At 44.2% G+C, this 67,385-nt stretch overlaps 1 protein-coding gene, 4 non-coding genes and 2 pseudogenes across 5 annotated transcripts; 3 read left to right on the top strand and 4 right to left on the bottom strand.

Annotated features, from left to right (window-relative positions):
- Nucleotides 1–6,792: 6,792 nt before the first annotated feature.
- Nucleotides 6,793–6,906, top strand: LOC138219193 (5S ribosomal RNA; annotated as a pseudogene).
- A 640-nt stretch (nt 6,907–7,546) lies between these two features.
- LOC138243667 (U1 spliceosomal RNA) lies at nt 7,547–7,717 on the bottom strand. Its single transcript, XR_011192315.1, has one exon. It is a non-coding gene; the product is annotated as a U1 spliceosomal RNA (small nuclear RNA).
- Nucleotides 7,718–13,482: 5,765 nt separating this feature from the next.
- On the top strand, nt 13,483–13,601 carry LOC138218439 (5S ribosomal RNA; annotated as a pseudogene).
- A 5,330-nt stretch (nt 13,602–18,931) lies between these two features.
- trnal-aag (transfer RNA leucine (anticodon AAG)) lies at nt 18,932–19,013 on the top strand. The gene has a single exon. It is a non-coding gene; the product is annotated as a tRNA-Leu (tRNA).
- Nucleotides 19,014–20,025: 1,012 nt separating this feature from the next.
- Nucleotides 20,026–20,099, bottom strand: trnat-agu (transfer RNA threonine (anticodon AGU)). The gene has a single exon. It is a non-coding gene; the product is annotated as a tRNA-Thr (tRNA).
- Nucleotides 20,100–36,380: 16,281 nt separating this feature from the next.
- Nucleotides 36,381–36,453, bottom strand: trnak-uuu (transfer RNA lysine (anticodon UUU)). Its single transcript has one exon. It is a non-coding gene; the product is annotated as a tRNA-Lys (tRNA).
- Nucleotides 36,454–56,002: 19,549 nt separating this feature from the next.
- LOC138242673 (interferon-induced very large GTPase 1-like) lies at nt 56,003–61,446 on the bottom strand. The gene has a single exon (XM_069198229.1). The coding sequence runs from the start codon at nt 61,388–61,390 to the stop codon at nt 56,003–56,005; it is 5,388 nt and encodes a 1,795-aa protein (XP_069054330.1). The 5' UTR covers nt 61,391–61,446.
- Nucleotides 61,447–67,385: the final 5,939 nt, after the last annotated feature.

Below are 67,385 nucleotides of genomic sequence, written 5' to 3'. Positions count from 1 at the left end.
ATTCTTTACTTAAACATGATAATGTTTTTCACAGTTTCTTGAGATATTGACCTATGCCCTCTATTTCCCACAGATTTTCTGCTTCCACCCTCCCTTCTCTCCACAGATCTCTGAGGTAATAGTTCTCTCGGGTGATGAACAGGGCCAGGCTACCTGCTGCCTTGACTGGGATCTCGATGCCTTTGAACAGCCCCATGTTCCTCACTCTCCACAGGGCGTCTTTCCCACTGTTCACCACGGCCCAGATCCTGTCAAACACGTCAGGAGGAAGTTTGACCGCAGAGATGCCGTATATGACGAAAGCAGCGGTCAGGGTAAATTGGGGCGAGAGAGCCTGCAACCAATCTTCAAATTGTGCCTAGAAGGCCTTGGCAAAAAAGCAGGACCACAGGAGATGGGTCACAGTCTCCTCCTCGCCGCAGCCCACCCTAACGCAGCGAGGGCTGGGGGTGAGGCCCCTACGGTACAAGAAAGTTCGTACCGGTAAGCACTGGTGGACGACACTCCAGGCTAAATCTCTGTGAATGTTGCACAGAAATTAGAGGATGTGTGTTTCCACACCTTCCTTGTTTGGGCTGATGTTAAAATGCCCACAGGGGTCTGCCTATTGTTCTGGGGTGCAACGAAATCTTCCAGTTTTTGGACGCTGACATCTCGGAGGGGAATATGGCCAATTGGGTGAGATCTTAGAAAACTTTTAACTGTCCCATAAATTGCAGGGCATGTGTCAGAGAGTGGGACGTCCAGCTTGGGTCTGACACCCCACACTCTGAACACCTCCCTACCTACCCAGAGCCTGGAAAAAAAAGTCCAGGTACGCGCTGCAGGTGCTGTTGCAAAGCCTCTCAGCACAGAGGCCAGGAAAATGCACAGCAGCTTCGTAGCAATATCTGGGACAGACTTCCCCCCTGAGGGTAGCGGCCTGTACATTATTTCCCTTCTGAGTCTTTCCTGCTTCCCACCCCATAGAAATTGAAACATCAATCTCCTCAGCACCGCCGCAACATGGTGTGGGATTGGGAAGGTAGAAGCCAGAAAATTCAAGACAGGCAAGAGCTCGGCTTTGATGACCAGCACCTTCCCTGTCATGGTGAGGTCTCGGTCCTTCCAGTGCATCAGTTTTTTGTTTAAGATTGGCAATTTGTTCTGCCAATTTACTGTTCCCATCTCTTCTCCAAAATACACCCACAGGACCTTAATTCTCTTCTCTTGCAGCCTGAGATCATGTCCTTCTTTTGGCTCCCTCCAGTTCTGACAAAAAATCTTACTCTTAGATTTGTTAATTTTTGCAGAGGAAGCCAAAGAGAAACGATCACAGCACTGCAGAGCTCTGCTAATTGAGGCATTGTCAGAGAGGAGCAGGGTGACGTCATCCATGTATAGAGATGTCTTTACCTCTCCTCCCCCACTTCCAGGCACTGGTATCCCATTAATGGCCTGATCCTGACGCAAGGCACAGGCTAAGGGCTCCATAGCCAAAACGAATAACAAGGGGGATAATGGGCAGCCCTTCCTCACCCTGAACAGACTTCAAAGGGGCATGATCTATTGCCATTAACCATGACTCTGCTGTTGCTACCTGTGTACAGCAGGTTAATTCACTTTCTCATGATGGGGCCAAACTTCATGTGCTCAAGTACCGATGTTAAGTACTGCCGGTTTAGGCGGTCAAAGGCCTTTTCTAGGTCTACACCTAAAATGCACAGAGGGAGGGAGCGATCCTCTGAGTACAGACAGACATCCCTCAACAAGGCCAGGTTGTCGCTCATCAGGCGTCCTGCTATCCCACAAGTCTGTTTTTTCCCTACCAGTGAGGCCACTACATTTTGTAGGCGCAGGAAAAGGGCTTTGGACAGGATCTTAGTGTCCATGCCTAACAGGCTGAGGGGTCTCCAGTTCTTTATGTCATTATTTGCTCCTTTCTTAAACAAGAGAGAGATAGTGCCTTCTCTTAAGGAGTCAGGCAGCAATTCTGTCTTATAGCTTTCCTCGAATAGGAGCAGTAGCGGATCCTGAAGCAGATCCCAAAAGGTGCAATAAAATTCTTTAGTAAGCTCTCCATAGCCTGTCTCAGCTCTTCTACTGTCAAATCCCTCTCGAGTACTTCCCTAACTTCTTCATTCAAAACTTTTTCTAGCTTTGAGGTAAAAAAATGAATTTCTTCATCCTTTACCTCTGTAGAGATGTACAGTCTTGAGTAGAAGGCCTCGGTGCAGGAGAGGATAGCACTCTGCTCTGTTCTCTCTCTTCCCTCCTCATCAACTACACATTCCATGACAGACTTGGAGTCTACCACTTTCCTGAAAAAGAAGCTTCTCATTTTCTTCCAAGAACTGCACTCTGCTTCTTAACAGCACTCCTCGACTACTTTCTTCCACTATGCTCCGGACGTCCTTTTTTAAAAATGTGATATCCTCAAGCACATCGAAGCCACTGTGCAGCATCGTGTAGAGACGCTGCAGCTGCCTCTGTTTCCTGGCTAGCACTCCTCTCCGTCTGGCAGCAGCCTTCCTTCCCTCAGCCATGAAAAAGGCCTTTGTCCTCACCTTCACCTCCTCCCACCACTCTCCTACTGACCCGTACAGACACTGCAAGGACAGCCACTGTGATAGTTTCTTCTTGTAGTGGGATACTACCCCCTCGTTCTCTAGCAGCTTTGTGTTGAGTTTCCAGAGGCCTGGGCCAAAGACAGTCCCGCCCTGGAGTTCCACTCTACACCCTAAAGCCTGATTATCTGAGAAGAAGACAGGCTGAAGAGTGACCCCAACAACTGTCACTCTCTGTGAGACAAAGCAATAGTCAATTCTGGAGCTGCTATTCCTCCCTGACCATGTATATCCTGCTGTTGTAGGATAATACATTTATATGTGTCTGAGAGTTTAAAGTCTTGAACTCAGTTTTGCAGGGCCAGTGAGCTGGAATCCAATTTTATCGGAGAGCTAGACTGCCTGTCTGTGTGCTCTAAGATACAATTAAAATCCCCTTCCACTATCACGTCTGTGCTACTTAACAATAGGGGAGAGAGTGCTTTGAGTAGCTCCACCCTTCCTCCAACATCAGTAGGACAATACACATTGATTAGCCGCAGGTTAACGGTCCCCCATTCCACATCCACACACAGCAACCTGCCATCTATGACCCTCTGAATACTTTTCAATTTGAATGCCCATCCTTTGAAAAGAATGGCCACGCCAGAGGCTCTGTTGTTATTGTCCCCTGACCAAACAGAAGGCCCTTTATCCCACCTATCTTCAAAGCTTTTATACCTCTCTTGATAGGCTTAAGCACACTCCTGCAACATCAACACATCTCCCTCTCTCTGCTGGAGGTAATCAAAGACAGACTGGCATTTAACTCTGTCATTGATACCTCTGGTGTTAAGAGAAATTATGTATAGAGCCATATCACATAAGAAAGTGGAACCAGTCTTTACAAAACACATTTCTCTTCTGTCTCACCTGTTACCTTCTTCTTTTTCTTTTTCTTTTTACCAATTTCCTGCCAGCCATCCTCTGAATGAGCCTTCATCAGGGTGGCAGCAGTCAAAGCGTTCAGGGAGTCCATCTCAAGGAAGGGGGTAGAGGGAGGGGTGGAGGGGTTCCAGCTGTCCCCATCGCCATGCTCTCCTTCCTCCTCGCTCGGGGAGAAAATAGAGTCATTTTTCCTTTTCCTCAAGTCCAGCTCCTGGGAGCACTGAGGGGAAAGGGGTGCAGCCGATGCACCAGTCTCCTCTTCCCCCTCACCCACCAGCTGCTGTAGATCCTCCGTGATGGACTGAATGGAGGAGAGGAGGGCATCTGTAGCACTTGCAGAGTCTGAGAAAAGTAGCTCCGCTGGATCCTGGGTATCCTCGCTGGACCCGCTCCACCGGGGGGCCCCACACTGGCCCTCGTTCTGAGGAGCAGGAGTGGGGGAGGGGTCCTTGCTGTTCTCAGGGGTTTTTAAACCCTCGTGCTTGTCTGGCGCAGTCTGCGGTTGAGGGGGCGTAGTGGATTTCTCTTCCACCGGCCCCGGAGCCACAGCAGGACTGATCCTGGCTGGAGGCTGAGACTCTTTGTCCAACAAGGGTTCTTTGTTTGACTTGTTGTTTGCTTTGGATTTTCGGGCCGGTTTGGCTGAAACAAGCACTGCCTCATCCTTTCTCATTTTGAGTTTATTGGCGTAGGCGTGAGGGCAGTTCTTAAAAACGTGTCCTTCCGAGCCACATAAATTGCACTTTGGCAGCATTGAACAGTCAGAGGCTAAATGTCCCTGTTTGCCACAGGTCTTGCAGCATTTCACAGTGCAGGACGATGCCAGGTGTCCCACAGCTCCATAGCGCTGACACACCTTTGGTTGTCCCACATAAAAAACATAGCCTTTGCAGGCACCCAGCCACATTGTAGAGGGCAGGTGCCTTAAGCCTCCATTTACATTGTCCGGTAGCAAGCGAACCTCGAATTTCCTTGCTACTGTTTTTATACCGTCAACATCTCTAACCTCAGTTCCATGGTGGACGGTGCAGTACTGGTTAAGCCAGGTGTGAATGTCCTCTGACTTTGCCAGTTCCGAGAACATAACAACATGCACCGTTTTCCTCTCTCTCTGTGTCAGAGGCTGCAAGTTGATCTTCTCAAGGGCAGGAACTTTCCCTCTTTTTGCCTCAAACACATCCACACATTGTTCAAACAGAGAATAGGTAGCAAAAACAACCTCAAATGCTTTCTATCCTGGGAGAGCGAAGATGAAATCCAAGTGCCGAGGTTCAAAGCCAAGTTCCTTCTGCAACACTTTTCTGCTGAACTGCATACAATCCATTAAGAGGTCATCCAAAAGCTCAAAACGCACAGCATTCTTGCGGGATCCAAAAGGTGCCGTTTCTTAAACTGCAAAACAAACACTGCTTCCACAAAACAAGAAAACAATCCAACTACTCCACCTACAAGCTGATCAAGGTATCTCCCCTGCCAGGTAAGTATGAGCTGTACAAGCCCCTGCAAGCGGCTCGCACCCAGAAGCACAAATCGCGCAGCCTTGGCCAGCTCTTCGCCCCGCACGCCACCGCTTCCTGCTGGGCCCACTCTTTCGCACACTCACACGCCACACTAACACTCAAAAGGGTGAGCAAAACGAGAAAACGAGCGCGCCGTTTCCTACACATCTGCAGTCGCCAATGCGCATTCGCAGCATGTCCCGGGATGCAATTCGGCCTCATTTGCATAACACCAGGCCCGCAAATCGCTACGCAAGCTCGCGTCGTGCGCCTGCCACGCACCGAACAAACACCGGAGCCTTTTCAGCAATTTCCAAAAAATGGGCCTGCTCGCCTGCCCACAAGGCTCCGTCTCTTACCCGCTCTCCAGAGCCTGCTGCCTTCTGTGCTGTTCTCTTGGCACCGCTGCAGCGCACACAACTCCGCCGAAAGTTTCCACGCTCCGCCGCAGGGAAGGCTCGCTCCGTGCGCACACGTCCTTTCAATGCCAGTTCAACAAGTGCTCCGCATTAGCAGCGTCGGGGCTCCGGCGTGTCGCACCTCACCTCACCTCGCACAGCCCCCTCCTCGAATGTCTGGCGCTGGGCATGCCCCGCTCTCCTCCACCTTATCTTATCGCGTGTGACCACCGACAATGGCCACAATACCGGGGAATGGCACCTGTAAAGTGTTAATTGGGGCACAGGAACAGCCCGTCTCGTCTCGGGGGCCGGCTTCAAAGACAATACAGCAAACACAGCGGGGTGGGGGAAGTAGACGACACGACACATGCAGGTACATTCAGCTCCGGTGGGAATGAGTCATTTGTCGGTCTTTTCAAGTGCTGGGAGCCGAGTAATCCTTCACTTGTATCGTTTCTCCCCAGTGACTAGAGCTCACCCTGCGACTCTCGACTGGGCTCACCCACGGCAGCCCAGCAGGTGTGAGCCTAGCCGGCACCCGGATGGGAGATTCCCCCCGGAAAAGCTCAGGTTGCTGCTGCTCCTACAAGAGGTGTGACTGGGACCAGTAGGGAGCGCCCACCCTGTGGTCTGTGTGGCTTTCTTATGCCCCAGCATCCTGATGGCGACACTCTGCTGCACAAACAGGCGCCGTCCTTCGGGGGAAGCGTAAAACCGAGGTCCCGACCCTCTTGGCCATTAAGAAATCCCAGGGCGTCTCTCAAAAAGAGACTCTGGGGGTGTCTCTCTGGTGTTAGTGTTCCCCTTTACCAATCAGTCGGGGTCTCCTCCTAATCCCCGTCTCATATGTAACAATCAATGACGAGGCCCCCCTGTCCCGCGATATTGTATTTGTCTCCTGGCCGCTGGCTGGCGCCGTGAGATTTAGTACTCGTGCAAGAGACCGGGGGCAAAGCGCGAACGCGGTCCCCCGCCTCCCACAAAGTGTGCGCTCCAGGTTCCCTCTCGGGGCTCTGCAACACAGTGGAAAGGCAGTGAGAAGGAGCCTCTTGCTCTGACGCCGCAAGGCCACAAGAGGGCGGAGCCGCCGCGGGCCCGGCCGACGTGTTGGACTGGTGCGCTTTATGTGCTGAAATAAACACGCGACAGCCCAGAAATGTTTTCAGAGTGCTGTGCACTGGAGGTTTTTGTCTTGTGAAGACTTGCCTTGTGCTCCTCCGTGCAGTTTGTTTGTTCTCCTCCAGTGCGGGACAAGCCAACACAAGGGAGCACATTCGCTAACATCCAGGTACGCAATGCGATTTGGAAAGAGGCTCCTTTCCAAAGAGTTGCACAAGAACGATCCTTCAGTCCCGCTCAGGGGGCACGGAGCCCCAGCCACACACAGCTTCAAGTAGCGAGTCAGGCACCACGGCTTTTGCTTGCGGCCACACCACCCTGAATGTACCTGATCTTGTCTGATCTTGGAAGCTAAACAAGGTTGGGCCTGGTTAGAACTTGGAGACTTCCTGGGAATACCAGGTGCTGCAAGCTCTTGCTCTCTCGGCCAGCAGGGGTCGCCGTTGGTACCGTAGGCTTTGGGAGGAAAACCTGGAGGATGGAAAGGTGATCTATAGCCTCATCTCTAGAGATGTTTTGTTGCTATGGTTATATGTTATATGTTATATGTGGTTATATGTTATATATAAAAAAAAACCCGTTAGTAAAACGAATATCGAAGCTACCTCTAAATCTGCAAATGAAGATGAGTCGATAAACCACTTGTTTTTCGTATAACTATACATATATTCATTTATTACTGATTTCATTCATTGAGCACAGATACAATAGAGGTAAAGCCATTCACTGTTTGACATGTCTGCACTGGTACAGAACCTAGCAATCAGAAAACGGGTGAAACTGTCTTGAGAATTAGCATACAGTACCGAGGCCCCCATGACCAAATAAAGGCTAACCTCGATAATCAGCCTAAATAATGCAGACTACAGCAAAACGACTTTGAAAGGGGAATGATTGTCCAGAAGGAGTAGTGTAACCAGCTTGAAATGCTTCTCCGGACCTCTAACTAAAAGAAACTGGGAACCAGCAGTGGCATCGACTCCTTTCGAACTGGGATCCTATCGCAGCTCGTGGTGTCGTAACTCTTCCCTATCTGATATTGGACCAAGCACATCAGGGGATAGCGCGAACGCAGTCCCCCACTACCAGAAATGATGCAGTCGAGATTCCCACATTTGGGGAATTCGCAGGGGTCAGCACAGCCGGAGTGCAATGGCCGAGCCTCGCTCTGGGTGAACCAATTTCGATTTTTAAGAACTTTATTTTCTTTTCACAAAAAAAATACAGGACATCACAAATTAGAAAGCTTTACATTAATATACATACTTAAAACAGTATATATGATCACATCTCATTACATTTTGACACGGTACCAGTTACATAGCAACAATTTCTTTTTTTCTGGTGCAAATCACATTCTTTACTTAAACATGATAATGTTTTTCACAGTTTCTTGAGATATTAACCTATGCCCTCTATTTCCCACAGATTTTCTGCTTCCTCCCTCCCTTCTCTCCACAGATCTCTGAGGTAATAGTTCTCTCGGGTGTTGAACAGGGCCAGGCTACCTGTTGCCTTGACTGGGACCTTGATGCCTTTGAACAGCCCCATGTTCCTCACTCTCCACAGGGCGTCTTTCCCACTGTTCACCATGGCCCAGATCCTGTCAAACACGTCAGGAGGAAGTTTGACAGGAGAGATGCCATATATGACGAAAGCAGCGGTCAGGGTAAATTGGGGCGAGAGAGCTTGCAACCAATCTTCAAACTGTGCCCAGAAGGCCTTAGCAAAAAAGCAGGACCACAGGAGATGGGTCACAGTCTCCTCCTCGCCGCAGCCCACCCTAACGCAGCGAGGACGCTGACATCTCGGAGGGGAATATGGCCAATTGGGTGAGATCTTAGAAAACTTTTAACTGTCCCATAAATTGCAGGGCATGTGTCAGAGAGTGGGACATCCAGCTTGGGTCTGACACCCCACACTCTGAACACCTCCCTACCTACCCAGAGCCTGGAAAAATAAGTCCAGGTACGCGCTGCAGGTGTTTTTGCAAAGCCTCTCAGCACAGAGGCCAGGAAAATGCACAGCAGCTTCATAGCAATATCTGGGACAGACTTCCCCCCTGAGGGTAGCGGCCTGTACATTATTTCCCTTCTGAGTCTTCCCTGCTTCCCACCCCATAGATATTGAAACATCAATCACCTCAGCACCGCCGCAACACGGTGTGGGATTGGGAAGGTAGAAGCCAGAAAATTCAAGACAGGCAAGAGCTCGGCTTTGATGACCAGCACCTTCCCTGTCATGGTGAGGTCTCGGTCCTTCCACTGCATCAGTTTTTTGTTTAAGATTGGCAATTTGTTCTGCCAATTTACTGTTCCCATCTCTTCTCCAAAATACACCCCCAGGACCTTAATTCTCTTCTCTTGCAGCCTGAGATCATGTCCTTCTTTTGGCTCCCTCCAGTATATTTTGTAGGCGCAGGAAAAGGGCTTTGGACAGGATCTTAGTGTCCACGCCTAACAGGCTGAGGGGTCTCCAGTTCTTTATGTCATTCTTTGCTCCTTTCTTAAACAAGAGAGAGATAGTGCCTTCTCTTAAGGAGTCAGGCAGCAATTCTGTCTTATAGCTTTCCTCAAATAGGAGCAGTAGCGGATCCTGAAGCAGATCCCAAAAGGTGCAATAAAATTATTTAGGGAGCCCGTCAGCACCCGGAGTTTTCCCCTTCTGTAAGCTCTCCATAGCCTGTTTCAGCTCTTCTACTGTCAAATCCATCTCAAGTACTTCCCTATCTTCTTCACTCAAAACGTTTTCTAGCTTTGAGGTAAAAAAATGAATTTCTTCATCCTTTACCTCTGTAGAGCTGTACAGTCTTGAGTAGAAGGCCTCCGTGCAGGAGAGGACAGCACTCGGCTCTGTTCTCTCTCGTCCCTCCTCATCAACTACACTTTCCATGACAGACTTGGAGCCTACCACTTTCCTGAAAAAGAAGCGAGTACACTTCTCATTTTCTTCCAAGAACTGCACTCTGCTTCTTAACAGCACTCCTCGACTACTTTCTTCGGCTATGCTCCGGATGTCCTTTTTTAAAAGGGTGATATCCTCGAGCACATCGAAGCCACTGTGCAGCATCGTGTAGAGACGCTGCAGCTGCCTCTGTTTCCTGGCTAGCACTCCTCTCCGTCTGGCAGCAGCCTTCCTTCCCTCAGCCATGAAAAAGGCCTTTGTCCTCACCTTCACCTCCTCCCACCACTCTCCTACTGACCCGTACAGACACTGCAAGGACAGCCACTGTGATAGTTTCTTTTTGTAGTGGGATACTACCCCCTCGTTCTCTAGCAGCTTTGTGTTGAGTTTCCAGAGGCCTGGGCCAAAGACAGTCCCGCCCTGGAGTTCCACTCTACACCCTAAAGCCTGATTATCTGAGAAGAAGACAGGCTGAAGAGTGACCCCAACAACTGTCACTCTCTGTGAGACAAAGCAATAGTCAATTCTGGAGCTGCTATTCCTCCCTGACCATGTATATCCTGCTGTTGTGGGATAATACATTTATATGTGTCTGAGAGTTTAAAGTCTTGAACTCAGTTTTGCAGGGCCAGTGAGCTGGAATCCAATTTTATCGGAGAGCGAGACTGCCTGTCTGTGTGCTCTAAGATACAATTAAAATCCCCTTCCACTATCACGTCTGTGCTACTTAACAATAGGGGAGAGAGTGCTTTGAGTAGCTCCACCCTTCCTCCAACATCAGTAGGACAATACACATTGATTAGCCGCAGGTTAACGGTCCCCCATTCCACATCCACACACAGCAACCTGCCATCTATGACCCTCTGAATACTTTTCAATTTGAATGCCCATCCTTTGAAAAGAATGGCCAAGCCAGAGGTTCTGTTGTTATTGTCCCCCGACCAATCAGAAGGCCCTTTATCCCACCTATCTTCAAAGCTTTTATACCTCTCTTGATAGGCTTAAGCACACTCCTGCAACATCAACACATCTCCCTCACTCTGCTGGAGGTAATCAAAGACAGACTGGCATTTAACTCTGTCATTGATACCTCTGGTGTTAAGAGAAATTATGTTTAGAGCCATATTACATAAGAAAGTGGAACCAGTCTTTACAAAACACATTTCTCTTCTGTCTCACCTGTTACCTTCTTCTTTTTCTTTTTCTTCTTACCAATTTCCTGCCAGCCATCCTCTGAATGAGCCTTCATCAGGGTGGCAGCAGTAAAAGCTTTCACTGGGTCCATCTCAAGGAAGGGGGTTGAGGGAGGGGTGGAGGGGTTCCAGCTGTCCCCATCGCCATGCTGTCCTTCCTCCTCACTTGGGGAGAAAACAGAGTCATTTTTCCTATTCCTCAAGTCCACCTCCTGGGAGCACTGAGGGTAATGGGGTGCAGCCGATGCACCAGTCTCCTCTTCCCCCTCACCCACCATCTGCTGCAGATCCTCCGTGATGGACTGGATGGAGGAGAGGAGGGCATCTGTAGGACTTGCAGAGTCTGAGAAAAGCAGTTCCGCTGAATCCTGGGTATCCTCGATGGACCCGCTCCACCAGGGCGCCCCACACTGGCCCTTGTTCTGAGGAGCAGGAGTGGGGGAGGGGTCCTCGCTGTTCTCGGAGGTTTACAAACCCTCGTGCTTTTCTGCTGCAGTCTGCAGTTGTGGGGGCGTAGTGGATTTCTCTTCCACTGGCCCCGGAGCCACAGCAGGACTGATCTTGGCTGGAGGCTGAGAGCCTTTGTCCAACAAGGGTTCTTTGTTTGACTTGTTGTTTGCTTTGGCTTTTCGGGCTGGTTTGGCTGAAACAAGCACTGCCTCATCCTTTCTCATTTTGAGTTTATTGGCGTAGGCGTGAGGGCAGTTCTTAAAAACACATCCACACATTGTTGCCTCAAACACATCCACACATTGTTCAAACAGAGGATAGGTAGCAAATACAACCTCAAATGCTTTCTGACCTGGGAGAGCAAAGATGAAATCCAAGTGCCGAGGTTCAAAGCCAAGTTCCTTCTGCAACACTTTTCTGCTGAACTGCATATGATCCATGAAGAGGTCATCCAAAAGCTCAAAACGCACAGCATTCTTGCGGGATCCAAAAGTTGCCATTTCATAAACTGCAAAACAAACACTGCTTCCACAAAACAAGAAAACAATCCAACTACTCCACCTACAGGATGATCAAGGTATCTCCCCTGCCAGGTAAGTATAAGTTGTATAAGGCCCTGCAAGCGGCCCGCACCCACAGCACAAAGCGCGCAGCCAAGCCCAGCTCCTCGCCCCCCACGCCACTGCCTCCTGCTGGGCCCACTCTTTCGCACACTCACACGCCACACTAACACTCAAAAGGGTGGGCAAAACGAGAAAACGAGCGCGCCGTTTCCTACACATCTGCAGTCGCCAATGCGCATTCGCAGCATGTCCCGGGACGCAATTCGGCCTCATTTGCATAACACCAGACCGGCAGATCGCTACGCAAGCTCGCGTCGTGCGCCTGCCACACACCGAACAAACACCGGAGCCTTTTCAGCAATTTCCAAAAAACGGGCCTGCTCGCCTGCCCACAAGGCTCCGTCTCTTACCCGCTCTCAAGAGCCTGCTGCCTTCTGTGCTGTTCTCTCGGCACCGCTGCAGCCCACACAACTTCTGCAGCGCGGGGAGAAAGTTTCCATGATCCGCCGCAGGGAAGGCTCGCTCAGTGCGCACACGTCCTTTCAATGCCAGTTCAACAAGTGCTCCGCATTAGCAGCGTCGGGGCTCCGGCGTGTCGCACCTCACCTCACCTCGCACAGCCCCCTCCTCGAATGTCTGGCGCTGGGCATGCCCCGCTCTCCTCCACCTTATCTTATCGCGTGTGACCACCGACAATGGCCACAATAACGGGGAATGGCACCTGTAAAGTGTTAACTGGGGCACAGGAACAGCCCGTCTCGTCTCGGGGGCCGGCTTCAGAGACAATACAGCAAACACAGCGGGGCAGGGGAAGTAGACGACATGACACATACAGGTACGTTCAGCTCCGGCGGGAACGAGTCATTTGTCGGTCTTTTCAAGTGCTGGGAGCCGAGTAATCCTTCGCTTGTATCGTTTCTCCCCGGTGACTAGATCTCACCCTGCGACTCTCGACTGGGCTCACCCACGGCAGCCCAGCAGGTGTGAGCCTAGCTGGCACCCAGATGGGAGATTCCCCCCGGAAAAGCTCAGGTTGCTGCTGCTCCTGCAAGAGGTGTGACTGAGACCAGTAGGGAGCGCTCACCCTGCGGTCTGTGTGGCTTTCTTATGCCCCAGCATCTTGATGGCGACACTCTGCTGCACAAACAGGCGCCGTCCTTCGGGGAAGGCGTAAAACCGAGGTCCCGACCCTCCTTGGCCATTAAGAAATCCCAGGGCATCTCTCAAAAAGAGACACCGGGGGTGTCACTCTGGTGTTAGTGTTCCCCTTTACCAATCAGTCGGGGTCTCCTCCTAATCCCCGTCTCATATGTAACAATCAATGACGAGGCCCCCCTGTCCTGCGATATTGTACTTGTCTCCTGGCCGCTGGCTGGCGCCGTGAGATTTAGTACTCGTGCAAGAGACCGGGGGCAGAGCGCGAACGCGGTCCCCCGCCCCCCACAAAGTGTGCGCTCCAGGTTCCCTCTCAGGGCTCTGCAACACAGTGGTAAGGCAGCGAGAAGGAGCCTCTTGCTCTGACGCCGCAAGGCCACAAGAGGGCGGAGGCGCCGCGCGCCCGGCCGACGTGTTGGACTGGTGCGCTTTATGTGCTGAAATAAACACGCGACAGCCCAGAAATGTTTTGAGTGTTGTGCACTGGAGGTTTTTGTCTTGTGAAGACTTGCCTTGTGCTCCTCCGAGCAGTTTGTTTGTTCTCCTCCAGTGCGGGACAAGCCAACACAAGGGAGCACGTTCGCCAACATCCAGGTACGCAATGCGATTTGGAAAGAAGCTCCTTTCCAAAGAGTTGCACACGAACGATCCTTCAGTCCCGCTCGAGGGGCATGGAGCCCCAGCCACACACAGCTTCAAGTAGCGAGTCAGGCGCCATGGCTTTTGCTTGTGGCCACACCACCCTGAATGTGCCCGATCTCGTCTGACTTTGGAAGCTAAGAAGGGATGGGTCTGGTTAGTACTTGGATGGGAGACTGCCTGGGAATACCAGGTGCTGCAAGCTTCTGCTCTCTCAGCCAGCAGGGGTCACTGTTGGTACCGTAGGCTTTGGGAGGAAAACCTGGAGGATGGAAAGGTGATCTACAGCCTCATCTCTAGAGATGTTTTGTTGCTATGGCATGTGTGTGACCCATATAAAAAAAAAAAACCGTTTGTAAAACGAATATCGAAGCTGCCTCTAAATCTGCAAATGAAGATGAGTCTATAAACCACTTGTTTTTTGTATAACTATACATATGTAGCGGCAAGGCTTATTAATAAGACAGAATTAAGTGTTGCGAGCTTTCCCAAATGAGGCCCCATCTCTGTTCATCTCTGTGGTGCAGCCACAGAGAAACTATTCATGCAGGCTGATTTAAGGTTTCGTTTGATAAGGGACAGCTCCCAAAGGGGTATGCACTTAGCTAAGCCTGGCTATCATGATCAATGGTCATCCATTGGCGCCTATCTGTCTAGGGAGTGCCAGATGGACATCTGGACTGCATTCCTAAGTGTCAAGAGTAAGTGACTCATATCTCACCTTGATCAACCAATCAGGGACTGGTAGGGCCGAGTAACCCATGCGGGACTCTGATGCCCATGGAACTTTCAGCCAATGAACGAGCTGAAGTTCCTCCAGGTAAAAACAAGCAACACAGAGAGCCTGTAGTGGAGAATTCTGTGGACTTTTCTAAAGGGAATTCAAAGGAGAATTCCAGGGTAGGACGGCCCAGGAGCAGAAGGCTCCCAAAGGCAGGACATTCTCGCAGCGCGCCTCCTGACCATCTTGAGACTCAGCCCGGACTGATGAGGGTTGCTAAGAGAACACACATTTCAAGGGTTTATTCATTGCGAATCTCCAACCATCAATCAGAAAGATGATCTTAATGCATACAGATGCACAGACCATGAAAATGACTGATATTAAAAGATTCGTGCAGAAAGCCTGGGAGTATGATGTCCAAAGTCGCTCTAAGCAAAAAGCTGCTAAAGCAACTGTGTTCGCTGTCAGAGCCAGCAGGTTTAATTCCCCCCTGCTCGAAGGAGCACAGGCTCCTGAGCTGGATAAGCCCCGTTCCAAAGCAGGCACACAGGACCGCACCCAGCGTCCTAAGTGCCATGAGAACACCGGGGGAGGGAAAAGGCTAGATAAAGCTGAACAAAAGGATTCAGTAGCCGCCCGCCTGGCCAGGCTTGAACAAGCTTTATTAGGACAGGGACAACCGATCCCCAAGCCTGCCGGAAGCGTGAATGAGCTGATACTCTCCATTGGAGGAGGCAGAGACCCACCCCCTCTCCCTCCCTCAGTCTGTCTGATTGAGCGGAAGGGTTCCTGCCTGGATGAGGTCAGCCACTCCCAAGTGAGTGCTGACTCCACCCCTGAAGTCACAGAGCAGGCAGTAAAACACAGAGGAAAAGCAGGAAGCTTTTACCTCAAGGCTGCCATGGGAGATGTCTTATACAGTGAGACACTGATTGACACTGAGGTTGAAAGGTGTTTGATGTCACACAGCAAGCTCAAACGGGTTGAAAAAGAAAAGGGCATGCAACTCAGAGAGGAACCTTTGGTGGATCACCAGAAAGGCAAATTGTGGTCAAGGCTCCTAAGCCTTCTGTACAGAAGGAAAGGGGGGCCAAGAGGCAGACTATGCTCACACAGTGCCCACCGAGCACAGAAGCCTATGTAAAGATTCCTTCTGTTCCCTCTGGACAAGAAATACAAATATTTTCTTGTTCCCCGGATATACAGGGAAGTTGTGTCCTGGCTGAGGTCACAACAGCCTCCATGCCACAGGAACGGTGCTCCGAGCAGCCGCCTGATCCACCAGGTAAAGCACATCCCTTTTACAACCCTTAAGAGGAGCTGATCTCCCCACCTGGTGATGAAAAGGAGCTTTCCCTGTGCATCCTGGCACCCAAGAGGGGTCAGGACCACCACCTTGCAGTGGTGGAAGGGATCCAGATGGCAGGAGAGCAGGTTGGTGATGTAGCCCTCACCCTTAGCCCTGAGAGGTCCTCTATTAGTAACGATCTGCTTGAGCAGCTGTCGCAGGGCCACCGCCAGGTGTCCCTGGTGCAACATTCACAGGTTAGACAGGAGGTCCAGCTGGACGCTGAGACTACTGCGCTGTGGACACACCTGATCCCAGATGCCGATTCCCTCTGCTGTGACCCAGGGAACCTGCAGTCAGGTAACATTATTTCTCACAACTACCAGGTAGTGAGTGAGACTGACCTGATTGTTCCTGCCTCAACGGCAGGGTTGCCAACACACCCAGTCCACAGGAAGGGACAGGGAATGAAAGCCGAGTCGGTTTTCTCACAGCCACCAGCTCAGTCTTTCAGTCTGAGTCTGACCAACAGTGGTTCACCCAGACTGGAGCTGGATGGTCAAGCCACCAGCCTGCCAGTGCAGGACATCGCAAAGAGAGGTGTCAGAATCCCCGCCTGCACTGACATGGGCCTGGTGAGTGATAGTAAGTTCAAAGACAGTGAACTAGCTATCCCAGTGCTGGGGCAGCTCCCTGAACCCCTAGCGAGGGAAGGGGGGAGCGAGCAGGTGTCCTACACCTACCCCCAGCGAATGACTGTAAACATGCCGATAGAGGGATTCCTCAATCAGGAAGTGTGCAGGGTGGACCGGAACAGTGAGAATGGGGTAACAATCCCAGATCACTCAGGTGCTCCAGATGACCACTCAGCCGAGGGTCAGGCATGCTCCACCGCTGCACCGCCCCCTGCAGGGTTCCTAGAGCACAGGCATGAACAAATCGAAAAAGCAGATACCCTGGAAACGGAGGAGCAGCATCAGCAGCTGCGTCAGATCTCCCCAGATTTCCAGGATGGTGTTGCCCAAGATGCCACAGGGCATACTGAGAAAGACACCATGTACACGCTGCGCCAGCTTAGAAAGGCAACAGTCACTCAGAAGGAGATGACTGGGATCAGACACCCGAAAAGACTTTTGGGAGGACTGATTGCTGCCGCCACTGTTGCACGTTTGCTTTTTCTGGTAGGTTTGTGTGCTACTGGCACTCTCCCCCTGACTGCCCCAAGAAGGCAGGTGTCAGAGATGCCAGAGGGTAGTGACAGACTGTATCAACAGCAGCAAAAGTTGGAAAGCTTAGGAAAAATCCTACAGGCAACTTCCTATGCAACAGGGTTAAACCTTATCCCCCAACCAGTGGACATGATTGCCGGTGTTATACAGTGGGTTTATGCTTGTGTGCAACAGGCCAGAATGTTGACACAAGACCTGTTAAGGGAGCTTAGTGCCACTGTAGCCAATCTAACCATGGCACAATTCCCAAACCCACTTGATTCCACTCTTCTCAGTAGAGGAGTATGTGACATTCACCCCATCGTTCATAGCTCACCCAGAAGGCAAACCAAGATTGAATTCGGTTCCAAATCGTGAGATGGGTATGGCTACCAAAGCTATCCATTGGCTGTGTCTAAACAATTCACCAATGAAGGGTGTAAAGCTACTAATGAGCAGAGGGAGGTTAATGAACCCCATGAAGAGCAGGTGGGAAGTAAATGGCTGGTCAGCACACCACATTTAACTGTCACTATGACTTGTGACAGGCATGATACAGCTACCGCAATGCAGCTACCTAATCAAACAGTTTTCTGCAAGTTCCCGAGAAGGCCATAGTACAGCTTGAACTTAACACTGTACGGTCTGGAACCAGACAATATAAGACCAAACTTGAGGTCGTGGATGCCTTCAGGTGCCACACTATTGAATTGGATGGAAATCCAAGAAACAGTATGCCCTGAAGAGGTACAGGTAGTTAGTTTGCTTTTATGTAACAAACCTCCAAACCACCCTAGCAGATACCCAACACAGGTGTTGTGGTTTATCGGGGGGCTGGGAACAGGAACTGTTGTTATTGTAACACTACTGCCGGGTAGCTGGATCATGACTGGATGTACTCTGAATGCTCTACACTCACATCAAGATGTACTCCGGGTAGCACGAATGAGTCAAAGGTAGCATGTCAAAAGAAAGGAAGTGAATTCTCCCCAAATATCTACTACTGAGGTATTAGATATTGACAGTGAACTTCCTGATGTGTAATGCCTAGACTGAGACGATGTCTCCTACCGTGTTTATACATACTCCAGATGTTATTCATCCTGTTTGTATCCAATGCTGGTTCCGGTATGAATTCTCGAGGAGTAATGTGGACATTTAAGGTTAATGTTCTAGTGGCAAGGGACATCACTTAACTGTGTTTTGTTTTGAAGGCAACAATGCCTCAGGACCTCGTGACCTTCAAAAAGGGGGGATATGTAGTGGCAATGCTTGTTAATAAGACAGAATTAAGTGTTTCTGTGCTTTCCCAAATGAGGCCTCATCTCTCTGTTCATCAGACCAGGCCGACCTCTTCTGTGACTCTTGAACACTGAATCTCAAGGTTGTGAATTGAAGCTCCACGCTGGCGGGAAATTCCATAGGGAATGATCACATTTTCTTGCATGCTAATCAATAGAAATATTAAGAAACTTTTCCTGATACCAGTTTTTTACAAAAGTAAAGGCACACGGCACATGTGTGCCACATCACGTCCGAGTTTAGTGACAACTACCTCAGAGATTGTAAGCTGGATAGTTTCAGATCAGATCACTTTTTTAGCAAAGGTTCAAGCAAACCCGAATACTTTTGCAAGAGACATTTCAGAATCCCAGTCAAATCCAGTACGATTGCTGGATCCTTCGAATTCGACTGAACTATAGCACAGATCTGCAGTCCACCATTAGAATACTGTGGGTGTGTTGTATAAGCCATACCGCCCAAAATAGTTCTAAAACAGGAGAAGCATCCTCGTTTAGGAATGTGGTATAAAGTGAAATGATCTGGGAAGAGTCCTACGTTTGAACAGTTCAAAATAGCCGTAAAGGGGTATTTACGGACTCTTTCGAAATGTAAGAACAAGCTGTGCGGACCTTATCTTTATTTACCTTGTGTAATTGTTTTTCATAAAGTGTAATTGTATTATAGCATGTGCCCCTGACGATTTTCTTGATACGTTATATGTGCTCTTGTTTGTATTGTATGTAGTTTTGTTGTTCAAATAAAACGTAAAAGACACAACTTTCCGGATGCGGCTGCTGTAAAAATAAAATGACATCAAGGGTGCTGTACGCAGAGGTCTGAAACCTGCTCCACAGAAGATCTTTCTCCAGTGGTGTTAAAGAAGTCGAGATCTCACCATGAGAGGGGAAGCATCTCAGAAAAAGCAGGTGCACTTGGTTCCACGGTCATAACGCCACTAAGTCGGGCGACAAGAGCAAAACTCACCCGGCCTCCTCCGGGCAAGTAATGAGACAAAGAGACAGCACACAGCGGGTAGCGTGGCCAAGCGGTCTAAGGTGCTGGATTAAGGCTCCAGTCTTTTTGGGGGCGTGGGTTCGAATCCCACCACTGTCAGGTGCTTCTGTCAAGACCCCCTTTCAGCTGGCTTCAGACGAAAGGGAGGGAACTGCTTTTTGGCAGTCTCTCGAGAAACTAAGCAAAGTGTTTAAAGATACTTTCTCAGCTTGACATCAAGGCACAAAACAAAAACCTTCTTGCGTCCTCTCAACCCAAAAGCGCTTTGCCACTTTTTGCGTTATGCAGGGAACGACGTCTGCCCAGATCACTTTTGTGTCAATGCAAATCGTAGTGTGCCCTCCGTTTTAATGTTGGCTGTGCTGGCGTGCTGCTTCTGTCTGCGAAACTTGAATGTTCTGATTCTTCACACCAAATCTCGGCGGGGGTTGAGCTTGTTAAATCTTTGCGCATAGCGCTCCTTTGGAAGTACTTTGTCCAAGTTCAAAAGCGATCGTGGGATTTACTTCATGCGTGCAAAAAGCATGCCTCACACAACAGATTTAAATGGGGAATGGAGCCTGCTTCTTGCTGTTTTTCCTGTGGTTGCAGTTACAAAGTTGATCGTGCTTTCACATTCTGATAACAGTATTCACTGGCTGAGCTTTATCAGTTGGTTCGTAAAGGAATCTCTGCTTCGGTTCCAGAAAAGTCATCTGTAGTGTGTTTTTTTCTGTGCCCATGGCAGTCTTTTAAAGCTGGTAATAATGGCGGCGAAGTTAATTTTTTATCCTCTTTAAAAGAATAAGGACGGGCTGGGGCGAGCTCCATTTACCACTCTTTCAGCTAACTGCCGAACTCACGAACTGATTACACTGCAGAGCCACAGGCGCCTCGCTTTTCTCCATTCTCTGGGTTAGGGTGAAAAAAAAACGTTGCTAGTATTAGCTGGCCTGCTGGGAGTACCTCTTCTTCACTGATAAGCAAGATTTGTGTTTCATCTTTCGCAAGCTGTATAGATTTCTTTCAAAACAAGTTGTTCCAGAAAGGAAACGAACACTTGCATTCATCGGAATTAAAAGGCATGGGATTTGCCCAAAAGGATAAATTCTGTACAGTAAGACAGGAAGAAAGGCACCGCTGGGAATCGGACCCAGGATCTCCTGTTTACTAGACAGACGCTTTAGCCAACTAAGCCACAGTGCCGGCAAAGTGCTGTTCTTTGACAGCCACTTGGACACGTCTCAACTGCTCTGAGACATCTGCGTTCGGTGTGCACCGAGCCTGCTCGCCTTGCAAGTTGCCTCATTTACATGCGATAGCTCCACCACTAAGAGAAAGGATGAGAAATGGCTTTTATCTGGCACTTTTCATGTCAGAGGATCTCAATCTGCTTTCCGTGTACAAGAGGATGTCCAACTCATGTAGCTAAAGACATAGACGACAGTGCTCCACTGAAATCTTGATCTCACAACCCTCGGCATGACTCCGCTGTGTTCTGCTTTAGACAAAGGGGGGAAAAGACTTCTTTCATCACACGTTTTGCACTGTTTACGGTGTTTGCAGTGCTCTTTCTTAAATGAAAACCAGGAATCGGCACCATATGAGGTGAGACTAGATAATATTCGAACAAGTAGCCTCGCCATTCCATGCGTGACGTGAGCAAAGTGTAATTCCTGTCTTTATAGTGTCCTTGTTAGAGACTTAGCTGGCACCCAGAGCGCTTTAAATCCGGGAGTCAGCAGCCCAAGACAAGAGAGCTTCCTTTGTCTATGTTTTTTGCGTGAAGGGGGAAACCATGCGTGTGCTGCAAAAGATCTTAGTATCGAAGTGCCGTCCCACATAACCGATCCGAACAATTTGCTTTACAGAGAAGCACTGCCGGAGCTTATCGTTGGCAAACTGAAGACCAGGCCGACCTCTTCTGTGACTCTTGAACACTGAATCTCAAGATTGTGAATTCAAGCTCCACGCTGGCGGGAAATTCCATAGGTAATGATCACATTTTCTTGCATGCTAATCAAAAGAAATATTAAGAAACTTTTCCCGATACCAGTTTTTTACAAAAGTAAAGGCACACGGCACATGTGTGCCACATCATGTCCGAGTTTAGTGACAACTACCTCAGAGATTGTAAGCTGGATAGTTTCAGATCAGATCACTTTTTTTATCAAAGGCTGAAGCAAACCCGTGTAGCGGCAATGCTTGTTAATAAGACAGAATTAAGTGTTGCGGTACTTTCCCAAATGAGGCCTCATCTCTCTGTTCATCTCTGTGGTGCAGCCACAGAGAAACTCTTCATGCAGGCTGATTTAAAGATGTTTTCTTTTGATAAGGGACAGCTTCCAAAGGAGGATGCACTTAGCTAAGCCTGGCTATCATGATCAATGGTCATCCATTGGCGCCTATCTGTCTAGGGAGTGCCAGATGGACATCTGGACTGCATTCCTAAGTGTCAGGAGTAAGTGACTCATATCTCACCTTGATCAACCAATCAGGGACTGGTAGGGCCGAGTAACCCACGTAGGACTCTGATGCCCATGGAACTTTCAGCCAATGAATGAGCTGAAGTTCCTCCAGGTAACAACAGGCAACACAGAGGGCCTGAGAGAATTCTGTGAACTTTTTTGGACAATTCAAAGGAGAATTCCAGGGCAAGACGGCCCAGGAGCAGAAGGCTCCCAAGGGAAGGACATTCTCGCAGCGTGCCTCCTGACCATCCTGAGCCTGGACAACCACGGAACGGCCAGTGTGTCTGAGTGCCAGAACTTTCCTTTGTTCTAAGAGTCTAGAGCGGAGGTTGCCAGAGAGTAACCAGAGGATACACCCGACGTTAGCATCAGCAGCAAGCCTCGTGAACAGGTCGGAACTGTGGAATCACTATTCAGAGCTAGCACTTCATCAGGAACGAACCGGTCCTCTTCCTGACTTGTTGGGACCCACAGTCATCTTTTCTCCTGTGCACAAACTTTGCTAGTTAAAGCCAACACTAACTAGCCGGTCAGTGACCATCTGCAGCGCACCGTCGCAAGCAGCACAGCACAGCCTGGCACGGAGCCAGAGAGCCCGCAGGAGATCTGAATCCCCAAAGATTGGATGAGTATTCAACTTCACTGCATTACAGCTTGAGAATTCAATTGTTATCCCAACCAGTTGATATCAATTTAATTCCTAAGAGTTATGTACTTGTTTTCAGTATCTAATGTAGAAGTTGTAACCAAGTTCACTTTATGAAACGGTCTAAATGAATGATATACTAAACGTATGTCCTCTTGATATATGTAACTCTTTGTAACTGATTGTATATATACCTTTTGTATTCTGATAACCCTCTCAATAAGATCTGTTAGGTTTATATGCATATTCTATGTATTAATAAATGTATCCTCGTGTATTAGTACCCGTGTGTGTGCGTTGTTTGAGTTATATCGCGTGGTTTGATTCTGAGGCCATCAAAAGAATCATTTTGTGATTTACGGCTACAATTAATAAATGTCCCCGTAAATGCCCAAACCCTACAGAACTGGTGCCTTCAGAGAGCACACTACATTTATTGGCGTCCCTGGACTCATTTCAGTCATACCTGGGCTATGATAAGACTGAAATGAGTCAACCAAGCATAATTATTCAATATAAAATGCCGCGGGTTTCATACTCGACAATACAGTGTGCTGAAAGCCGAAAGGAAAAAAGTTCCCCTTGCTCTTTAAGCAGTGCTTGATTGTTTTGTGATCTTTTGCGATCTACCGGGTTGATTGCATACTTGATCTTGTGGTTTTCTGTGGTAGAACTGTGATTTCGTACTTAAAAGTAATACTCTTTAAGTTTAACGATGGTTGCTAAAAGGTCTGAATTCGAGTCGCTATTAAGCACTCTCTCTAGCAGCGACAGGTCTGACCACGATCTCCGTCATATCTCCATCAGCGGAGAAGCTAGGAGAATAAACCTCCATTCTCTGAGAGAGCTAGCGAAGGACATGGAGAGAATTGACCCTGCAGTGTCAGAGAATAATATCGAGAGTTATATTCAAGACCTCAGGTATACCCTGCAGTACCTGCCAAACGCTACAGAACAGGAGAAAGTGTTTCTGGTCAGGAAAACTAGCAGCAGAGCTGTACATGAGTGGATGGCTAGGCAGATGAAGAAAGTCTGTGATGACTTTGAAGAGCTGTGTCAAGCACTTATCCGAGAATACAGTGCGTTTATTGACCCGACTGCCGCGATAGCCGCCGTCCTTAACATTAAGCACGAGAGAGCAGAGTCCCCTCGCGAATATTACGAGAGACTTAGAACTTATTTTGCAGGGGGAAATGATGAGGGTTGCGAAGAGAATACACATTTCAAGGGTTTATTCATTGCGAATCTCCACCGGTCAGTCAGAAAGATGATCTTAATGCATACAGATGCACAGACCATGAAAATGACTGATATTAAGAGATTCGTGCAGAAAGCCTGGGAGTATGATGTCCAAAGTCGCTCTGAGCAAAAAGCTGTTAAAGCGACTGTGTTCGCCGTCAGAGCCAGCAGGGTTAACTCCCCCCTGCTTGAAGGAGCACAGGCTCCTGAGCTGGCTAAGCCCCGTTCCAAAGCAGGCACACAGGACCGCACCCAGCGTCCTAAGTGCCATGAGAACACCGGGGGAGGGAAAGGGCTAGATAAAGCTGAACAAAAGGATTCAGTAGCCGCCCGCCTGGCCAGGCTTGAACAAGTTTTATTAGGACAGAGACAACCGCTCCCCAAGGCTGCCGGAAGCGTGAATGAGCTGATACTCTCCACTGGAGGAGGCGGAGACCCGCCCCCTCTCCCTCCCTCAGTCTGTCTGATTGAGCGGAAGGGTTCCTGCCTGGATGAGGTCAGCCACTCCCAAGCGAGTGCTGACTCCACCCCTGAAGTCACAGAGCAGGCAGTAAAACAGAGAGGAAAAGCAGGAAGCTTTTACCTCAAGGCTGCCATGGGAGATGTCTTACCCAGCGAGACATTGATTGACACTGAGGTTGAAAGGTGTTTGATGTCATACAGCAAGCTCAAACCGGTAGAAAAAGAAAAGGGCATGCGACTCAGAGAGGAACCTTTGGTGGATCACCAGAAAGGCAAGGTGTAGAAACAGGTGAAGGCTCCTAAGCCTTCTGTACAGAAGGAAAGGGGGGCCAAGAGGCAGAGTTTGTTCACACAGTGCCCACCGAAAACAGAAGCCTATGTGGAGATTCCTTCTGTTCACTCTGGAGAAGAAATACAAATATTTTCTTGTTCCCCGGATATACAGGGAAGTCATGTCCCGGCTGAGGTCACAACAGCCTCCATGCCATAGGAGTGGTGCTCCAAGCAGCCGCCTGATCCACCAGGTGAAGCACACCCCTTTTACATCCCTAAAGAGGAGCAGATCTCCCCACCTGGCGATGAAAAGGAACTTTCCCTGTGCACCCTGGCACCCAAGAGGAAGTGGAAGGGATCCAGATGGCAGGAGAGCAGGTTGGTGATGTAGCCCTCACCCTTAGCACTGAGAGGTCCTCTATTAGTGAGGATCTGCTTGAGCAGCTGTCACTGGGCCACCCAGTGACCCAGGGAAACTGCAGTCAGGTAACATTATTTCTCACAACTACCAGGTAGTGAGTGAGACCGACCTGATTTTCCTGCCTCAACGGCAGGGTTTCCAACACACCCAGTCCCCCAGAAGGGACAGGGAATGAAAGCCAAGCCGGTTTTCCTACAGCCACCAGCTCAGTCTGTCAGTCTGAGTCTGACCAACAGTGGTTCAGCCAGACTGGAGCTGGATGGTCAAGCCACCCGCCTGCCAGTGCAGAACACGGAAAAGTGGGGTGTCAGAATCCCCGCCTGCACTGACATGGGCCTGGTGGGTGAAAGCGAGTTCGAAGACTGTGAACTGGCTATCTCAGTGCTGGGGCAGCTCCCTGAACCCCTAGCGAGAGAAGGGGGGAGCGAGCAGGTGTCCTACACCGGCCCCCAGCGAACAACTGTAAACATGCCGATAGAGGGATTCCTCAATCAGGAAGTGTGCAGGGTGGACCTGAACAGTGAAAATGGGGTAACAATTCCAGATCACTCAGGTGCTCCAAATGACCACTCAGCCGAGGGTCAGGCGTGCTCCACAGCTGCACCGCCCCCTGCAGGGTTCCTAGAGCATCGGCATGAACAAATCGAAAAAGCAGATACCCTGGAATTGGAGGAGCAGCATCAGCAGCTGCGTCAGATCTCCACAGATTTCCAGGATGTTGGTGCCCAAGATGCCACATGGCATACTGAGAAAGACACCATGTACACGCTGCGCCAGCTTAGAAAGGCAACAGTCACTCAGAAGGAGATGACTGGGATCAGCCACCCTAAAAGACTTTTGGAAGGACTGATTGCTGCCGCCACTGTTGTGCATTTGCTATTTCTGGTAGGTTTGTTTGCTACTGGCACTCTCACCCTGACTGCCCCAAGAAGGCAGGTGTCAGAGATGCCAGAGGGTAGTGACAGACTGTATCAACAGCAGCAAAAGTTGGAAAGCTTAGGGAAAACCCTACAGGCAATTTCCTATGCAACAGGGTTAAACCTTATCCCCCAACCAGTGGACATGATTGCCGGTGTTATACAGTGGGTTAATGCTTGTGTGCAACAGGCCAGAATGTTGACACAAGACCTGTTAAGGGAGCTTAGTGCCACTGTAGCCAGTCTAGCCATGGCACAATTCCCAACCAACTTGATTCCACTCTTCTCAGTAGAGGAGTATTTGACATTAACCACCCCATCGCTCATAGCTCACCCAGAAGGCAATCCAATATTGAATTTGGTTCCTAATCTTGAGATGGGTATGGCTACCAAAGCTATCCATTGGCTGTGTCTAAATGATTCACCAATGAAGGGTGTAAAGCTACTAACGAGCAGAGGGAGGTTAATGAACTCCATGAAGAGCAGGTGGGAAGTAAATGGCTGGTCAGCACATCTCACTTAACTGTCTCTATGACTTGTGACAGGCATGATACAGCTACCACAATGCAGCCACCTAACCAACAGTTTCCTGCAAGTTCCCGAGGAGGCCATAGTACAGCATGGTAACTTAACACTGTACGGTCTGGAACCAGACAACATAAGACCAAACTGGAGGTCGTGGATGCCTTCAGGTGCCACACTATTGAATTGGATAGAAATCCAAGTAACACTACGCCCTGAAGAGGTACAGGTAGTTAGTTTGCTTTAATGGAACAAACCTCCAACCCACCCTGGCAGGTGCCCAACACAGGTGTCGTGGTTTATCAGGTAGTTGGGAACAGGAACTGTTGTTATTGTAACACTACTGCCGGGTAGCTGGGTCATGACTGGATGTACTCTGAATGCTGTACTCTTACATCAAGATGTACTCCGGGTAGCATGTCAAAAGAAATGAAGTTACTTCTTCCCAAATATCTGCCTACAGAGGTATCAGATATTGACAGTGAACTTCCCGATGTGTAATGCCTAGACTGAGATGATGTCTCCTACCGTGTTTATACATACTCCAGATGTTATTCATCCTGTTTGTTCCCAATGCTGGTTCCGGTATGAATTCTTGAGGAGTAATGTAGACATTTAAGGTTAATGTTCTAATGACAAGGGACATCACTTAACTGTGTTTTGTTTTGAAGGCAACAACGCCTCAGGACCTTGTGACCTTCAAAAAGGGGGGATATGTAGCGGCAATGCTTATTAATAAGACAGAATTAAGTGTTGTTGTGCTTTCCCAAATGAGGCCCCATCTCTCTCTTTATCTCTGTGGTGCAGCCACAGAGAAGCTATTCATGCAGGCTGATTTAAAGATGTTTTCTTTTGATAAGGGGCAGCTCCCAAATGGGGATGCACTTAGCTACAGATGCAGCCATTCAAAGTGCGCGGTACAGACACGTACCGGAGGTAATTGGCTACGGCGTCGCGCATCGTGACGCAAGATGACGCAGGGTACGGCGGTTCGTGATTGGTTGACCGACAGGGGCACTCGTGGTCCGTTGGTCTGTTGTAGAAAGATTTACAGTAAACGTCTTTACTGTGTCCATTGTAGTATTTAATATTTATATGGAATTTTACCTCTGAAGGGAAATCTTAGTGTCTGAGCATAAAAAGAATAGGAGCATACTGCAACGCGTGTGAAGTCCATAAACTATATTAATTTTGGAACTTAAACATACAGTATATGGCTGGTCTCTGTACTTTAAATAAAAAATACACACCAGTATTCCATTTCTCCCTAAACATTTTAAGCATCAAAGTCTTTAACTAACGTGATACCAGAGTCAACAAGCATACTTTTAGAATTTGATTAAAAGGGAATATAATATGGAATTGCGTATCTCAAGAAATTAATAACGATATAATTATATTCATGTTGCAAAAGAACTGCAGACATAAAAACTCCCTTGCTTTTAACAGAGCGTTCCATAATTTCTAACTCCGAAAATGATTTAAACTGCGACACTTATCATTCACCAAGAGCTCGAAATATCACAAGGATCCTCTAGAGCACAGCAAAGACTGTATTAAAAAAATCGCGTATCTCAAGAAATTAATAAGATATAATTATATTCGTGTACTACGACAGGGCTGTGTAGGGCTGTTTCACCTCTGTCTTCATGTGACTCGATTCAAAAGCCATTTAGCAAAGAGGGGATGAGAAGAGTGACAAACTAGTATACGGTACAGTACTTCAGATCAAAGCATCTTATTAAAAACGCGTTTGCTTTTGTCTGGGTATTTACTTTGTAATCTGTGGTTTACATCTACTGTATTGTTTTGAGATGCCACTTTTAAAGGTGATATGTAAAATAAAGTTTTTTATTATTGTTATAGAGAAACATGATCAGATTTTCCCTGGTTCAGAAAAAAGACGATTAAAATCTGTAATCTTCCAAGAAGTTTCCGCTTTGAGCTAAGACATTAACGAGTACAACCCCCTTCTCTGCGGGAGGGCTGGCTGTGACGAATTAAACCGGTTTCACGGGTATTTTCAATGTAGGAAGTACAGTAGCACAGCACAAAAAAAACAGACATTGTGTGGTACAGCAAGGAGCTCAGTCAATTCAAACAAGTTCAGTTTCAAAAGAACTGCAACGGACATAAAAACTCCCTTGTTTTTAACAGAGCGTTCCATAATTTCTAACTACGAAAATGATTTAAACTGCAACACTTATCATTCACCAAGAGCTCGAAATATCACAAGGATCCTCTAGAGCACAGCAAAGACTGTATTAAAAGAATTGTGTATCTCAAGAAATTAATAAGATATAATAATATTCGTGTAATTCGTATAATTATATAATGCCAGCGAACCCTTGTTTTTATGTCCACTATAACTACGCTGGGCAAACGCCCAGTTCATCTGGCATTTTCTTTTATGCTGGCGGGCATTCTCCTGGTCTGTGTCTTCTAGGATATAATGCCAGCGAACTCTTGTTTTTATGTCCACTATAACAGACAATCTCCTTTGCTTTTAACCATGAAAATGATTGACTTTATTTCCCTCATGGGATCAATAAAAGTATCTATCATCTGTCTAAACTATGGGACAGAATTCTGGGGTCTCCCCATACCAGAGATTATGGTAGGGCTTCAGAATGGTGATTGGCTGACACCATCTGACACCCCTCTGATTGGAGAAAAAAGACGTGCTGGTTTGCTATACATACAGTACTGTACCAGGAAGAGGATTTCTTTCTTTTCGAAACGTGTATTTTAAAAGTTTAAGAAGTAAAAACCTTACAGCGTACACAGATTTCATCATCTTTGTCTTATGCATAATAATGTTCACCGCTCTGTCTAGCAAATTAATAATAAACTTTATTTTATATAGCGTTTTAAATGAATAAGTAATTAGATTGCTCATAAACCTAATCACTAGCTTTTTCTTTTTATTTAGGCTCAGATTTCAACTATAGATTGTATTATTAATAACCATAATAACAACCAACCAACAAAAACAACCATATAAACATAATACCAACCAAAAACATATCATCCTCAAAATCCACCTCGATTTTCAACTTAAAGCAGTTTAAATAATTTTCGTAGGAGGGCTTGGACAGATTCCAAGTGCATTTTTTCAATTTACGTTGCAATTTAGAGCTTTCTGGCAAGAGGAGACACCCAAATTATAATGTAACATGTCACTGTGCATGAACAAAGTTATACTGCAATTTTCCTTAGATACGCGATTAAAAAAGAAATTTTTTTGAATCCCCGGCGGAACACACTCTATAAGAATCAGCGCTTTTATACAGTATATCGCTTTTAAACACATATATTTAAACACGCATTTACAATTTAAATCAAAACGCGATTCAAATCAATATAAATGTTTATTTTGTAACGCATAGGTGACTATTCATTGTTATTAAAAAGACTTAAATTCAAACATGTTGTGATATTTAGAAATATAAATTTGTTTAGTGCTAGTGAGGTTTTATTTAATCTCTGACCAAGGGAAACGTTTCATTTTTTCAAAGAAATGTTTGTTAAAAAATAAAGTCATAGTTCCATGGGATTCAATCACAGACCATGTGACATGGGACTCAGGAAACTAACACACAGCGCCACCAGATCTGACAATGCTATAAAAATGCTATAAAATAATGTGACTAGGCACAGAAAAAGTTGACAGCACAGTACAATAATAAATGCTGACCATGACTTTAGAAGCATAAATTACCTTACACTCAATTTAAACACAAGCTGTCTTTAGCCCTCTAAGCTGGTTCATACAGAAATGTAGAGATCCAGGCTCAGAACACACAGCTTCATTAGCGAATACATATGCAGGACAACTAGAGAAGACGTTTTACAGTGGATGGATTTTTAGAAACATCCCATCAGTGAAATCACTGAAGTCAACTCCTAGGTACTATAACTGTCGTGTGGATAGTTTCACAAGAATCAGACAAAGGTTTAAGCATCGCTTGTTCTAGATAAAACTGCAAAAAAAAACAACAACCCATAATGTACTTCTTTGCGTCTCTGTTTGCCCAAATCATATATTCACAACGTGAAATCTAGAAAATAATATTATGTAACCAAAATCCGCAATATGGAAACAGAACCTGTGTAATTGTTGATAGATGATGTACTCGTAACATTTTTACAAGACGAACTTGATATCTCTAATCAATCCACGGCCACATTGTTAAAAGCAGAGTCCCAGCACAAAACGAAACTAAAACGTATACTGTTTCGCGCTTCTTATTAGTTGCTCAAAAGTAATTTGAACATATGAAATTCATAATATAAACCTAGAAACATATACGTGAGCAGTATTTATGCACTGTAGTATCGGTGTTAAGACATACAGTGCCTTGCGAAAGTATTCGGCCCCCTTAAACTTTTCAACCTTTTGCCACATTTCAGGCTTCAAACATAAAGATATAAATTTTTTATTTTATGTGAAGAATCACCAACAAGTGGGACACAATTGTGAAGTGGAACGAAAACTATTGGATTTTTGAAACTTTTTTAACTAATAAAAAAATGAAAAGTGGGGCGTGCAAAATTATTCGGCCCCCTTGCGTTAATACTTTGTAGAGCCACCTTTTGCTGCGATTACAGCTGCAAGTCGCTTGGGGTATGTCTCTATCAGTTTTGCACATCGAGAGACTGAAATTCTTGCCCATTCTTCCTTGCAAAACAGCTCGAGCTCAGTGAGGTTGGATGGAGAGCGTTTGTGAACAGCAGTTTTCAGCTCTTTCCACAGATTCTCGATTGGATTCAGGTCTGGACTTTGACTTGGCCATTCAAACACCTGGATACGTTTATTTGTGAACCATTCCTTTGTAGAGTTTGCTGTATGTTTGGGATCATTGTCTTGTTGGAAGATAAATCTCCGTCCCAGTTTCAGGTCTTTTGCAGACTCCAACAGGTTTTCATCCAGAATGGTCCTGTATTTGGCTGCATCCATCTTCCCCTCAATTTTAACCATCTTCCCTGTCCCTGCTGAAGAAAAGCAGGCCCAAACCATGATGCTGCCACCACCATGTTTGACAGTGGGGATGGTGTGTTGAGGGTGATGAGCTGTGTTGCTTTTACGCCAAACATATCGTTTTGCATTGTGGGCAAAAAGTTCGATTTTGGTTTCATCTGACCAGAGCACCTTCTTCCACATGTTTGGGGTGTCTCCCAGGTGGCTTGTGGCAAACTTTAGACGAGACTTTTTATGGATATCTTTGAGAAATGGCTTTCTTCTTGCCACTCTTCCATAAAGGCCAGATTTGTGCAGTGTAAGACTGATTGTTGTCCTATGGACAGACTCTCCCACCTCAGCTGTAGTTCTCTGCAGTTCATCCAGAGTGATCATGGGCCTCTTGGCTGCATCTCTGATCAGTCTTCTCCTTGTCTGAGCTGAAAGTTTAGAGGGACGGCCAGGTCTTGGTAGATTTGCAGTGGTCTGATACTCCTTCCATTTCAAGATGATCGCTTGCACAGTGCTCCTTGGGATGTTTGAAGCTTGGGAAATCTTTTTGTATCCAAATCCGGCTTTAAACTTCTCCACAACAGTATTACGGACCTGCCTGGTGTGTTCCTTGGTCTTCATGATGCTCTCTGCGCTTTCAACAGAACCTTGAGACTATCACAGAGCAGGTGCATTTATACAGAGACTTGATTACACACAGGTGGATTCTATTTATCACCATCAGTCATTTAGGACAACATTGGATCATTCAGAGATCCTCGCTGAACTTCTGGAGTGAGTTTGCTGCACTGAAAGTAAAGGGGCCGAATAATTTTGCACGCCCCACTTTTCATTTTTTTATTAGTTAAAAAAGTTTCAAAAATCCAATAGATTTCGTTCCACTTCACAATTGTGTCCCACTTGTTGGTGATTCTTCACATAAAATAAAAAATTTATATCTTTATGTTTGAAGCCTGAAATGTGGCAAAAGGTTGAAAAGTTCAAGGGGGCCGAATACTTTCGCAAGGCACTGTACCTCTCAAATACCGTAAATCAAGTTAAAAATATCTCAAGACCGATTCTGGTCATAATGAAACCATGTTTCGTGTGTGTTTTCTTTAAAGTACCGAGACCAGCCATATACTGTATGTTTATGTTCCAAAATTAATATAGTTTATGGCCTTCACACGCGTTGCAGTATGCTCCTATTCTTTTTATGCTCAGCTACTAACATTTCCCTTCAGTGGTAAAATTAGATATGAATATTCAATACTTAAACGGGCACAGTTAAGACATTAAATATACATATACATACTGTATACAGTACAGTTTTCATACGGTAATATGTTTATGTTCCTAAATCAATCTCTTTTACGAGCATGTGAAAGGCATGGTGAATCGATTCTCAAAAATTACTGTACTTTGCATGATTGGAAACAAATGCGTGATTGCGAAATGCTGTGGTGTTACTTTTACAAAGACGGTCAATGAAAAAAAGAATGTTGACCAGGGCAATACTTTGAGTTTACACTTACAGCTTGTCCAAGGTCATTCATTATTAATACTATTAGTAATATCTTCGTTAAAGACTTTGATGGCCACAGCTCAAACATGAAAGGTTGAGCTTTATTAGCTCCACCTTGCGGAAATTCCGGATACTATTATTTTGCTTGTCGTATTATAGGAGAATTTACGGTAACTCGCGGTATTTAGCTTGCGGTAGACTGCGTACAGCGTACCGCAAAATAATGCGGTATCGCCCGCGCATTTTGAATGGCTGCATCTGTAGGCATGGCTATCTTGATCAATGGTCATCCATTGGCGCCTATCTGTCTAGGTAGTGCCAGATGGACATGTGGACTACATTCCTAAGTGTCAGGAGTAAGTGACTCATATCTCACCTTGATCAACCAATCAGGGACTGGTGAGCCGAGTAACCCACGTGGGATTCTGATGCCCATGGAACTTTCAGCCAATGAATGAGCTGAACTTCCTCCAGTTAAAAACAGGCAACACAGAGATTCGGTGGACTTCTGAGACTTTTCTAATGGGAATCCAAAGAGAATTCCAGGACAAGATGGCCCAGGAGCAGAAGGCTCCCAAGGGCAGGACATTCTCGCAGCGTGCCTCCTGACCATCCTGAGCCTGGACAACCACGGAACGGCCAGTGTGTCCAAGTGCCAGAACTTTCCTCTGTTCTAAGAGTCGAGAGCGGAGGTTGACAGAGAGTAACCAAAGGATCCACCCGAGGTTAGCATCAGCAGCAAGCCTCGTGAACAGGTCGGAACTGTGGACAGCTGAATCACTATTCAGAACTAGCGCTTCATGACTTGCTGGGACCCACAGTCATCTCTTCTCCTGTGCACAAACTTTGCTAGTTAAAGCCAACAATAACTAGTCGGTCAGTGAGCATCAGCAGCGCACCGTCACAAGCAGCACAGCACAGCCTGGCACGGAGCCAGAGAGCCCGCAGGAGATCTGAATCCCCAGAAATTGGATGAGTATTCAACTTCAATGCATTACAGCTCAAGAATTCAATTGTTATCCCAACCAGTTGATATCAATTTAATTCCTAAGAGTTATGTACTTGTTTTGAGTATCTAATGTAGAGGTTGTAACCAAGTTCAATTACGAAACGGTCTTAATGAATGATATACTGAACGTATGTCCTCTTGATATATGTAACTCTTTGTAACTGAATGAATATATATCTTTTGTATTCTGAAAACCGTCACAATAAGATCTGTTATGTTTACATGCATATTTTATGTATTAATAAATGTATCCTCGTGTATTAGTACCTCTGTGTGTGCGTTGTTTGAGTTATATCGCATGGTTTGATTCTAAGGCCATTAAAAGAATCAATTTCGTGATTTACAGCTACAATTAATAATTGTCCCCTTAAGTGCCCAAATACTACATTAGTATAGTGACAAGTATCCCCGCCTGTCACGTGGGAGACCGGGATTCGATTCCCCGCTGGGGAGTAGCTTTTCTTTTACCTCCTTAGAGAAAGGACTGCCTTTCACTTCTCTGTTTTCTTTGACAGCGTCGTGCACCTTTTCATTGCTCTCGCTTTCAGAGCCTCCGCACGGCACACAACTCGACATCAGGACGCGCATTGAAGTGAAAGCAGGGAGCGCTGCGACATGCACTGTGCAGATCCCGCCACACTAAGAGGTGAGTGGGTCTGTTCGACGCACAAAGAACGGTTTGATAAGCGTCAAAGGCAAGTCATTCCGAGTTGGTCGTTTGTGTTTTCCGTTCAGACACGAAATGCTGAAATGATCTCTCGGCTCCTCGGTTGTCATTTCTGCTCCGTAAAGGAATCACAGCACGCGTCGGCTTCCAGCACGCTGGGTCGGGACACGATGCCGGGTGTCGGAGAGATCGATGTCTTCCTCGTTAGTATAGGACCTGTCACGCGGACCTAACTAAAGTTAGGGGGCCTGTCTGGTGTGTAAAACACTTGGTTTCAGCAGTGTAGCTGTTGTATTTGAAATGCTATTGAGCCATGGAGAAGACCCACCTATCGGACTGTGTTACCTGTAGTGTTATCTTCAGAAAATCATTGCAAAATAAAGAAAGGGGCCACAGCCACAGCAAGGTTGTATGAGGTTCGGGGGCCTGTCTGGTGTGTAAAACACTTGGGTACAGCAGTGTGGCTGTAGTATTTGAAATGCTTTTGAGCCATGAAGATGACCCACCTATCCTAGTGTATTACCTGTAGTGTTATTTTAAAAAAATCATTAAAAATAAAGGTTCCACAACCCAAAACAAAGCTGGGAAAAGTCAGAGGACCTGTTTAGTGTGCAAAACACTTGCAGCATTGTGGGTTCTGTGATTTAAATGCTATTGGTTTGTGAACAGAATACCCCTATCCCAGTGCATTGTGCTATATTAAATAAAAGCATGAGAAAAAGAGATTCAGAATGCAAAGCTGTGTCAGTGTTCTGTGTAAAAAATCGGTTTGAACATCATGGGATCTGTTTTTAATAAGCTGCTGAGTAAAGAATATTTTAATCTTCCTGCTGTCAGTAGTATTTTCAATATAGTTGACCCTTACCTGAACGAAAACAGGGCGTAAAAGAAGGGTTTCAGAAATCAAACAAAGCTTTATTCCCGTGCTTACAGTCTGGGTAATTGGAGACTGTGCTGTTCTGCTTCCTGTGGTCATATACGGGTTTTTCGCATGAAGCCGTATTGAATAGTATTTCTCGCGTTGTGAACGTGTGCACACAGCGGTCCCCCGGGTTCCAGTTCGTGCGTAATTACGCATCGATGAAAAACCGGAGGTTTAAAAAAAGATAATTAGCTCACTGATAGTTTGATGTAAAGTCTGTGGAAATATCCATGAGTCGTGGTCTTTAAAATGCTTTTGGTTTGAAGGTGTTCTGTGCTTCCATTGCGGAGATCTGGACAAAAGAATATTCGTGCTTGGTCAAAAAAATGTCATATAAACGAAAAAGTAAAGGCTGAGAAAGCATCCACAATGTATTTTATACACAAAGCAAGTGTTTTTGTAACTCTAAGAGATTTCGTGAAAGCGCTACAGGCGTGCCAAAATCGTTTTCGAACTTCAAGCTAACTTTACCCTGGTGTTTGCCGTCACCCTGCGAGGGAGAAGAGCCATCAATCACCGAGGCAACCACTGAGACAGTTAACATGAAACACGTGAAATGCGAGATGTTGTGATTTTTTTCCCGCTTAAGGCTTCTATCGTTTCTACTCTAACGAGAAAGAACTCTTTATTAGAAGTGAGATTTTAACAAACGTCTCCAAGGTTAACTACGACCTGAACGCATCGCCTTAGACCACCAGCCATCTTGCCTGTGGTACTTATAATGAAGTATGTATTTTATTTCTTTCTACTCGTTGATAAGAAAAAAAGTGAAATCATGTAATTAGGGATATGTCTTTTTTTCATGGGAAAACTAGCCCGAGCAAATGTAAAGTTTAGAGCAACGCTCAATAAAAATGATCAGAAACAGAAAGCGCTTCTTATGTGGATCAGTATATTCCGAAACCACTGGTTCTGCAGAAGAAATAAGAAAAGCCGAACTCAAAGCACTGTGGTGCCATTACAGGTACTCTGTCTGCAGCTGCTTTAAGATCTACTCACACCGTGTTGCCATTAAGGCTACCTAGTTTAAAAAAATCTTATCGTCACCTTTTTGAACGTGATTATTAGACACCCGTTAAATCTCAACCGAGGTTTCTTGAGAGATCGTTCAGCGAGCGAGTATTAAAAAACTACGTCGCTTCCAACCTCTGCTCTCACTGTAAACTCGGACGTGATGTTCTGCAGATGTGCAGTGTGCCTTTCCTCTTGTCGTATTCAAGAGTACTCACTGTGTGAGCTCCTCACTGCGTGTTCTGTACTCTACTGTGATTTAATTTAGATGATTACGTGGAGTAGAGTGACAAGATCTACTTGAACATTTTCGGTTTGTGAAACGAAACACTAAATACACTACTGTAAATACAAGTAATGGACATTTAAAATAACCACAGTACAGCTAGAAGAGTGAAAGATAAAAGACTACTTAGAATGACATTCACAATAGACTTAGGAATGGCACAATCGCCCGAACAGGGACTTGAACCCTGGGCCCTCAGATTAAAAGTCTGATGCTCTACCGACTGAGCTATCCGGGCCCTGAAAGAAATTCAACACTGTCGGGATCCTCGCAAGTCACGTGTCTCTTGTGCCGAAGAGTAGTCATACTTGACCCGTCTGGAATGACCACTGACAGAAGTAGAATGAGTAAGAAATACAGCATGACATGGGTAGTTAAGGGGCTCCCACAACCCATCTTTCCTCACATTACTGTTTTTTTTCAATAGCATTTTGACCTTTTTTCACATTTAATAAAATCTTTTAATCAACAACATTAAAAAGAAAACAAAAAAAAAAAACAAAAGAAAAACATTTTTGGAACAATAATTTAAAAAAATCTTTCAATGCCTTGGTTGTATACGTGTGCACACCCTTTATAAAGGGAGTTGCAACAGTGCTGAAATGTAAAGAGCATTTCTGTAGAGAAAACAGCATTTTTTCTGCCTTGATGTTAAGCTTAAGGAGCCTGTCTTTAGAAATTCTATTTCTTAACACCCTGCACAGCCTCCCGACAGACTAACGCATATTTTTGGGAGAAATTGGCTCACACACCGGAAGACACTAACGTTTATTTACGTTAGAGTATGTGAATAACAGTTTAACTGAAAAAGTTTGTAATTGTGATTTTGTTAAAATTCAATAAATCGTCTATCATCAGTAAGTAATTATTGAGAAATTGTTTTATTTCATAAACTATAAGACAATTTAGAGAGTTTATAGGTCATAAACGTCGCTTATGTTCTTTTAACTCTAGCGTTCAGGATCCAAACCCAGGTGCGGACGGTTGTGTTTCTTGAATCTCTTGTAATCATCAAAAGTCGATGTGTAGTCCTTCAGTACTTTCTCCAGTTGTGCCATGGATATTTTATACGATCAATACTTATCATGCTCTTTGCATTTTCCTTAACAAACTGAAAAAGTTCAAAGTGTGTTTATGGCTGTGCTTCACATCTACACGAGAGCAGTACAGGACACGCAGGACACGCAGTGAGAAGTTCGTGAAGCTTTCAGTTTAGTTTAGTTTAGTGCGGAGTTCAGAAGGAGGATTCGCTCGCTGAATAATCTCTCAGGAAATCCCGGGTGAGATTCAACAGGTGTTTTCTGCAACAGCCACGACAAGTGTGAAGCAATCTCTAGATTTCCTGAATTTGAACTAAATTATTAGTTCAAATAATTTAGGATTTAACAGAACTAAATGAGGTACATTTAAAACAGCAGCGCAACTCTGCAGCACGTCGAGTGTGCCTGCATTTAATTTTGTAAACCTGGCTCTCTCTGAACACGAGCAAAGAGTTCTCACTCAACAGAAGATTGCGATGTGAGTACTATAACATAAAGCACCTGGAGATACCAGAGATTGAACCCAGGACCTCATACATGCAAAGCATGCGCTCTACCACTGAGCTACATCCCTGATGGAAAAAGTTTGTGGAACAGACTTAGAGATGTGCAAATGCTCACTGATCACACCAATCACGAAGAATGCCTGCAGTTTCCCACTTTCGCGTTTCTTCTACTACAGAGTAAATTCATAGGAATGAAGAAATAAACAAGGAAAAATAATCGCATCGAAGCTTCAAGAGACTGGGCACAAATTAATCTGTTATTTTTGTATCCAGTTACATGGGCGACGGTGGTTGATTCCCAGACGGGGGAGTGCTTTTTTCTACCTCCTTACTCGACTGTCTTTCAATTCTATTTTATTTGAAAGCTTTTTGCATCTTTTAAGTGCTCTTGATTAAACTATGCATAGAAAAACAGCAGTACTGATGATTTAACGTAAAAGGGTGAAACAATGCCCCAACCACAGGAATGGTAACAGGAAGGATCGTGTTCTTATTTAATATGTCCTTTTGAGATGTCTTGTCAATGCACACAGGCGGTAGAGCTGAATAATTTACTTTTAGTGGTGTTTTTAAACAAAGATGGAACACGTTCTTTCTATACCAGGAAGAAAGGAGCAGACTTTACTTTAAGAGGCAAAATGACACCTTATCAAAGCTAATATTAATTAAAATGACATCACAACAAAAGAGTGGAGCCTTGAGTGAATAAAGCCTTGAGTGGAGCCTTGAGTTTTCATTGGAAGTCTGTGTCTCCATAACTTTGTAGGTGAGAGAGAGGATTGTAATAATTTGCAGGTGCTTCTCGGGAGTGCGTTGGTGGTACAGGCGCCTTCCAAATAATTGAGTCAGGTTTGAATCCCAGCCAGTGCAAACCCAAATCTTTTCAAGATAATCTGTGGTCCGCTAACACATCTTTTGAAACACTACAACAGGTAACACCCCGTGTAAAACATCATGAGCATCTGTTAAACCTCTCTACCTGCCCGTTCCTCACAGAAACATGACGAGGGTCTAAAGGGACATTTTGAGCCGTAGAAACATTTTATCATTCCGTACTTTCCTGTGCGGTCAGGCCAGTTCCACTTTAACTGCGCCCGACAACGGAGGTCGTTTTGAAAACAACGAGAGTAAAGGGACACTGCACGTCTGCAGAACATCACGTCCAAGTTTAAGGACAGCAACATCAGAGATTGGAAGCTAGGGAGTTTCAGGTCTGTGTTTTTATTATAGGTTCAAGAAAATCTGAATACCTTTTCAAGACGTATTTCAGAATCCCAGTCAAAGACAGTACGAATGCCGCATAGATCTGCATTGTACAATTAGTATAGTTTGGCCGTTGAATCAAACACGCCTTATGAAGCATTTCTAAAACAGGAGAGATCATCAGGGAATGCGTCTTCCTGTAAAAATAAAATGACTTCAAGGGCACTATAAGCAGAGGTGTGAAAGCCTTCTCTACAGAAGAACTAAAGCCAGAGATGCCAAAGAGGTTGAGATTTCACCACGTGAGAGAAAGCATCTCAGAAAACGAAGTTGCGGTCATTTCCACATGTTATTAAACCACTAGGTCAAACGACAAGAGCTGAAGAGCCGCTGTTGAAAGTAACACGGCCGAGCGCTCTAAGGAGCTGGCTTAAACCTCCAGCCTCTTCAGGAGCATCTGTTGGAGTCACACTGCTACAGCGTATCTCCTTGTTAAGTATCCCTTTTATTGTTGTTGCTACTGTAAGAAAACCGGCTCAGGGACGCCAAATATGTAACTGTAGTGGCTCTCTGAAGGCACCAGTTCTGTAGGGTTTGGGCATTTACTGGAACAATTATTAATTGTAGCAGTAAATCACAAAGTTGATTCTTTTGATGGCTTTAGAATCCAACCATGCGATATAACTCAAACAACGCACACACACAGGTACTAATACACGAGGATACATTTATTAATACATAGAATATGCATATAAAACTAACAGATCTTATCGAGAGGGTTATCAGAATACAAAAGGTATATTCAGTCAGTTACAAAGTATTACACACACCAAGAGGACATACGTTCAGTATATCATTCATTAAGACCGTTTCGTAAATGCACTTGGTTATAACTTCTACATTAAATACTCAAAACAAGTACATAACTCTTAGGAATTAAATTGATATCAACTGGTTGGGATAACAATTGAATTCTCGAGCTGTAATGCATTGAAGTTGAATACTCATCCAATCTCTGTGGATTCAGATCTCCTGCGGGCACAAAGAAACAGTTGCAGGCTTGTTGCTGTCCAATCCGCGCTCTCTGGCTCGGTGCCAGGCTGTGCTGTGCGGCTTGCGACGGTGCGCTGCTGATGCTCACTGACCGGCTAGTTAGTGTTGGCTTTAACTAGCAAAGTTTGTGCACAGGAGAAAAGATGACTGTGGGTCCCAGCAAGTCAGGATGAGGACCGGTTCGTTCCTGATGAAGAGCTAGTTCTGAATAGTGATTCAGCTGTCCACAGTTCCGACCTGTTCACGAGGCCTGCTGCTGGTTACTCTCTGGCAACCTCCACTCTAGACTCTTAGAACAAAGGAAAGTTCTGGCACTCAGACACACTGGCCGTTCCGTGGTTGTCCGGGCTGAGTCTCAGGATGGTCAGGAGGCGCGCTGCGAGAATGTCCTGCCCTTGGGAGCCTTCTGCTCTTGGGCCGTCCTGCCCTGGAATTCTCCTTTGAATTCCCTTTAGAACAGTCCACAGAATCCTCTCCAGAATCTTACTGAATCTCACTGAATCTCTCAGGCTCTCTGTGTTGCCTGTTTTTACCTGGAGGAACTTCAGCTCATTGATTGGCTGAAAGTTCCATGGGCATCAGAGTCCCACGTGGGTTACTCGGCCCTACCAGTCCCTGATTGGTTGATCAAGGTGAGATATGAGTCACTTACTCCTGACACTTAGTAATGCAGTCCAGATGTCCAACTGGCACTCCCTAGACGGATAGGCGCCAATGGATGACCATTGATCATGATAGCCAGGCTTAGCTAAGTGCATCCCCCTTTGGGAGCTGTCCTAGGACCTTAAATCACCCTGCATGAATAGTCTCTCTGTGGCTGCACCACAGAGATGAACAGAGAAATGGGGCCTCATTTGGGAAGCTCAGAAACACTTAATTCTGCCTTATTATTAAGCCTCGCCGCTACACTACCTCCAGGCGATGGAAACCAGATTCAGAAAAAAAATAATTTGTACAACATTATTCCTATGCTTGCTTGAAGGTGCCGTGGCCCACCTGTGCCTGTTTCAAAGTCTTCAAAAAAACTAGCAATGTGGGAGTCTCAATAGTAAGGGAACATAACTGTTGCCAGTGACTAGTATTTGTGCATATCCTGCCTTGTTTTTTAGTCAACAAAGCTTGTCTCTCTTCACACCCATCTTCTGAATGACGTGTGCTTGGTACAGCCCCCCACTCCATGGTCTGATCACAAACAGATCTGGTGAGCTGTCAGTCCAGGTTGGAAGTAACTAAAGCACTAAGAATCTGACTTAGGAACGAGAAGACCGTGTTTTTTAAAATGAGTAAATAAATAATATAAAATAATATACTGCCTGCAAGACTAAGTCAAGTTCAAGTTCAAGTTTATTGTCATTATACTCATACGCAGGTATATGGTATAACGAAATGCTATTTAGCTAGCTCTCGGACATAAGTAGTACAAAGAAAAAAACACAACAACAATACAATTGTATAACAAAAGAAAGACAGAGACAACAGCCGATGTGCAAAAAACAACAACAGGCAGTGTGCAAAACAACAAAAAGGTAACAGGTTATGTGCAAAAACATGCATCAAAAGAATGAAATAAAGGGATAGAAATGATGGGGAGTGAGCTTTTGACATGTATGGTAGAGGTAGATTTTCAATGTGTGTTTGGGTTTTTGATAAGAAAAAAGGCACTGTGAGGTTCAGATCATAGGTGAGAGGTGAGGTGAGAGTGAGAGAGGCTGGGAGTTTAATAGTTTAATAGTGCGGGGGTAAAAACTGTTTCTGAGACTGGTAGTCCAGACCCAAATGCTCCGGTACCGTTTTCCATGTCATGCTAAACGCCACAAATTGTGTTCGTCCAGTCGTATCAATTGTCCTAAAGTTACGGAAAATCGGATGCGACTGGTGCAATCAGCACACATTTTTTCAGGATAGTCGAGCGGTTTAAAACAGCAAATTCACAGCTTCGTGTCTTTTAAGCTTTGTGTTTCGCTCTCCAAATAGAGGCATGGGTTCAAATCCCACTCCCGACAATTAGGCGTTTTACCCTGTCTTTTTTACCTGCCTTTACACTCTTTCAGTCTTGTTGTGCTCGCTGACAATCACAGTACGAGGAAAACGGAGAAACTGCTTAGCAAAAACAGAACGGACAGAAAAATGCTTTGTAAACACGTGAATGTGGTTAGCAGCAGTAAGGTATGCATTCAAATGTTTAAGGCTGATTTATAAAAGCAGCAGAAGAAAGGTGCAGCCTTTGTGAGAATTCGCGGGTTTTTATGCTGCTTGGACTTCTTTCAAGCCTATGAAGTGACCCCCGTTTTATTTTCATTTTTAAACTTCAGAACCGAATAACAAAGAGGTTTCATGTGTGACAGCATTCCGTTGCAAATACCGTTTCCACGATGTATTCAGCGACGGGAATGAAATATTTTAGTGCTGGCTCAAATGCGAGGAATTTCAGAAAAACCTGGAAAAGCAACGCTTGCAGTAAATGACATATCTAAAGCGTGTAGTCAGCATGAACAGAACAACGCAATGCTCTGTAAAAATGATCTGAAGCCGCAATTACTCTTTTATCTCAGGCAGTTCATTCCCATACGATGTTTCCGCAGAATAAATGAAATGCCGAACTCCAAACATGTTGTTGCCATTATTGTTACTCCTGCTGCTGTAGTTTTAAGCTTTAATCAGTGGGTATGTAATGTTGTAAAGGGGCTGGACTACTTTGTTCAGTCCAAATTCCATTATGTGAATGTATGCTTTTTTAATATAAGCATTAACAATACAATGCGTGCTCACAAACCGTTACTTATTAGCTTAAGAAGCGGCAGTGTTTTGACAAAGTGTGGTATTCGAACAGAAAATGCTGAAGTGTTTAATACTTGCTTGTGAGCAGATCTCCCTCGATTTAGACAAACTCTTGTTCGGCCGATGATTTCAGATCAAAATCTTCACTTCCGCCATCAGGTCATGCTAGGAGGATTGGGGGGATCAAATTGACACAGAGGGACCCAATGTGGGGGCTGAACCCACAGTTCTGAGATTAAGAGATTCTTCTTCTATGGACTTCGACTATATAACTCTTGTGCTACAGCAGTAATGTTTCTGGGTGTGGATGAACATTAAATTAGAGACTGACAGCAGGAACACGTGGCCCACAGGCAGTGACAGTATCGCTATATTTGGCTGCAGTATATTGTGTTGAGAGCAGCAATAACGTTCCTGCAGAGATGGAAGTTCCTTTAATACAGCTCTTTCAATCAGACAGAGTAACAGGAACTGACCTAAAGTTTCGGCTGTGGATCCATCTCCACATAGGGGAAGGAGACAGTAAAATAGCGATGAAGAAACAAAGATTTGTGCTCGTTGCAAAGTAGCAAAGAGGTGGTCAGACACATAAAATAGCTTGGTGATAATTTGCAGCGACAGTTTTATGTTATTTAGTACACGGATTTCTCTTCATGTTCCTTAAGATGTGTAATTTTTATGTTGGTTGTATGAGAACATGTTCTTCTAAAGTCCTGTCAATTGACAGTGGAGAGCTAGCTGGTGCACATCTTCAAGAAGACTCTCTTTAAGGCGATTACAAGTTTCTCGAACAAATCTGTGTCATATTTTTAAAATAGTTTAGCTAATGCGCAACGAGAGTACAAATAAATTCTCCCACCCTCCATTCGAAGATAAAACTCCATGTGCGAGTCTAAGTTTCCTTGAAGCTACTGATGTTCGTTATTATTGGACATTCCCGGTGATATTGACTAAGGAGCTCAATTTTTACTTGTTGTAGTTGAACATGAGCAAAACATTCGTATCCCCTGCAAATATCGGCAAGGTCAGTGATATTCTCAACAATTTCTGCCATTTCAATTCGTGCAATTCGTGCCATACTTTTTCGAAATGTATTTTGACATGCCAGGATCAGAGGGTCATATTTAAAAAACTGGTGCATTAAAGTTTCTTGTACTTCAGGATTTTGATAGTCTGTTACATTGTCTTTCACACGTCGGTGTCAGAACTGTGAGACATTTTCATAATCGGGGGGAAGGCTGTAGCAATAAGCAGAAAGTGCAATCACCTTTTCCCAGTGTAAGTCCGTGTTGTGGTGAGTTTTTAAAATTGGTTTGCGATTTTCTGAAATATATTCCGTACAAAAATATAATTTGGACAGTCGCTATTTATTTGGATATTCCCTTTCAGTGAAGATGTCTGCAGTATTCCACCCGAATTAGTACTGATCAAAGAGAGCCATCTACAGGCGAAAGGCGACGTAACATCACAGCAGCACCATTTAAGGTGGAACGAAAAACACGCATAAGAAGCTGGCGAATAAGAAGCTACTGTAACTTCAGCCTCGTAGCAGACCCTGGGAGGCACACTCAAAATAATCATCTTTCCCAGTACTTCAGAGTCATATTTAGATCGCTTTACTGCAATTTTATTTGATTGATGGGAGATGTGAAGCCATCGTGCCTGTACTGCGCTTTCACAGTGAAATTGAAGCCATTTCTCATACTTTCTCTCAGTGTCCAGGCTGCAATTGCGTGTAAAGGAGGCGACTTGAAAATGAAACGTGTAATCACCTTACAGAAGGTCTTCACGATGGGGTGCGTCAGCTAGTTCTCCATTATTGTCAGTTTACTGGACTTCTGAAGAAACCTATCTACAACGAAGATACAAACCGCACAGTTTAAGGCACATGAAGAGAAATCTGTTTGCTGATTGACTCAAAAAATGTCGATACAAATAATCTGCCAGGTTGATTTACTTGTCCTACCACCTCCCTCCGTCCCCCTTTGCTGTTAGCACAATTCTTTCAGTTTCTTTTCTTGTATTTTCCTTGCTATTTTAGTGTTCCCCATGTATAGATGGATCCACAACCGAAACCGTTTTCACCCTGTTCCTGCGCATCTTGCACAGTTCCAGTGGCGCAATCGGTTCGCGTGTGGCACTTATACAGCAGTGCACAGCAGAGTCATGCTGAGGTTGAGTTCAAGCCTCACCTAGAGTAGTGTCTTTACAGTGCCTTGCGAAAGTATTCGGCCCCCTTGAACTTTTCAACCTTTTGCCACATTTCAGGCTTCAAACATAAAGATATAAATTTTTTATTTTATGTGAAGAATCACCAACAAGTGGGACACAATTGTGAAGTGGAACGAAATCTATTGGATTTTTGAAACTTTTTTAACTAATAAAAAAATGAAAAGTGGGGCGTGCAAAATTATTCGGCCCCCTTGCGTTAATACTTTGTAGAGCCACCTTTTGCTGCGATTACAGCTGCAAGTCGCTTGGGGTATGTCTCTATCAGTTTTGCACATCGAGAGACTGAAATTCTTGCCCATTCTTCCTTGCAAAACAGCTCGAGCTCAGTGAGGTTGGATGGAGAGCGTTTGTGAACAGCAGTTTTCAGCTCTTTCCACAGATTCTCGATTGGATTCAGGTCTGGACTTTGACTTGGCCATTCAAACACCTGGATACGTTTATTTGTGAACCATTCCTTTGTAGATTTTGCTGTATGTTTGGGATCATTGTCTTGTTGGAAGATAAATCTCCGTCCCAGTTTCAGGTCTTTTGCAGACTCCAACAGGTTTTCATCCAGAATGGTCCTGTATTTGGCTGCATCCATCTTCCCCTCAATTTTAACCATCTTCCCTGTCCCTGCTGAAGAAAAGCAGGCCCAAACCATGATGCTGCCACCACCATGTTTGACAGTGGGGATGGTGTGTTGAGGGTGATGAGCTGTGTTGCTTTTACGCCAAACATATCGTTTTGCATTGTGGGCAAAAAGTTCGATTTTGGTTTCATCTGACCAGAGCACCTTCTTCCACATGTTTGGGGTGTCTCCCAGGTGGCTTGTGGCAAACTTTAGACGAGACTTTTTATGGATATCTTTGAGAAATGGCTTTCTTCTTGCCACTCTTCCATAAAGGCCAGATTTGTGCAGTGTAAGACTGATTGTTGTCCTATGGACAGACTCTCCCACCTCAGCTGTAGTTCTCTGCAGTTCATCCAGAGTGATCATGGGCCTCTTGGCTGCATCTCTGATCAGTCTTCTCCTTGTCTGAGCTGAAAGTTTAGAGGGACGGCCAGGTCTTGGTAGATTTGCAGTGGTCTGATACTCCTTCCATTTCAAGATGATCGCTTGCACAGTGCTCCTTGGGATGTTTGAAGCTTGGGAAATCTTTTTGTATCCAAATCCGGCTTTAAACTTCTCCACAACAGTATTACGGACCTGCCTGGTGTGTTCCTTGGTCTTCATGATGCTCTCTGCGCTTTCAACAGAACCTTGAGACTATCACAGAGCAGGTGCATTTATACAGAGACTTGATTACACAAAGGTGGATTCTATTTATCACCATCAGTCATTTAGGACAACATTGGATCATTCAGAGATCCTCGCTGAACTTCTGGAGTGAGTTTGCTGCACTGAAAGTAAAGGGGCCGAATAATTTTGCACGCCCCACTTTTCATTTTTTTATTAGTTAAAAAAGTTTCAAAAATCCAATAGATTTCGTTCCACTTCACAATTGTGTCCCACTTGTTGGTGATTCTTCACATAAAATAAAAAATTTATATCTTTATGTTTGAAGCCTGAAATGTGGCAAAAGGTTGAAAAGTTCAAGGGGGCCGAATACTTTCGCAAGGCACTGTAGCTACTGAAAGCAACTGTTAAGTTTAGATACTATCAGGTATCCGATGGAGATAAATTAACATCAAACGAAGAAGTAAAGGTTTACTTCGAGTCACAATCAAATAAGGCTCCACAGCTGAAACATTGTGTTTCCTTCTCTTTTCAGCATGGAATAAACCTTGACTTTTTCCTTTGAAGCCCATGCATGCTGACGCAGCTCCCTACTTAAATTACCATCAGCTGTGTACCTCCAGCTGACCTATACACAAATATATGAGAGAGGTCTACTGAGACGAGAGGAGCACTGAAGACTTGAAAAAGCTCTCGCATTAGACTCTGTGTTTTTGTTGTTCCCCAGATTTGTTTTTAATGTTCTTTTTCTTTTGAAGTTGTTGCGTTTGGTTTTTTTTTCGTAGTTGTTAGACTACTACAGGGATTTACCTAGGTTCCTGGAAGACTTCTTGTTTTGTGTTTGTTGTGTTTTCGGGTTACAACAATTTTTTTTTCTATTGATAGGACCCCACGCATTACTATTGGAGTAGTTAACATTAGTTCTTACATTGTACAGTACCTGAAATTACCACATAAACTACTACTCTGTTTCCTTTTTTTTAAAAGGCACAAGTGAAGTTTGTTTTTCCTTGCTGCTGATTGGTAGCTACAATGGGTCAATTGCAATAAACTTATATTCACAATGAATGTTATCATTACACGTATTTATTAATAAAAGTGTTATTTATTAATAATTAAGTTCCATGTATATCTTCATTAGTAGCTGTATTACAAGTAATGCATATACAGTCTTTATTATAGTTAGTTTTCAGTTATCCTGGGGAGGGAAGAGAATGGAGATTAAGGAAATAAAAATTTAAAGGGCTTTTAAGTCTTCAATGTGTTCTGTCATAGCTGTGTGTTGTCATATCTGGGTGTTAATTTAGTATATTTGTTGTATTATTTATTGTGATTTGACACTACACTTGTGTTTCTCAGGAGAAAGCAGTAATATTTTTTTTTAGTTTTTTGAGGGTACAGAAAACTGTATTGTACGGCCAAATGTAAGGTAACATTAAGAAACCCTTATTGTTACCTTTTGCAACGTTATTTATTTAAGACTGGTCTTCGGAACAGTGTCCCTTACGTATCTGTGACTGTAGTCCAACAATAACAGTGCTGAAATAGCCGGAATGTGTGGGAAGAAGATGGAGATGGAACAGGAGGCTTATTCAGTCGATAGAAAGGTTGTGTAGGACTGAACACACTACGGTTATGGTACTGGGTTTAAGAGCATTACGATCCTACAGTCTCCTGATCCGTAATCAGATGCGTTATCCAATGCACCACTGGCCCTTGTACCGCATTCCTCAAGTGCACCACTGTGAGCTTGTGCCGCTACAATAATAAATCGCCCCAGTCCAAATTTTCTCAATTAGGTGCACGTTTTCTACGTGTATTTAGTTAATAAGTCTTTCATTTTGTCTGTTTTAAAAATTGCATCTCTTTAAAACAGACAAACGAGTTTATGTCGCGCTGAAATTCACACATGAGGGAATTCAAATGAAAGAAATCGCAGTAAAGATATCGTGCTTAAAAAGAAATCCAGAGTGGAGACGCTGGTGATAAAAAAACAGAGCTTCATATGATGCATGAGATGCTTTACCTCTGAACTAAACTTGGCTCTTTAATCGTGTTAGGAAGAGTGTATAGTCAACAGTGTACATTTTAAAAATCAAAGCAAGACAATGAGACACGAAGTGAATTCGGAACACGAGCCTCTCCTTCATTGTTTAATGAGCTTTTGATAAACATCTAAGTGAAAGACAAATTCACTATTTTCACTTTGTGATTAAAAAACACTTTTATCACATGTTAAGCACTCCTGATGGTGTCTATTGTTCTCTTTTCTACCCTCATCATTTGAGGATCCCCAGCTAAAATATCTTTTTAAACTACAACAAAATTGCAATATTTTGAATACTATTTAAGTTTACATAGTCACATTCCCGGTGATATTGACTTAGGCGCTCAACTATTAACTTCTTGTAGTTTGACTTTAGCCAAAAGTTTGAAATCTCTGCAACTATCAGGATGCTTAAGGACATCCAAAGAAACCCCATCACATTTAGGGGAGACGGTGTTGAGGTCGGATTAATTTGAAATGCGTCTCTGGGGACTTTTGATTTACCAACGTTATGTTTAACTGAAGGATACGCTGACTGACTGTGCCATAGAAACTAGCGCACATCACCTTTCTTCTACATTCACAGGTTTTTGGCTAAAGACAAAAAATCTTTTTCGTTTCCTTGCCAGCTGGCAGTAATTCCTCTGCACTGACAAAACAGATGAGTATTTTATCTTTCGCAATTTGTATGAATTTTTTAAAAAACAAGTTGTTCCAAAAATTAAATGAACACTAAATTTAATGTAGAAGCATGTTGCTGTCCATAATGATAAACTGTGTGGCAACCCCAGGATCTCCTGTTTACTAAACAGGCACTTTAACCAACTAAGCCACAGCATTCTCTTATCCTAGTGTTAATCCCGCATCAGCAGGGTCAGCTTGTCGGCACGCCCATCTCCATTTGGTGGTTTGAGCTGATGTTGCCATGACGTTGCCATTAAATGCGACCGAGAATACTCCAACCGGCGCGCTGCTACGCCTGCCGTCGGAGAACTAAGCCACGGCACTGGCATCAAATATCCCTTTTACAGCCACTTGGACACATCTCAATTGCTCTGAGACACCTGCATTCAGTTTGGCTGAGCCTGCTCGCTGAGCAAGTGACGAGAAATGGCTTATGTCCAAGGAGCTCAATTTGCTTTTTATGTTCAACGGGGTGTCCACTACAGCTAACACTGAAGCGCAGCACAGGCTCTGTGGTTTGACATCTCCCAAGGTAAATGTTGAAATTGTAGGTGGAAGAGGAAAATTACCCTTGAGCATGGGGAAAGAGCCAACTCATGTCCGGAAGGGGCTAAAGTGTGTATGGAGGTGGCCTAGTGGTTAAAGCAATAACTTCTTAATACATTATACTCTGCACAAGTAGGTTTGAACCCCATCCTTGTCGAGGAAGGGCTTTGACACATTTTGACCTTTTTAAACTTGGTGTGCTTTCATTTTGTTTGTTCGCTCCTATACTGTAACAGTAATATTTCTAGATGTGCATGAACATGGTAGGCTGACAGCAGGAACATGTGGCCCACAAGTAGTGACAATATCAGAGGTGTCTGCAGTGTGTTGGTTTGTGAGCAACAATAAAATAACTTGACGTGGAAGCAGGTGTGCCTGCATTAACACAGCTCCATCGATCGGAAAAAGCAACACAAGAACAGACTTAAATTCAACAGCGAGTTTCTGTAGCTGAAAACAGAAACTACTCCACGTGATGATTGAACTCACAACCTCGACATAACTCCACTTTAAAAGCACCCCAACCTGACCAATTGCGCTACTGGAGCGACACAGCACAGTAGCACATTTTCCTTAGTGCACTGAAACAGTGCTTATTCCCTAGCCTACCAGCTTCAAGACTTTTTTAAATCGATCGAAGATTCATTGGAAAACGTTTGTCGATGGATCAGGTGGGAATCACACCCGGATTCACTGCTTTCAAGGCAGCTTTGTTCATCATTATACCCAGGACTGGCGCCAGGTGAATGATCTGTAGGGGGGCATCTGAAATCCTGAGGGGGGCAGTGATATTTTGGTTTAAACGGAGCCGTTGCAACCATCCAAGTGAATTCTTGCAAGCATGCCACTGATTAGTATTTCATGTCAGAAGATAACAACAAGCAATCTGGTATTTAGCGATGAAGAACAGTTCCACGTTCATCAGAACTCACGTGATTATTTTTGCCTGGAGCATCAACCATATGTGTTCATTTTTGCAACAACATCAACAGTAACGAGGTTCTGAATCATTAAGAAATCATTGTAAAACCAACAGAAAGTACAAACGTCTATAACTACAGTCCTAGTTATATAACAATTGTAAGTATAAGGATAAACTACTGCAAGGCAGTGGTCCACCTGAGCAAATAAGGTCATAATAATGTTGACACCCCAAAACATAGACACTATGTAACATGCTGTTCCTGGACGGATAGCCTTTCTGCACATCAAACAGTCCGATGTAGTAACTGTGAATTCGGGGTTAGTGTAGTTATCTGACCATTGACAAAGTAGAACTATTTTTTACGGCGCAAGTAAAGTGAAAGTGTTCAAAAACTTTTTATCCAAACCTTTTATCCAAAACTGAGGGGGGTGGGACTGTTCAGTTGAGCGGGCGATTTTGGCATGCCAGTAACATTTTCACAAAACGTCCTAGAGTTACAAAAACACTTACTTTGTGTATAAAGTGCATTTTGTACACACTGTAAGTTCACAACGCGAGAAATACTGCTCAATATGGGATCCTGTCCAGGAATATCAGGGCTGTAGGGGGTCAGATCTATAGATGTAGTAAACACATTAGTGGAGACGGTGTGTCTGCTCTCTGTGTGAGAGCCGGACAGGAAGTATAATCTGTGGTCTGGGAAGAAGAGACCCTCGTTGGAAGAGCGGCATTCCTCACAGGAGAGAATGAAAAAAAAACTTTTTCAGGGATGCTGATTTTTCTCCTTGGGGGAATTAAAAGCACTTCTAGGGAGTGACCTCGTGGCGCAACGGTAGCGCATCTGACACCACATCAAAAAGCTGTGTGTTCAAATCATGTTTAGATTGGCTGATGTATTTTAAGGTTCAGCTGGTGCTGAACCCAGAAATTACACCATGCAGTCCAGTTTTATCTGTATACCACATAGATAATCTAAATGAAATAACAGAGCAGTACAGAACACGCATTCAAGAGAGTGCACAGCAAGTCATCTTGAACACAACAAGAGAAAAGGCACACTGCACATCTGTGAAACATCATGTCCGACTCTAGAGACAGACACATCAGAGAATGGAAGTTTCAGGCCCCTTTTTTATTACAGGTTCAAGCTAACCTGAAAGTTACAGTTTTAGGTCACTTTTGTATTAAATAAAATAAATATTATTTGCCCTTTTTTAAATTGTGGATGAAATCCACTCCCATGTACCAAGACCTTACAGTATATTCATGTTAATTAAAATGACCAACGCTATTGGACATTAGCTGGTGCTTTTTGTAACGATTTTCTATTTCATGCAGGAAAGAAAGGAAACCCGACCCAACGTTTGCTTTCAGGTGCGGTTCATTCACATAATGGACATCTATTTCTGAGGAGCCTGATTTAAAATCACACAAATCCGGTAGAATCTATATCTATACAGTATGTCTACTTACTCTATCTGTATCTCTACTGTATCTGTATCTATAGATATACTCCTTAGATCTATATTGTATCTATATTTATATTATTATTGATATATATTGGATATTTAAAAACCCTCCCAGTACCAGGATTTCGTGTCGCGGCAATTTTTCATCTTGAGTATTTAAAACTGCAGCGCGCACAGTTTATTATCATCAATAAAAACCCACCACAGCCAGATAGCAGATTTGACATGTAAATTTCGTGTCGGTTTGTGATTTGATCTGAGGCGAGTTCTCTCTGCCAGAGAACAGAAGAATGCTCTCGGTGCAGAAGCACACAAGTGTACAATAGTTGACATTAAAGCACCAGGTTGTGTTTCTATGCCAGGAGCTGTTATTGAGGATCAGCTGGGCGAGAGTGTTGATGTACGGGAGCTCTCTGCTTGTGAGGAGCTGACAGGCGGGATACCTGCTGTATCTGCTGAGATGCTTGTGTACTACATTGCCAACAATACACGGAAATGTGGGCGGAAGTGAGGGCGATCAAGTGAAGACACAAGAGTATTCATGTCCCTTCTCCGAGTCTCTTTATTAAACAGTACAAATACAAGAGCGGTACACAACAGAGCATTTCAGCAGGAATTGATGGCGGCTTCTATCAATGACAATTTGAAGTTTGCACATTTGAGATATTGTTATTATTATCACACTCCTTCACGGGCTGCTTCAGTACGGCGTGGTTTGACTTTATTATTCTGTTAATACTTATTATCTTTTAAATCATAAAGGGGGTCTGGCTGATTACTGCACCTCACACCCTCTCTGCCCAGACGGGGGGGTGAGAACAGATGTAGAGCAGCAGATAGAAGAAATGTAACAGTTTAATTAGAATATATATTAATATATCAGGGAAGTTATTGATCATTAGTTTCACGTGAATTTAATGTTCCAGATCTCTGTGTCAGAAAACATGATGGGAAGTGATTATTGTAAAATGTTTTTTATGTTTATGTTTCTGAGTTTGAAACGAGTCCCCTGCATACACTGGTGTCTGTGGTTTTTGGGATGCAGCTGGGAAAGACAGGCACAGTCTCCATATTCTCAAGCTGGTGATATTTCCCTGACCCGTGTGTGTGTCAGTAACAAAATGCCCTCTGTACAAGACAACTAGAAACTTCTCTGCACAATGTAGGTATTTCTTGTATGGGGGCTGTTTTACCAATAGAAATATAATTGTATTGTATATCTGTCCATTTTCTGACTACTTTTTCTAATCCAGGATTGCAGGGGAGCCAGAGTCTGTCCTGACAAGCAATGTGTGTAAGACGTCACACAAACCCTGGACACAGACACACAAACACACACACCTTGGATGGGACTCCACACTGTCTCAGGGCACACATAGACACACACACTCACACATCCTGGACAGGACGCCAGTCTATCACAGGACAAACACAGACACACACACTCACACACCCTGGACAGGACGCCTCTCTGTCTCAGGGCACACACAAACAGACACACACACACTCACAACAGGGCCAATTTTCCCACAAGCCAATGAACTCACCAGCATGAGACTGGGACTATAGGAGGAAACCCCAGTGAACACAAACATGCAAACTCCACACATACAGTCCCCTAGGAACTGTAGCCAGGCATTGATGTTAACCACTGCACTACCCTGCCTCTAAGGGGTAGCAGGTATAAAAGGCTGAAAACAAGACTTAATATTGTGTGTATTTCTGTCCTCTGTAGAGCAGTTAGTTTACAGCTCTGTGCTCATTACTGTGTCAGCTGATAAAAACAGAACCATTGAGGTGTTGAAGTTGTATGGTATGGTTATTGTGCAAAAGTTATGTGGTACATGTTTGTTTATTTCATTCAGGCTTTGTTGGAACACTTTAAGGTCTTTAAGTAGGCATCCTGAATACAGTGGTGGGTTTCATTGGTCTGGACCTGTAGTGTCGTTTAAGTGAAAGTGAAGAAAGTATTTAATTTCTTCTCTCACACTGCAGAATCGCTGAGTGTAAAACAAGAGGGAGCTGTACTGGCAGATTAATCTGGTGTGATGTATTATTTTGTCAAACAACAAACAATTTCCAAATGAAGAAAACAACACAAGTGAAATGTCACTATGTTATTTATGCTTGTAAAAAGATACAGTTTGTCACATTTGATTGTGATTTCTTTATTAGATATTTTAGTTAGAAGCAGTAATTATCGCATTTGTCAGTACAGGAACAGAAGAAAGGTCTATCACCAATTGTCACCAATTTTCAATTACCATTTCAATGTATTGTGTTTCTATTCTATCTCATTTTTTCCTATTTTAATCTATTTCCATTAATCACACACCAGAGGGTTTAAGAATTTATCAGCACAGTAAACATAAGAATGTACCTACAGAACTCAACCCCTGATGTAGTACAAGAGCAGATGCCGTGATTTCCTGTGGATATAGACACACACCCACAGCTTCAAAATACAGCATGAAGTTCCTTAGCCAAACTCTGAATCACTTTTCACAAACAGCAAAACAAATGTCAGAATAAAGTTTAAAGATAAAACCAATTTCAGGTTAAAATAAAACACAATAGTTGCAGAAATCTGCAGTTATTCATTAACTGTTCAGTGTCTAAATGTCTGTTGAGTGAGAGCTTTCTGTGACATTCTAGTACTGAAATAATTTTACTGAATGACAGTTCTCTTTTTGTTACCATATCTTACCCAGAGAGCTTCTCATCTGTTCATTAATAACCAGATTTGTTACAGAGGATCATGGTGATATGATATGAGGACCTGTAAGACTGACTTGAACAGTAGCTGAGCTCCTGAAAGAATCGATCCATAATCCCACTGAATCAGGTTGAACATCAGTCTCCCTGAATACCTAAATATTTACACGAAGTGTAAATGAAGCATGAAGTCATGCTTATTGGCACCCCCCTTTAACTTTGTAAAGCCAGTCCTGTAACCCTATCTGTAGATGGTTCTGTACTTGAGCTTCAATCAAAATTGAAAAACCTTGGGGTGATATGCGATTCTGGCTTAACATTCGACCCACATGTGCAGCATACTGTCAAAACATATTTTTTTCACCTTAGAAATATCGCAAGACTATGCCCTATGCTATCATTAACTGTGGCTGAAAAGCTGATCAACACATTTGTATTCTCTCGAATTGACTACTGTAATGCTCTACTCGCTGGGGTATTTAAATCTACACTGAACAAACTCCAGTATGTCCAAAATTCAGCAGCCAGAATCCTGACCAGATCTAGTGCAAGTGTTCACATTACTCCTATCTTGAAGTCCTTGCACTGGCTTCCGGTCAAATTCCATGCAGACTTTAAAATCCTCATGCTCACCTATATGGCTCAGCTTGGCACCTCAGTACCTGTCTGAACTATTATCTACTACTACTACTACTACTACTACTCCCCACCTCGCAATCTTCGCTCTGCTAATTCTGCTCTCCTTACTGTCTCCCAAGCCCGTCTACATTCTATGGGTGACAGGGCCTTCTCCTGCTATGCCCCCAAGCTCTGGAACTCTCTCCCCATGGATATCAGAGAGTCACCTTCTCTAAACTCCTTCAGATCCAGACTCAAAACCCTCTTCTTCAGAAAAGCCTTTACTGAACTGGTTCCATTCTTCACCCCTCTGCTCTTCTTAGTACCACCATCCAAAGTCTCCTCTGTGTATTGTCATTGTGTTTTATCTTGTGTATTCTTCTTATTTATTGTTGTTGTCATCCTGTAAAGCGCTTTGAGAAGCCACCTTTAAAGGTGCTACATAAAATAAGGTTTATTATTATTATTATTATTATTATTATTATTATTATTATTATTATTATTATTACACTGATGTTGGTTTACTGCTCATCTGTCAGAGCTGCCTACTTTGTGCTTCTGTCCCAGTCTTCAGGGATTTTACCCAAATCTGTGAATTTAATCCAAATTCCCACTCGATCTTGATCCTAAAAGTACAGATGAACCATTTCCAGTAGAACTGTTTGATATCGGACTTATATTTTCACTTCATTTTTACTCAGGTATCAGTTTATACAAAAGACAGTTTTTAATCACCTCGAAACAATTTATAGTTACTTCAGTTCCTTCAGTGCAGAGCTCTTTCCAATTGTTTTCCACTCACTGGGAATTTCACCATGACCTACAAATTTATACTTTAATTTCTCCTCCAGCTGTGACCTGAAAGTACAGATGAACCATTTCCAGTAGGACTGCTCGCTGTTATCTGGGGTGATGCGCCACCTGCTGTAAGGTTCACCTGCTTCTCTGTAGGTCTTATAGGGAACAGTTTTAGTAGATTCCCAAGTAGGATAGAAACTCTTGTCACTGCTGACTGAGGTGGTACAAATATCAACATAAAATATATCTGTCCCATGGATATGCCAGCCAGCCAGAGCAGAAGGACGATGAAACTGGACACTGTGATCAGAGTTATGACCAGGGATAGTGTTTGTGCTGATGGCTTTACAGAAGGGACACTGTTCCCAACAGCCACTGAGCGCCTCACACAGAATCTCATCAGGTCTGCGTCTGAAAATCTTTAAGTCAAGGTCAGGTTTGCTGCTGCTTTCTTTCTGAAGACTTTTCAGTAGCTCATCAAGTGATCTGGCCATCATTTCTCTGAGGAACTGCAGGTCTGTGATGTCTTCCTTTTCAATGTTTCTGAAGTCCTGTCTGGGGAGCACCATGTGATCACTGAGTGCTGCACAGAACTCATCCAGCCACAAGGTGGTGCCACCATGTCTGTCTTTCACTGCTGCAGTGACAGTAGTGTTCACTGTTAAAACCTGCTGTACTAGGTCACTCAGATTGGTTTTAAACATCCTTCTCAGTTGATCACTGTTGTCTCTACAGTATCTCTCAACACGCTCCCTTATAAACTTCTCAAAATAACCCTTTGGATGGTTAATATATTCCATATAGGAGTCAAAGTTCGGCTGCTCAGCGAGGTGTCTCAGAATATGGTTTTCCAGGTTGGATCTGTTACCACTGAAAGCAGGGTAGTTAGATTTCATTTTATCTGGGATCTGGATACAGGTCTTATCACATGCTGCCTGCTGGATCGCAGGTTTGAGGCATCTGCACAGAAAATCTACAAAGAATGTGACAGATGAGGCTCCTTTACAGAAGCTCTTAAAACAGTCGAGGTACTGATCCCTCTTACTCTGGAGGTAAGTCAGAGGATTGTTGGCTTTCCTGAAGGCTGTGTGCATTTTCTTAAATTGTTCTACTGCTGTGGTGCACAGATAGACAGACAGTTCAAACTCGTACTCCTTTGTGAATATATTTTGCTCTGTAGACTTTTCATAATCAGTTATTTTAATCTTTATCAGCCCCAGGATTTCATGGATGAAGTTGTCATTGAAATCCACTTTCTCTTCTTCTCTCCTGTCAATGTATTTATTAACAGGTCTCTGTATTTCCTGAATGGGTTCATTCCCATGATATTCCCACTGTGGGTCTTGAAAAGTAACCGTATTCCATGCAGATCTTGCCCAGCTTTGTTTGATGTGTTTTTTCCTATTGAACTGGAACATCTCCTCTCTGTTCACAATTTTGTTGAGGACATCTCCCTGGTTCTTGAATTTCTCCATCAGGATGTTTTGCACTGTGGCTCTGATGTCCAGCTGTTCCTCAGGGGGCAGCTCTGAGGACACTCTGGTCACCCAGCTCTTCCAGAGTCTGTCAAACTGCTCCTCCACTTTCTTATCACTGAGCTTCTGCTCCTTCAGTCTGGACGCCAGGTCTTTGCTCATTTTAATCAGTTCTGCTTCGTATTCTGATTTCTTCCTGTCTAGCTCCGATCGGCATTTCTTCAGTCTGATCAGTTCATTGCTCTGCTTTCTGGTTTCTTCAATGAGCTCATTTCTCAGGCTCTCAAACCTTTTATCAACATTCACCTTCCACTTAATCAAGATCTCCTGGTATTTTTCTTCTTTAAAATACTTCTTTATTTCAGCTGTCAGAGTTCTGTAGATCTCATGAAATTCTCTCCTCAGATCTGACAATGTCACAGCCTGAACTATATTATTGATGATTTGGTTGCTCAGTCTGTTCTGTACCTCTAAGGCTCGTTTCCTCATCTTCCATGACCACTCTCCGTACCTGTCCTCCAGTTTACTGTAAACCATCATTTCTAGGGTGTTTCTGAAGCTGAAGACAAAGTTCTCCCCCAGCAGGGTGTTCCAGAGATCTTTGATCCGTAATTTAAACTCTGACAGTGAGGGAAACTTCACTCCCGGCTGCCACTGAGCGACACTGAGGAGCTTCATCTTCAGCTCCTGGACGTTCTGGCTGTAGGAGGGGTTGGGAGGAGCCATCGGAGGGTCTCCTTCCAGAAGGTTTTTGAAGTAGAAAACCTGTGAGTCCACATCAAACTGGATAATGTCACTGAAGCCGGTAACTTCACAGCCTTCCTCTTTGGCAGCAATGCGGGACATTTCATCCAGTTTCTCCTGGAGGCGCCTCCTTCCCTCCATATTCTTGCTGTTTGCTGAAGATTCTGCCACATTCTGATGCACAAAAACACAACTTGGTTTGATCTGAACAGACTTCATTCTCAGAAATGCCTGGACGCAGATTTGGAGAATATCCTGCATTTCAGAGGGATTTTCTCCCATGATGTTGATCACAGTCATGTCACCAATCCCGATAATAAACGTTGCTAATTCATTGTCATGACTCAGTGTGGTTTTATTACTGAGCTCTGGTGACCGAAGCCCCTCTGTGTCCACCACCAGGACAAAGTCATACTGCAGCTGAGCTCTGACATCCTCACTCACTCGCACTAACTGCATGAACACTCCCCTGGTGCACCTTCCTGCACTCACTGTGAACTGCAGCCCGAACATCGTGTTCAGCAGAGTGGACTTTCCCGAGCTCTGGACTCCAAGAACAGAGAGGACAAACACCCTTCTGTCTCCAATTTTTTCCTTGAGTTTGTCTAGGACAGCCTCAATCCACAGGAGGGGCACATGGGCAGCATCTCCGTCCATCAGCTCCAGAGGATGTCCTGACATCAGCATCTCGGCTCCGACAGCGGGAAAGACACTGACAAACTGTCTGTACTCTTCTAGACCCTCTCCTTCTGATTGAACAGCCTCATGAAGCTGAGCGGTTTCTCTCATGAGGTGTTGAAGTCCGAGAGTAGCAGCAGTGATCTCTTCAGATATGGTGCTCAGGTCTTTCTGCAGTTTCATCTCCTGCTCCTTGTCCTTGCTCTTCTCTTTCTGCCTCAGTGTTTTCCATGTGGAGTGGAATTTCTTCTGAAGTTCACTCAGTGTGTCTGCAGTCAGTTCATCTAGATACATCCCCAGCCAGTGCAGCATGAACAGTTTAATGTCTTGTGGATCTGCAGAAGCTAAACACTCCAGGAAGGATCTCATGAAGTCATGGAGAGGGAAAGCTCTCTTTAGCTGCTCACGGCGGAGGGCTCTTTTCTCAGCCCTGATATTGCTCACCTGCTGTTCAATACTTGTGTTCACTCTGCTGTTCAGACAATACTGTTCTTTGTCCTTCAGGCACCACTTGTGCCACAGCTTGCCCTGCAGAGGCAGCAGCTTCTCCTTGAGGTTTAATAACTCATCTTCTCTCAGGAGGCTCATCAGAAGTTCAGCCTTTTCCTTCCCTTCTCTACAGGCTTCACTGTCTTCATCCACCCTGAACTGCTGCTGTCTCGCAGCCTGTAAGTATGTCTGCAGGCTGGAGCTCTTGTTCACAGTGGAGATGCAGTGTTTGACATGTAATACTATCTCATCAGTCAGATCAGCTTCGTTCCTGTTCTTGGCAGCCAGTCTCACCTTGGTTGGATTGTTTCCTTGTGGGACTTTACTCAGGCCAGCAAACAGACAGATTAGGGGAACAGGAGAGTTGAAAAGAGCCTCAGCTGTCTTCTTCACGTCTTCCCCCAGTGGAGTCTCTGTGATCAGAACTACATTGACAACGCTGACCTCCTGGAGAAACTGCAGCTGTTCTGGGTGTTTGCTGGCATCACCGTGAAGGTTCAGGAGAGCCACACAGCTGTCGAACACGTCGTCCTTCCTGCCTCCTGGACAGTACCAGGCGATCTCCACCACCCCGTCCATGAGCAGGCAGTGTGGGGAGCTGCCCCTGCAGTGCCGGTGGAAAAACACACTGTGTCTCTTGGGGCTGACGACGCTGTTTAGGATCTGGGATTTGGAGACGGAGGATGATCCCAGCCTGATGAAGGACACCGTTGGCACTGGAGCATTGAACATGTCCCTGCAGTTGTGTTTCACAGAGCTGCCTCTCTCAGATGGCTCCCTGCAGCACCATGATTTCTTGATCTGCCTCAGGGCCCACAGAGGGAACTCCAGTGCCCCAGTCCAGGGGCTGGGCACCAGCAGGGGTAAGGTGAACTGACAGGTGGACAGCTTGGTGTAGAGGTACTGCCTCAGGAAGTCATCAGAGTAGTGGAACACAGCCATGTGGACGTCCATGGGGTGAATGTGAGTCTTGTGTTTCTTTTCCTTCTCAACATCTTCCTCGCCAATACTGAAGAAGCCAAAACTGCTTTTTTCAGGACCACTAGAACACTGCACTGTGGTGGCACTGTTTTCCTTACAGTCAGTATCCGGAACTTTAAGAACAAAAAAACGGACACTGTAGTCCAGCATCATGAGCTTGTACAGATAGTGGAAACAGAGCTGGCTCTCCTCTCTGGGATTGTTCACACTTTGTGAGGCACTATCTATGACAAGAATATCTTTTTTTTGCTGTTTAAGGCATAGGCACTTTAGACCCAGTTTCTGAAGCAAATTCATAAAATCTTCTCGTTCCTCGCTGTTTGTCAAGTGTGTCAACTGCAGTTCAAGTTGTTTCCAGTCCTGATATACATTTGCACATGTGATTGCTGAGGAGACTTCAGGGATCATTTTCCCCTTTAGCTGTGATTTTATCAACTGTAGTCGCCTCTCCTTATCCTTTGAGGTGACTGACTGTTTGTTTTTTGATGCAGTCAGAGCTGTGAGCACTAAGTGGGCCTGAGCTCTTGTAGGATGTTGCCCTTTCAGTAAGCAGTCTTTGTCATAAGCCTTCTGGAGCTCATTCTCTAAAAAGTCAATGTCTTTCCAGCCCAGAGGGTGACTGAAACTGTTGTTCTTCAAGCTGTATCCTACAGATGTGATGACCGAAAGTACCAGCAGTTCTGCTTCTCCCTCATTGTTCTGTGTTAAAGTCTGTCGCAGGGAGTTCAGGGAGAAGGCAATAGTGCATGTGGCTTTGATCTTGGCCTCACGCACAGTTACAGAGTCACTGAGTGCTAATGTAGAATCTGCTAGTTCTTTAGTTCTCCTCAGGATTTCCGCCAGTTCAGAGAACTCGGAAACAGAGACAACTTTGAATATTTCCTCCTCAGCCTGGTAGGCCCACTCCATGATTTTGGCTCTGTTTGGGACGTTTTTCACTGTGTACAGGTGAGGCTCCATGAGAGAGCGCATCATCGTTTGCAGGTTTATTGCTTCCTCATGTTTGTGCTTTTTAACAACTTCCAGTAAAACATCTTGCAGGACCTTGTTAGAGAGACAGGTCTGAAACCAGATTCTGTGGGACCCTGTTGTTTCTCTCAGTTTACTCTTGAACTGCAGCAGCTCAGTCAGAACCTGTTCACTGTTGGACACAGTCCAGTTCTTCACTGTCTGAATCAGCTCCTCAGCCTCTCTCTGTGCCGAGAGCTCCCTCTCTCCTGACATCAGGTCTGCGTCCTGCCCTGTGATCCTTCTGTAGGCCTCCAGCAGGCTGCTGCTCAGTCTGAAAGGGTCTGTGAAGTCCTGAGTGTGAGCAGACAGGATGATGTCCCACACAGGAATCAGCCTGGTTCCTCTGTCTATCACCTGCCAGGTCCTGTTGCTGCTGACCAGAGCACACTTCCACTGCAGGTGATTGTGAGTTTCAGCAGGACCCCCACTTTTAGAGACAGAGAGCTTCACTCCGCTCATCTGGGTTTCACTGTAGTTCCCAGTAAAGTGTCCTTTCAGCTCTGATGCAGACTTGCTCACTCCAGCTGAACAAGATGTGGTTAATGCACAGTATCCATGACCAACATAGATATTTAGAGCTTGTCAGATGTCAGGCTGTTCATCCCTGTGAGATCATTGCTGCTGAAACCCTCACCAGAGGCCTTCCACCAGAACACCCCACCAAAGTGAACAGGACCCTGGTTAGCATGGGTGCCAAATCTCTTAAAAAAACTATCCATTCTGTTTATTAACATAGGGAACATGCTATCTTCTTCACTCTTTAACAGCGCCGTTTCTATATCTCGGAGGTCTCTCATGGCAGCACCTGACAACTTCAGTCTATTCTTCTCAAAAAAGCTGGACGCCAGTGGTACATAGTTGTACTTTGTTTTCCATATGCATGGGTGTGCAGATGGGGGTTTCTCCTTGTCTGTAGAGTGTGAGAGACCTACTGTGTTTGCAGCAGAGAAGGCCTTGAATTCACCTGTTACTAAAGTGCTGAAAGAGTAGCCCAGATTTTCCATGACCTTCTGGAAAAGGGCCTGTGATTTATAGGATGAAAACTCCTCCTGCTCATAAAGGGAGCTGTGCTGGGGTCTGTGCAGTGAGAAGCCCTCAGGAACCTCAATGAGCTGCTCTCTCTTCTCCAGCATGTTCTTCAGAACCCCAGTGCAGTAGATTCCCTGCAGAGACAGGCCTTCAGACGCATTACTTAACACCTCCTCATCAGAAAGGTTTCCAGGAGGAGAGGTGGATGTGTCTTCCATGAAACTGAGCTGTTTGTGCAGATTCTTTACCAGCTCTTTGAGGGATTGTCCAGCCGGTACCCAGCACTCCTTAGGGACGTCAAGAGCTGAACGAATCTTATCTTTCAACGATTTCACCTGGGCGGCGTTTTCTTTATTTTTCTCTAACAGTTTCTGAAGCTGTGTTAGGTCCCGTCTCACCTGCTGTGTTCTCCTTCTAAAGGACTTCTGTGGGTTTACCTAGTTTATTAAGACAGAAGAAAAAAAGTAAATAATTTAGCAAACAGAATGGGTTTCTGGGCGATAATTAAAAATCGAACACGCTAAGAAATTTTCCATCCTGGTTACATTCTAAAAAAGTCCATGTAAAGTATATAAGGAAATAATATACAAAACTGAGTTTTTTCAATAGAAATACATTAAAACATGAATGTTGAGACTTAACATTCAGGATGACTTGACACAGAAATTGTATATACATATTGTATAGTACATATTGTAACAAGTACGTAAATTACAGTAGAGAGAAACAAACTTGTTTAGCTTGAAAGTGATTAGGGAAGGATGTTGGGACAATAAGCTGTGTTATTACCATAAACAAAACATTACAGCAACGAGGTTTAGATGTTGCTGTCTAGTATGTTTGACAAATCAATCACTTATCCTCTAAAAATAAATTCATTGTTTTGAATAATACATTATTGAAATCATTTAAAATAAAAATGATTAATTTAATTGCTATTTTTTAAATTAGATTTTTCCATTCATGGTGAATTTACAAATAAATTTACACATTTTTTAAGCATAAATTTAAATGTTATTAAAAACCAGAATGCTCAAACTAATGGTGTCTAAAGCAAAAATGAAAGAGAAAAAAAAATTGTTTGCGTAAGCATTCAGATCTGTGGATTCAATATTTAGTGAAAGTACCTTTGGAAACAATTACATCTGTAAACGTTTTTAGGCATATCTCTACTAAACTAAACCAAATTGTTTTGAGATCACTCAAGGACAGTAATGGTCAAGTCTCAAAGACTTTCATTTCTGATTAATGCTTGACGTCACTATGCTCACAAAGAGACCAAAGGTCATTGAAATGTACAACGATGTACTGTAGCTGCAGATGGATTTTTTGGATTCTCACAGGGAAATCACAGAATTGGCTGCAGCTGGAAACTCCCCCCATTTGTAAGCAGTTCCTGAAGCAAGTTAAGGTTGTCCACAAACTCTCAAGGTTCTATAAAGTAGTGAGCATGGTGGTATAACATTGATAGCAGCCTAGGTCATTTACTTCAATTATCTTGAGATATCACATTAAATACGTTAACAAGGTACACGTGTGTTCATTTCGAATCCACTTGTGTTCAATTGCTTGATAAATTGCACAATAAATATCACTGACTGTGAGGTCTCACACCTAAAAGAGCCGATCAGGGGTGAGTTTCCTGAAAACGATGAATCTTAGAGACTAACGAGCAACTTTCCGCTGTACAGATGCAGCCATTCAAAACAAGCGGGCGATACCACATTATTGTGCGGTGCGCTTGACGCAGTTTACCTCAAGTTACCGTATTAATACCATAAATTCTCGCATAGTGCTTCATGATACCACGTGGTACCGCAAATAAAATAATAGTATTCAGAATTTCCGCAAGGTGGAGCTAATAAAGCTCAACCTCTCATGTTTGAGCTGTCGCCATCAAAGTCTTTACCAAAATTATTACTAATAGTATTAATAATGAATGACCTTGGACAAGCTGTAAACTCAAAGTATTGCCCTGGTCCACATTCTTTTTTCATTGATTGTCTTTGTAAAAGTAACACCCCAGCATTTCGCAATCACGCATTTGTTTCCAATCATGCAAAGTACAGTAATTTTTGAGAATCTCCGATTCACCATGCCTTTCACATGCTCATAAAAGATATTGATTTTGGAACATATATATTACTGTATGCAAACTGTACTATATACAGTATGTATATGTATATTTAATGTCTTTACTGTGCCCATTTTAGTATTGAATATTTATATGGAATTTTACCACTAAAGGGAAATCTTAGTAGCTGAGCATAAAAAGAATAGGAGCATACTGTAACACGTGTGAAGGCCATAAACGATATTAATTTTGGAACATAAACATATAGTATATGGCTGGTTTCGGTACTTTAAAGAAAAAATACACACCAGTATTCCATTTCTCCCTAAACATTTTAAGCATCGAAGTCTTTAACTAACATGTGAAATAACGTGTATAAAAAGTGGTAGTTATAAGCTTTTCTGCGAATACGCTCGATACCGGAGTCAACAAGCATACTTTTAGAATTTGATTAATAGGGAATATAATATGGAATCGCGTATCTAAAGAAATTAATAACGATATAATTATATTCATGTACTGCAACAGAGTAGTACACGCTGTACAATGTCTGTTGATTCTGTATGTGTAGGGCTGTTTCACAACTCCTCACGCGACCTTGCTGGTGGTACTGTGGTCTATGTTCCCAACTTGTAAACCTGAGGTTGTGTGTTCAAATCCAGCTAGTGACTTGACTCTTCTTATAACAAACATTTCTTTGAAAAAATAGAATAGCAATATTATGGACAATAAATTGACAATAAATATAGAAAAGCACATATTAAATTTTGGAAATAGTTTTAATATGTTAATAGTTCCCTGGTTCTGCACCCCTGGGTGTTTCTCTCTCTCTCGCTCAATCACTCGCTCACCCTCCCCCCTCTCTCAATTCAATTCAATTCAAGGTGCTTTATTAGCAGGGCTCGTCGTGTGTCTCTCTCTGGTCGGGGCGCGGGAGAGCTCGCTGGCAGGTGGTGACGGAGAAGAAAATAAAGCCAGCTTTTAACTCCGCAAGTCTGAGTTTTTGGGTCCGTCCTATCCGAACCCAAAATCGTTACACTATTATTCTGTCCATCGAAAACCTGTTTATATGTGACCTTTCAGAACACCTATCTGTTTTCTTCCTGGCACAATTTATGAGCACTCTGTGATTAAATTAATTATCGTTACATTATCATTCTCACTGTGCATAACAAGGAAGATTAATAAACATAAGGTTGTCTAATGACAATCTATTGTTTATCTCATGGCTAAATAGTCAAGTCTAGCCAAAAGAGAAAACATCGACTTTATTTAAACTACAGCGAAAGTATTAATGGTTTTTAATTACCATACTTTATGGTACATGACTTTGCTAAAACGTATTTACACTTGTAAAAAAAACATTCCAATGTTAATGCGACATGGAAGATAATGTGGTGTATTGGTCGTTAGTGAAAATATTTAATCAATTAATCTCTTTACTGTGCACATTTTAATCCACTTAGTATTGAATATTTATATGGAATTTTACCACTAAAGGGAAATTTTAGTAGCTAAGCATAAAACGCAGAGGAGCATAACAAAGGTCATAAAGGTCATAAACAATATTAATTTAGGAACATAAACATATTATGTAAACTGTATGTTGCTGTTATTGGTATTTTAAAGAAAAAATACACACCAATACTCCATTTCTCCCTAAACATTTTAAGCACCAAAGTCTTACATGTGGTTTTCATCACTCTCTGCGGGAGTGCTGGCTGTGACGAATTAAACCGGTTTCACAGGTATTTTCAAAGTAGAAGGGGTCGAGTCTTCAGCAGGAGGGGGTAACAAGCTGCCCAGCCGTGTGGAATGCTACAGAACCATAAACAGACAATACACACTAGCCGAATATTTGACCAAGATATCCAGACACAGCTGTATGAGCTCCACCAGTAAAACTCAAAGTATTACGCTGGTCCACACTATTTGCAACCATCATTTTAAATGAAAAGACTTTATTTTTTCATCGACAAAAAGTAACACCCACCACAGCATTTCGTTGATCTAACTAACAAGGATGGGACATGGGACAAAAACTGTTCAATCCCTAGTTCGTCTGGCATTTTTTTTTACTATAACAACAAATAAAAATTCCCTTGCTTTTAAAAGAGCGTTTCATAATTTCTAACAACGAAAATTATTAAACTGCGACATTATCATTCAACGAAAGCTCAAAATATCACAAGGATCCTCAAGAGATCAACAAAGACAACAGAAAAAGATATGTGTATAAGATACTGTCCATGGGAATCCAAACTTTTTTATCTACGCTAAGAAGTAGACTTTAAAATTTCTTCATTACACAGTGAAGTCAAAATTCCGGGATGTGCCTATATTAGTACGCTGGGCAAACGTTCCGAGGTCAAATTCTTCCAGCACGGGTGTACCTTTAAAGTGGAGACGACGGCACAGACATTTTTTGGCATGCATAAAAAACAGCAATTCTGTCAGTGAGCCCTAAATGAATTAATAGCAAACATGCTTTCATGGAGGGCTTCTCAGATAGTTGGGCCTTCAGGTAGATTGTCAGGTGAAAGGATTTGTAAATATATTTTGTTAAAGCAAGTCAGTTTTTCCGCAACACATAAAATACATTTTTCCAAGAAAGTTTAGCCTTTGTCACTAATGAAACCACTAAATAAAGACATAAATATAGAGATTTTTTTATTCAATGTTGGTAGCAGGATGAACTGTCAGGTTGTGCTAAGTGTATATTTTGTTGCAGAGTTGCTGCAAGATGTTAACAGTGAAAAAAGATATTTAGAAATGAGTTATTTCCAGAAGAAAATTTTCAGAATAATCGGTGCCATTAACCGCTCCAGGCAGCAGAACTGAGAACCGTGCCTCCTC

This window comes from Lepisosteus oculatus, chromosome 14 (assembly GCF_040954835.1).
Source record: "Lepisosteus oculatus isolate fLepOcu1 chromosome 14, fLepOcu1.hap2, whole genome shotgun sequence".
NCBI lineage: Eukaryota > Metazoa > Chordata > Actinopteri > Semionotiformes > Lepisosteidae > Lepisosteus > Lepisosteus oculatus.
Note: the sequence above shows the minus strand (reverse complement) of the source record. Positions and strands in the feature narration are given on the sequence as shown.

What these genes read in the sequence shown, in the direction of transcription:
- LOC138242673 (XM_069198229.1), bottom strand. Translation starts at nt 61,390, where the DNA reads ATGATGCGCTCTCTCATGGAGCCTCACCTGTACACAGTGAAAAACGTC.